Source organism: Pholis gunnellus, assembly GCF_910591455.1.
Source record: "Pholis gunnellus genome assembly, chromosome: 14".
In the NCBI taxonomy this organism is placed as follows: domain Eukaryota; kingdom Metazoa; phylum Chordata; class Actinopteri; order Perciformes; family Pholidae; genus Pholis; species Pholis gunnellus.
Window position 1 is genome coordinate 21,886,280 of NC_136541.1, and position 72,089 is coordinate 21,958,368.

The 72,089-nt window shown below is 43.0% G+C and overlaps 1 protein-coding gene across 1 annotated transcript; it reads right to left on the reverse strand.

Moving 5' to 3' along the window:
* Positions 1-765: 765 nt before the first annotated feature.
* Positions 766-56,679, reverse strand: tox (thymocyte selection-associated high mobility group box). The gene is made up of 10 exons (XM_079173866.1): positions 56,510-56,679; positions 39,371-39,436; positions 34,121-34,231; positions 24,707-24,991; positions 13,013-13,258; positions 10,260-10,496; positions 9,770-9,850; positions 8,490-9,020; positions 2,938-3,098; positions 766-2,299 (listed from the first exon to the last, which is right to left on the reverse strand). Exons 1-10 carry the CDS (start codon positions 56,612-56,614, stop codon positions 2,260-2,262), a joined length of 1,863 nt encoding a protein of 620 aa, XP_079029992.1. The 5' UTR covers positions 56,615-56,679; the 3' UTR covers positions 766-2,259.
* Between the last annotated feature and the right edge of the window lie 15,410 nt (positions 56,680-72,089).

The following is a 72,089-nucleotide window of genomic DNA, read 5'->3' on the forward strand; positions in this document are numbered from 1 at the left end:
ATATGTTTATCAGTTTCGGGTCCCCTTCACTCACCCCACAATTCCTGTTTGTCTAAAAAATGAAGTTCCAACATATTCTTGCCGTTAGCAACTTGTCGCTCGTAGTGTGAACGAAGAGTCCACTGAGTGCTAGCGGTTCTGAGGCTGAACTTCAGCAAAGTGCTAAACGCTAACGGTTGCTAACATGCTTTGCAGGTACGAACAATGTTCATCATCTTGCTTTAATGTGTTAGCATGCTAACATGTGCTATTTGATCATAAACCAAAGTATTGGACAAGGTGAAGTTTTGACCTGATGATGTCGCTGAATGAAAAGTCAGATGATCACCACAGTTATGCAACTCATCCTGTTCATTAATATTCTCCACCAAATTGCAATGAATGATCACCAAAGTCAGTCGGATTGTTCCTCTGGAGAATATAAATAATGGTACAGTGTAATAATGTAATCAGTCTAGACCGACCTACTGACATCTCCATCTCTAGCACAGCTACACGGCTCACATGGTTTTAACAAAAGTGTTATCTTTGTTAAAACTATTTAGACAACATCCGATCTGAGACAACAGGAGGTTAAGAACACATATTTTCTGAAACTTCAAAGACATTTGTTTTGCAATTACAGCTGAGCTGCTTTGCATAAATGCAAAGGCCAGGACACAAAGTGCACTGTGTCGCAGGTTTACATTATTATGTGGCGTTAATTAGAGCTGCTGTCACAAACCACTCGCAAACAAACAAAGAAGGAAAGGAGGCAGGTTTTGGAGTAATGACTGCACATCAATGCAGCGCTGACTTTATTCTCAAACACATTATTAGAATCTAAAAATAAGAAAATCTTCATGGTTGTTGTTGCCCAGAGTCCTTTCATCTGCCAAAAAAAACACATTAATACAAAGAGATACAGAGCAGAGAGAAAAGTGTCCCTCATCATCGTCATCATCATCATCATTAACACTAAAACAAAACTTTATTTGATTAAAAAAACAACATTAAAACACAGCCAACCCAGCAACAGTTATAGTTTCTTAAATAGCCTCTGTGCACAGAGAAATAGAGATGACAAAAGAGACCATGCAACCCAATCAACCACTCCGCCTTCTCATTAACACTTCAAACACACACACACACACACACACACACACACACACACACACACACACACACACACACACACACACACACACACACAGTTTGGATCTGAATCAATATCATCAACGGACATATGCCAGGAGGAGGAGTCATCATCGTACAAAGGACTATTTTTGTTTCTTTCTTTTCTTCCCCCAACAAAGAATTGTTTGACATTTCATTATTTCAAGGACTAAAATACAATGAATTTCTACCCTGCAGATCTGAGCCTCGCTGCGAGAGAACAATGAGACTTCTTTAATCGTACACAATTATTCACAGCCGGCGCCGGGTTAAAGCGGCTTCACTTCCACCTCTTTCCACCTCTTTCTCTTAGCTGAGTAAAGCGGTGCGAGTTCAGTGTCATCACTCGTTACGTCGCTCTGTGTTGGGACTTCACAGTCCATACGGCATCATATCACAGCCTCATATTCATATAATTAACAGTTTGTGTTGTATTTGGTTATTGACCCACAGTTTGAGTGCTGTGTTCTCTTGACTTTGGTCACAGAAGGAGTCAGCAACTATTAGGTCAAAAAAAGAATTGGCTTTAAACCGACAGCTCAAACCTTTATGTTACAGCAATTTACACTTGGCTCTTCAGAGCTTTTTGGAACCGACGGTAAACACCGTCTTTACAAAATGAGGAACTAGATATGGGGTTGGGTTTTGAGGGCAGACAGAAAATGAGACAGATTATCCCTTTGTGAGGGTGGTTGGAGTATATACACCTATCATCGTGGTTCACAGCACACCACCTCTCCTCGCTGGTATACACAATTTCAATTCAAAGCATAACATGTCTTATGTTGTAAACGGTCAGTAGAAAAAAACACAGCCAATAACAGATGTCAGACCAGCCGTGAGACTTTCTTCTTCCTGTTCTTAACACTGGCCCTGTTGTCCCTCAGAAGAGACGTGGTAGTTACACACAGAAATGTCCCATTATTCTACTGCTCGGACTTTCGTTTGAAGCGCTGAACTCAAGTTTGGTGGTTGAGTCCTCAGTGGGTTACGGCTGGAATGGACTGGACTAGGTTGGCCAGGGTTTTCGTGTGGAGGTGAGGCCGGAGGTTCCGTGGCAGTCGAAGGGCTTGGTTGAAGTTTTGGCGTCACTTTGTCCTGAGATTAGCTCAGATAGAGAGGTTTGTCCCTCTGCAGGCCGCTGCTGGAGGAGAGGAGAAAGTAAAAGTGAGGTTACAGGAACCAGTGCAATGGTATGGTTATCTTTAGCTTAAAATGAGGCCTTCGCATCTTCCACAGAGTCCGCCATGCTGCAGCGCTATGTTTCTACAGTAGCCCAGAACAGACTAACCAAACACTGGTTCTAGCGAGAGCCTTTTGTGTTTCTTATGTTAAAGGAAGGCCACGGTTTCAATCTGCAACCTCACGGCTAGATGTCACTAAATCCTTCACACTGGACCTTTTTTTTGACAGGTTAAAATGCAGAGGAGCGCATTTAGACAAGACTCTAATAATAAAAGCTTTGTCCAACATGTAATTTTGTTTCTTAGTAGTGGTAATAATTCTGAGGAAAACACTTGCTTGAAAATTTGGTATAGAAAGTTAGAATATTACAAATACCAAATACGAAAAGCTGCAGTCCATGGAGCCTTCAAAGAAAAGCAGCGTTTTGCTGATTCAGCACCTACTGATGTGTGTGGTCAGAAATGTGGTGCTGTACCTGTAACCACACCCAACAGTGATGTCACAGTGTCCTGGGGTACACCTGTATGTCACTGCAGCGAGGTGTGATGGACGTCAGCAAAAACATGATGTTACTCTTCAGAAAGCCTCATACCCTACCCGTTGCCATGGTAATCGGTACTCCAGTCTAGAGAGGGGTGGTGGTTGGGCGTGTGTCGACCCAGCTGATGGTAGTCCACTGATGACGACATCACCGCTCCACCATTAAGCATACCTCCTCCTAATTGCTGGTATTCAGACTGGAGGGAGGGGTGGTAGCCCTGGAATGAAAACAAAAAAATACATGTCAAACGGGTCAAACTGAGGCGATGGTTGAAGTGAGGCCAAAATGCTGTGTGAGTCGAAAAGTTCATGCTGGTGTTCTAAAAACATCTGGAAGTTGGTTATTGTAGTTCGGCCTGCTGACGTGGCCCAACAGGGCCAGCAGGTGGAGCTCCATCAGGTTCTGTTGTGCGTCGTCACACAGAAGAGTCCATCTTATTAAAAGCTACGAGGAACCGTCATTTTGAGTTGATTCTGTTGGTCCCTGTGGACTAAAGTGGAAGAGTTTCTGAGCAACAGAGTCCCTTTAGAAAACCTCTCATTTTACTGCAGCAGGATTTGACAGTCTGCCCCTTTTAGTCCTAGTTCTGGTTCTCCCGTACCTCCTCCCTCCGGAGCTCCAGATCTGGGTCTGTCCACGGTGGACCAGTCTCTGTTGGAGGATCTGGGTCTGTCCACGGTGGACCAGTCTCTGTTGGAGGATCTGGGTCTGTCCACGGTGGACCGGTCTCTGCTGGAGGATCTGGGTCTGTCCACGGTGGACCAGTCTCTGTTGGAGGATCTGGGTCTGTCCACGGTGGAACGGTCTCTGCTGGAGGATCTGGGTCTGTCCACGGTGGACCAGTCTCTGTTGGAGGATCTGGGTCTGTCCACGGTGGACCAGTCTCTGTTGGAGGATCTGGGTCTGTCCACGGTGGACCGGTCTCTGCTGGAGGATCTGGGTCTGTCCACGGTGGACCGGTCTCTGTTGGAGGATCTGGGTCTGTCCACGGTGGACCGGTCTCTGCTGGAGGATCTGGGTCTGTCCACGGTGGACCGGTCTCTGTTGGAGGATCTGGGTCTGTCCACGGTGGAACGGTCTCTGCTGGAGGATCTGGGTCTGTCCACGGTGGACCGGTCTCTGCTGGAGGATCTGGGTCTGTCCACGGTGGACCAGTCTCTGTTGGAGGATCTGGGTCTGTCCACGGTGGAACGGTCTCTGCTGGAGGATCTGGGTCTGTCCACGGTGGACCGGTCTCTGCTGGAGGATCTGGGTCTGTCCACGGTGGACCAGTCTCTGTTGGAGGATCTGGGTCTGTCCACGGTGGAACGGTCTCTGCTGGAGGATCTGGGTCTGTCCACGGTGGACCAGTCTCTGTTGGAGGATCTGGGTCTGGCCACGGTGGACCGGTCTCTGCTGGAGGATCTGGGTCTGTCCACGGTGGACCAGTCTCTGTTGGAGGATCTGGGTCTGTCCACGGTGGACCAGTCTCTGTTGGAGGATCTGGGTCTGTCCACGGTGGACCGGTCTCTGCTGGAGGATCTGGGTCTGTCCACGGTGGACCGGTCTCTGTTGGAGGATCTGGGTCTGTCCACGGTGGACCAGTCTCTGCTGGAGGATCTGGGTCTGTCCACGGTGGACCAGTCTCTGTTGGAGGATCTGGGTCTGTCCACGGTGGACCAGTCTCTGTTGGAGGATCTGGGTCTGTCCACGGTGGACCGGTCTCTGTTGGAGGATCTGGGTCTGTCCACGGTGGACCGGTCTCTGTTGGAGGATCTGGGTCTGTCCACGGTGGACCAGTCTCTGTTGGAGGATCTGGGTCTGTCCACGGTGGACCGGTCTCTGCTGGAGGATCTGAGTCTGTCCACGGTGGACCAGTCTCTGTTGGAGGATCTGGGTCTGTCCACGGTGGACCAGTCTCTGCTGGAGGATCTGGGTCTGTCCACGGTGGACCAGTCTCTGCTGGAGGATCTGGGTCTGTCCACGGTGGACCGGTCTCTGCTGGAGGATCTGGGTCTGTCCACGGTGGACCAGTCTCTGTTGGAGGATCTGGGTCTGTCCACGGTGGACCGGTCTCTGTTGGAGGATCTGGGTCTGTCCACGGTGGACCGGTCTCTGTTGGAGTCTGAGCTGAAGGAGTTTCTAATGAACCTGCATGATTTCATCTGATTTCACCAGAATCCGACCCGGTGGCACCGATGAGAATAACTTTGTAGACATAGACAACATTCACTGATGTGATGCATACTAACTATTGATTTCAGCCCCTGGAGCCGATAAAACTATTTGAGTTGAGTAAATGTCTGATGGTCAGTGTGGATCTGATGACAGAACACCTGCACACCACTAACGTCTCACATGTGATGGAGATTCTCCGTTAGCGCCTGAGGTTGCGTCAAAAATTGCTCCTTCTCCAAGTCATGACTCACTCACATATTATATTTTACAAGGACATCTTTATCACTAATATCTATCACCAATAATCCGCTTAGAAATGAGTGAGAAGATAGACGCTCCTAATAACTCCAGGAGTTTTGAACTTTTCCTCACTATAAAAGTAATCCAGGGATAGCTGCGTGTGCATCCATCAGTTCACTGCCAATAGGAAGAGTTATAAGCTAATACTTTTAATTCATGTAAACACAGTGTTAAGACTTTGAAAACCCGTTTTAGTTCATAACCCTCATTTCAATGGAATTATGTTGACTATATTTACAACATGTATACGCTCTTAATTTTTGTCAAAAAGTGGTTAAAAAGTGAAATCCTTTCCATTCATCCCAGTGCTCTGGAGCAGGTTTGACTGTGAGATGCAGTAATAGTAGGTGTGCTGATGTCCTCCTGAACCTCAGAGAATCCATTGACAGCTCAATGCTTTCTGATTAAAGGAGATATTCTGAATGTAACTCAAGTAAAAAGGGGACAGACGTCAGTCATGGGTTCATCAGCAGTAAGTGAAGTGAGACGAGTGAAGAGGAGATGAAAAGGTAAGAGGAGAGGAGGAAGCAGAGGAAGAGGAGGAAAAGGTCTCTAACCATAAGATACTTGAGGGAGGAGAGAGAGATGGAAAGGGAGAAAAACGAGGGAGTGCAGTGACAGAGTGTGTGCGTGCGTGTGAGCGAGAGAGAGAGAGAGAGACAGAGAGAGAGAGAGAGAGAGCGCGAGAGAGAGAGGCTGAAAGGGAAGTTAATCTGAGTGTTGTGAGTGAAAGAGGAGAAAGAGGAGGACAGCAGGTGGTTGGGTTCTCCCCCCTCTCCCCCTCTACCTCACCTATTCATCCATTGTCGAGCAAATTCTTCTCCTTCACTCCTTCACAAAGACCCCATCTGCCTCTTTTGTCTCTCTCTCTCCCCTCTCTCTCACCCTTCCCCCATCATTTCTCACTCTTCCCTCATGGAGAAAAAAAAGTTTGGGGCTCTGTCACTGTGTCCTCTCCTTTTTTTCTCTTCACTTTTTTCACTATTGTCGGCTCTCTCTTTTTATTGCCAAAAATATGCAAAAAAGCGGAGGAGAGAGAGAGAGAGAGAGAGAGAGAGAGAGAGAGAGAGAGAGGAGGATTATGGGAAATTGGGATTTAAAAGTGCACTTTAAAACCAGGGATAAAATGAGACTGAGCTGCAGTCTATCGGCCCATTTTTATCTATCTAGAGGAGACACATCAGATCACAGCCTCTTCCTCCTGTTGTGATAGAGTGAATATCAACAGGCCAACTGACTCCTTACATGAGAGACAGGTAGACAGCGACAGATACACGTAGAGAAATAGATAGGTAGTAGAAACAGGTCCCACCAAAAATTCACCCAAAAACGGATTTCTATGATTAAATCTGAAATGTCTCCTTGTAACGTCCAAACTATTCCTACTGGTCTGATGTTATCACACAGAGAGAAACAGAGGTCAACTAATCCAACAGCATAGTTGGAGCCGACTGGATGATAATCAGGATTAATGGAGTTATGTTCAAGTCTGTTCGGTGCTGTAGTCCTCAAGGAAATGCTGATGCACCCTCTCCCTCTCTAGCACCCATCCCATCTCCACTGTGAGTGTGTGTGTGTGTGTGTGTGTCTCCTCTGCTGATATATTCATCTATCTTCATTCACCTCTCTGCAGCTTTTAAATCAGCCAGATGCTGTTACCTCGAGGAAATAGGACAGCTGACTGGTGTAAGAACAGGTTTGATGGTCCATAGAGGAAACAATAGATGTGTCCCGATTACAAACTAAAGTCACATTTAAAATGAGGTATACTCAAAAGAACAGATGGCTGATGGCTGATTTCTGAGTGAGCTGTTGATGGACATCATGCAATGCAGAGAGGAAAAGGTAATTAATGATATAAACATCACTAGAAATTTTGTTGTCTCTTTCACTGACAAACTGCAGCACAGCGAGTCATTTCATCTTCGTAAAAAAACAGTAAAGTATGTGTATTCCTCATTAAGCTGCAGAAACAGTACACTGTTACCATCAGTACATACTGCATACAATAAGTATATAGAATGGATTGGTATAGAGCAGATGACACAAATATATATATATATTAGTGCTGGGCAACGATTACAATTTTAATCGCGATTAATCGCAGGATTTTCTGCAATTACTAATCGCGATTAGTTTGTTATAGAAAAACAAGTTACCCTCAGAGTCCAGAGCCACGATCAGAACATTAGAACAGGAACCGTCGGAGCAACAGCAAGTTCACATTTATAAATGTGTTTTCTGAACAGGTACCAGCAGAAACCTATGTTCAGTCTATGTTCAGTGTCCCTGTTAGAGTGAAGTACATCGCTGGGATTCACTGTGCAGGGCACGCATTAGTCTGACCCAGTGAGCAACGGACTTTCAAAATAATAATAATACAAAAAAACGTAATGCGCGATAAAATAATTGTCAGTGTTAATTAATTAATTAATATATATATATTTTAACAGCTTGCTCCTTGCGTTTTAATTAAAAATGTCAGAAGAAAAACTGGAAATGGTGGAAAATCCAAAACAGAATAATTTGATGTTCTGTCACTTCAACAACCACTGTGGGAGATACGACTGGTGACAAGATTTATCAAACAAATCCCAGGAAACACTAAAACACAAAACGGGTTGTGTGTGTATCAAAGCCTGATGTATCTTCTTCCTCTGTGTCATTGAGCTCCATTGTTGTCCATTAAAAACTCATCATCTGTCATGTTCCTTCATTACCATGAACACACACACTGTTTATTGCTTATTTTGACCAAATCTCTCACACACACACGCACGCACGCACGCACGCACGCACGCACGCACGCACGCACGCACGCACGCACGCACGCACGCACGCACGCACGCACGCACGCACACACACACACACACACAGTCATGCTGCCACAGATACTCACCAGAGCACCAAATGTGTATTAATCCGCAGCAGAAAATAGTCCCCAATAAATGCACTGTTTCCTTCTGTTTGCGTAACCTTTTCTGAATAACAGTGCCCAGTTGTTAAAGTAAACATGCGAAGTCTGACAGTATTTAGAGACGGACTAACACACATTATTGGTTTTGGTCTTTTCATGGTATTTATCATGTCCAACCTACTGACTACTACCCATCAACAAACAATAAAGATGTACGTTCAGTGTGAGACTGACCTGTGTGATGCCAGGCGAGTGCGTCATTCCCAGTGCGTGTCCACTGAGCTGCTGGTGCTGGTGGTGCTGGTGGTGGTGCTGGTGGTGGTGTGGACTGTGCAGCCCCCCCAGGTGTGCCTGGCTGTGGAGGGGAGGGCTGACCTGGAGAGGAGGGGGGGACGCCGCCGCCATGCCGCCGAGGGACAGAACTCCCTGGTGGGGGACGCTGGGCCGCGGGACGGTCCCTCTTGAGGACAGAGCCTGGAGCTGGGGGTGGAGCTGAGTGTGGGGAGGGGGCAGGTGTGGGCTGAGGCCAGGGCTCGAGGCGTGGGAAGGGTGCGATGGGTGAGGGTACGGCATGTACATGCTCGGGTGCTGATGGGGATGGGAAGGGTGAGGGTGGGGGTGAGGGTGGCCCAGTGAGCTGGAGGAATGGTGCTGGCCCGGGTGACCAGGGTAGACCGAGGGTTTGGGTGTAAACATTGAGGTAGAGGAAGAGGGAGGTGTGGAGGAAGAGTGGGGCGGCTTCATTTCAGATGGATCATTGTAACTCTGGAGAACAAGAAAAAGGAACACACAAAATCAGTGAGCAGGGTTCACATTGACCCATTTAGTGCCTTAAAGGGATACTTTGTGTTTTTAAGTGAGGTTCCTCTCCATAGTCAGTGTTTTATTACAGTAGTTGAGGTTTGTGGAAACAGACAGGAGCAGAGTATTGTTCTGCCGTGAACGTATTTTAGACACCAAAAAACATCAGTTATAGTTCACTTTATATCTAGAATATCTTCACCTCTTTACGTTGCTGTCACACAGCCTTTCTGATGGAGAACTGAAGCTGTTATCTGCTGCTGCCTCCATCAGTCAGTTAGTTTGTGTTATTGTGTGACTTTTGTGTTTTAAATGGTTAGTTTAGATTCACCAAAGTCACACATTAACACAAACAACCAGCAACTCCTGTGTTCTGCGAGATAAAACTACTGTTTTTGTCAAAGGAGTCTGGTGGCTTTGATGAGATATATCACAACTTCAGACCCCCATCAGAAAAGGCTGTGTGACAATAAGGTAAAGAGGTGAAAATATTCTCAATGCAGAGAAAACTGATAATGATGTTTTCAGGTGTAAAATACGTCCACAGCAGTACAATACTTTGCTCCTGTCTGTTTCTACTAACTCCATCTACTGTAGTAAAACACTGACTATGGAGAAGAACCTCATACAAACACCTAAAAAAAGCTAAACTCTCCCTTTAAGGCATGAGTTAAATGCCAAGAACTCTGATTATCTCAGTGTGTGTGGAGTACCTGTGAGACCAGACTGGCTCTGTAGGCAGCCAGTTGCTTCAGATACTCCTTCTTGGCCGTCTCTGTCCTCTTCTTGTACGCCTGAAACACAAACATTTGAATTCTCAACCAGCTACTGGACTTTACATCTCTATCTCAGTTATACAGCATTTTACTTTTTTTTTTACTGCATGAAATGATTTAATGCATTAAATCATCTCAGGTGTAGCCATCATGAGGCTCACAGTATCTCCCTCAGCTTACACAGTTATCTAACAACATATAACCACAATGAGGACTTCCCAAGGCACCTACAACTATTCTCTGAATCTGAACTTTTAAAAATTCAGTTCACACGCCACTATTGGCTTTTTTGCGAGATGCAGTGATTGGTAGTCTCAGTTGTCTTGCTAGAGCTCAGGTTTCCCTGCAGAACAGTAGCTACTACTATAAGAGTGATGGGCAAGCAGAGAGGCACACGGACACGCTAACTTAAAGATGGAGGACCTACCTGTTTCTGTTCCTCTCCCAGCCCGTCCCACATGGAGGCCACGATCTTTGACACCTCCCCGAAGGTGGCGTTGGGGTTCTGGGCCTTGATGTTGGCTTGGGTGTCCCTGAAGAACAAGGCGTACGCGGACACTGGCTTCACTGGCTCATTGGGGTCCTTTCGCTTCTTCTTCTTTGGTGTTTTGGGTTTCTTGGAGATGTCCACTGTTGCTGGCCTCTTCTCTCCTCCACTGACAAGCTGAGAGGAGAAAAAGGCCGTTGAGTAGGACACAGACAGGTACGGTCAGGATGAAGACATGGATGGACAGAGGGCGTTAGTTCTGGAGCACAAATGTATAATCAAACTAAGACGGTGGTATGTGAAGTAAATGACATCTATAAAACATCATATTTCTTCTAAGAGTCATCATTAACCATGTTAACAATGACGGACAGCGAGCTGTACCCAGCATGCCGTTCTGTGGTGTCACAAAAAATATTGTAGCAAGCAAAGGAGAGCATATTGTAGCGAGCGTGGGCGAGCTCGCTGTACCCAGCATGCCGTTCGCTGGTGTAACAGTAAATAGGGGTCCCCTCTCAATACACTACTCAGTGTGTACTCGGGCACTACTCATAAATATGTCCCAGAGATCTCAAGAGCTCACACTTCTTTGGGACCTCAGTGATACACAAACCAAGTGTGAAGTCGATCGGATGAAAGGTTGTGAAGAAAATCAAAGGACAAACAAACATAGACAGAGACTCTCACATGACATGTGAACTCAACCGTTCTTGTTTGATGTCGAGCTCTGACTCAACCACAGAGCTCAGAGATGGGAAACTCCTCAGCAGTCAGCAGAACCATCAAGACCAAACACAAACAGCGTCTACATCTGTCGGTCCCCACCCTGACATTCTTTCAGCCAAAGGACTGCTATATTAATAATATTAAAGGCAAAGTCAATGCAGTCAACATATATGTAGTTTATTCGTGACACGCACCAAAAGAGAGGGTGAAGGGAAAGTCATTTCATGATCATTTCATAGGATGTTTTCTCTGAGGAAACGTGTGATCAGGCGCTAATTACAGATAAAATAGAGGTCAATGTTCAACCGGTGCACTTACTGAATCACAAATATTAAAGATAATCTTTAAGTGCACAGCAGTTCAGCTGACCAAGCAGTAATGCATATGTCGCCACACAAGCATACGGTTCAGTAAATATGAAGAATAACGTTTTCTTCGTCCCTGTTTTCCCTGAAATTAGTACAAATTGACACCATTCTTAACAGGAAACTGTGTTCTCAGGAAATAAGAGACCTGGAAAATAAAAGAGTTGATTCAGCCTCCTTTGATTCACTACAACTAGATGTCCATGTCCTGGATGACTGCGACATGCACATTCTCCTTTCTATGTACTAGTGATGGGGACTATTCTTACCAGTGCACTGTTTCACTGAGCCCAGCTACAGCAGCTTGGTTTCCACCCACTCGTGCTTCAGAGCTATGCATTACGCGGTGAACTACAGCTCAGCTCGGACATCCGAGTATAAAAGACATTGTGTATTTGTTGACCTTTAACAACATGATATCAAGAAGAACCGGAGTTCACTGATGAAGAAACTCAACAAAGTGAAGATGACTGACACGTGAATGGGAACACTGTTTTCATTGTTACACCTCATTGCATTGTTTATTCTGATGTCCGTGACAACAGCATCTATCAAACAAAGGTGTTACACTCAGTTGAGGAGCAACACAGAAGTTGACTTGAAACAGGTTTCTTATTTGAAATGGTGAGCTAAAGCTTAAAGCTTCTGAAAAATGTGTTTCAAATCTTGACTTTTTTCTCCACAGCATTCAACATTCACTTAGATAACAGTGGAAACGTTAGCTTATCCTCTTCATCAGGACTGTGTGGGTGTGGTGTGATCAGACTGGACTGAGAGTAGCCCGGCTGGTAGCCTGGGGCCAGATTTTGATTGATAAAATAATGGTCAATTCTGGTGAAAATATGGGACGTAAGCTTTTCCCCCACTTCAGAGCAACGAGAAGACAAATACAGAAACGTCTCATGTGAGATAACGTTGGCTCATGTGTGTTCATGTCGGATCCCATCACTTATAGAGATAAGCTGAATAAATAGGCCTTTAAATGAGCAATGTTTGAAAGGTGCCATACACAAATATAGAATTTTGTAATGATTACTAAAATCTAGAGGCTAGTATATCAACATGAGCAATACTACATGTCGTGTAAGTTCACAGCAGCAGCCATAGTTTAGATGTGTGGGAGTATTTTGTAAAGGTATAAGCAGAAATGTCTATTTTGTGTTCCTGCTGAAGCAAACACTACCTGGATAGCTGCTTGTGATGGTGCCCATATACAAGTCATCCCTCTATACGTCACCAGTGAGAATGATACAGTGGGTAGATATCATTCAGCAGTACAGTAATGCTTTCATTTCCCCAGAATATGAACAGTCACTTTGGTTTCAGTGTGAGAGACCGAACGGTGAGGGAGCTGATTTCCATCTAGTTGATATGCAGGGAGAACGGCTCTATTATGACACATAACATTATCACAAGAACTATCCACTGTCTACACACACACACACACACACACACACACACACACACAAACAGCAGGACCAAATGCTTGCTGCAGCCCAGCCAGATATGACTCAGTGACTCATAGAAACAGGAGAGTGTCTGTCTGTGAGTGGTTGTATGTGTGTATGTGTGTGTGTGTGTGTGTTCTTTTTTTTTTTTTACCCTGAGTCCGTCATCATTGTCGTCCTCGTGTGCTGAACTGGAGGGAGATGGTGTGGCGGATTTACTTCCAGGGGGTGAGGGAGAGTTGTGGGTAACAGAGTTCCCACTCAGCCCCAGCTGGGATTGGTTGATGGTGGACAACTGGCTTTGCTGGCTCATGCCCGATTGGCTCCTGGGTCCGAGAGCAGCCTCGATTGGCTGCTGGCTGCTGGTGAACCGAGAATCAGAGTTCACCATCTGCTGCATCTGTGCAAAAACGATAATGAGAGTTAGTGAATGAAAGAAAATAGGAGGTGTCATTTGGAGTTTGATGAGCATGTCTTTATCTACTACAGTCGGCTTTCCTTTGTTCCACTTGGCCTTTCATCTGCCCTTTGGTGCCATTATTTCTTCTAGATTATGATAAAAAGTGCACAGAAATGTTATTCAATACAGGATGACATGCAAAGTTACAGAAGAAACATCAACTGCAGCAATATGGGTTAAAAAATCTAAATAAACTGACATTTCAAATCAAAGGTGAACAGTTTTTCCTCCTGGGTCCTTCTTGGTCCACTTTAAAGAGACAACATGCACCTTTTTGTCTTGTGACAGGAAATGTGTAGCTAGTTTCACCCCGTCTCTCAGGTTCTGAGTTGAACACATGACCTTCATCTTGTGTCTCTTTGAAGCAGCATCTGAGCCGAGTGTTCACTAACCGACACCCGTGAAACCACTAGAGCAGCGCCAATACTCTCTCCTGAGTCTGACAGCCTTGTCTCACCCTGTTTTCTTTTAACTTTGCTGTTCTTCCCTGTTTTCTACGATTGTTATTGCCGTGACTTCTGCTTGTTTGGTAGAGGTCCTCACTGGATACCTGAGATCACATTCGAAGCTCCTGTGCGTACCATATCTACCTCAATGTTTCTACATGTTGCTCCGGATGAGCACTGTTTTAAGGATGGTGACTTGAACAGAATACAAGTATTGTTCAGTGTTTCACTTATAGCATTACTAACAAAGTGTACCCATACAGACCATCCAAAAGTCACATAAACCCCCTTTTTGATTAGGTCATGCTTTCCTGTTTCAATTTGAATTCTTTATGCAGTCAAACACATGAATAAAACAAATCTTATGTGATTCAGGCAATAATGTAAATTAGGCAGAGTCTTTGAACCAATTGCATATTAATATATCTCACAATAAAAGTATCGCAATACATTGAATCATAACCCCTGTATCATGATACGCATCATGTAGCCAGATACACAGCGTCACTCGTAGTAACAAACCCATCCAGTCTACAGTTCCCCTCAGTAATCGTAACCCCGCGACCCGGCCCAGGAATAGTGGAAGTCAATGGATGGATCCTCGTTTTCACAGCAGCAGCAGTTAAAGAGACACATATATGTTTCTCAGGAGTTAGTAGGAGAGTGAAAACATGACTGCTGACTGTCTGCTGCTCCGTGTCTAAACATCACTACCAGAACAACTTCACAAATGGAACTAGCTGGTGAACAGAGTGGTGTAATTAGCGGCTAAAGGCCAGATATTTCTCTTGGGAGTTGGTGGAGAGCAACACAGCCTTTAGTACCTATCAGACTAATTATAAAATATAGAATTTTCTGCCGGGTCTCTCAATCAAAACATTAACAAAGACGGAGTTTAGTGACGTCATGAACTAGCATGGGTTCATGGGAGTTGTTGTCGTCAACAATTCTGCCATCATTGCAGTCAAGGGCTGGGTGCCGGTCCTCAATAAGGTATCGATCCCAATAACCCAGTACCAAGTAGTATTGAGACTTCACCAGTCAAATGTGGAAACAGGACGTCTCGGTGGGCTGTGAGTCGAGCTGCCGCTAACGTTGGCTCAGCTTGATTGATGACTACAATCATCCGGGTAAACATATAGTTGAAAACCACCAAGATTTAAAAAGTGTACCTTAGAAAAGTGGATAAAGTCAATTCATGACGGCTTCTGGCAGACAACCACAAAGATGACCAAATGAAACAGACCGTTGCCGTGATTAAAATGAGAGATTTAAAGGGTTTAAAATTGTTGCAACCCAACCCCGGAGAGGAAGAAGATAGCGTTGGATGGATGGATGAGAATTGTTGGAAACATTTGGGATAATGTAAGTACACAACTCAACAGTTAATAAAAGATAGGTCGAGTCATTTTTAGACATTTTAATGCAGAAAAGCTATTATACCTTTAAATGTCTGTTTACGAGATGATAACACCTCCGATGCTGCTTTAAGTGTCATTGACACGGCTCCCACTCTGCCCCACATTCACGTCGGTGTCTTAGATTCCATATTGGAGTGAACAGAAGGTGTGCTGAAACAGTATCTGAGCTACATAACATGTTTATGTAACAGACCCAGCTGGGCTCTGGAACAGTCTGCCTTTGCTTCACAGGTTTTCCACGGTGTGCAGCAGCCCGGGATTCACTAATAATGAAATCTGATAGTAACTGTGGCAACAGGCGATACAGGTCAGGGAGAAGACGGGATCAGAAGTCATTTAACATAAATTCCCGCTCGCGTGTAAATACATCAGTAGAGACACTAAACTCCATTTTCTGCACTCTGCAGAAATTGCTCCATCCTTTTGTCTGGAGGAGACATTTTGACCAAATACGAGCACAGCTTTATCTCCTCCTGCATCCACGGCCTCAATAATTCTTCAGAGAGCTGATGTACTGCTGGATATAAAGTGACCAGACGGTGTGACGGTCACACCTGTGTCATGATGTTCCATTGTGCATCGCCGTCTCTCAAAACAACCGTCTCCAGAGAGAATAAAGCTCATATGCCAACATGCCTAAAATCAATCTGTATACGATCAAACAAAAGTGAAGGGCGTTTTATGCAGAATGTTCCTTAATGTTAACATTTTAATGTCACACCAACATGCATGTTAATATAAACCATGAAGCAACAAAGCAGCCGTTTCTGTTGAAAGACTTCTGCTCTGGATGATTTAGAGTTTAGAGTCTTTCTGTTGATACACAAGCTTCAAGCGTTCAGCATTGAGTGCATTGCTCCATTATTGTTTTAATACAATGGAGTATATTAGTGAGCTACTTCTCAATGTAATGTTAGGAGAGATTTTGTGGGATTTTTCTGATGTTTGTTTTGTACTCATCCCAAATGGATTACACTAGTATTTTATGAAGTGATCTTTTTATGACGGAGTCTTGATAGTCGATACTGTTTCTTCTCTTGAAGACATACATGTGAAGCTCCAACCAGTTGTGAACTACATATTCTAAAGCTTTTCTTCATTATGTCGATGTGCATTTTAAACTATTTTCAAAGCATTCTTTCTTTATCAAATGATGTTTATGTTTTCATGCTGATATTTTAGGCCTTTGGTGCCATGATGTGATGTTTATGATTCTTGATGTATTGATTGGTTATTGTACATTTATTCCCCAGATTGTACTACTGTATATATAAATACTGCAATACTTTAATCAGAGGGCCATTGGCCCCATCACTGCTGAGTTTCTTCATTTGGCTACAGATAGAGACTTTAAATGAAAATCTTCATGACTGACACTTTGATGTAGTTTTGGACAAATAGGAGGATGATATTTCATGGTGTATTTTGGTGTGTGATCCTTCTTTCTGTGTAAATCACTTCAGTCTGAACCGGTGTCTCGTGATGAGTCAGTCATCAGTGATATTCTGTCTATTTCTCAGGAAAACAAAAGCTATACAAAAAGTGATTGCCGACACCTTCAGCATGGGAACTTTGACACCTACCGTTGCAAATATGAAGACGGGACTCTGTTGATGATGAGTATTTAGAGTTTCCTCTCAGTAAGCATCGAGTAATAGCGGATGTGGTCTGGTGTGCTGCGGCTGTGCCCCTCTCGGGACCGCGTTACCTGTACCCGGTTACCGGCAGCAGCCTTCTGTGGTATTTAGATGGAACACCGAGTGACATTTCTCGAACACGGGAAGAGGTTTCGGATTGACGCAGCAATGCTGAAAAATAATAGCTGCGGTTCGGCATTGGTTGGGTTAGGACTTCGATAAATGTCATATTAGTCACTCGAAATATCCTACTGTGATAATTCTCCAGAGAGCTTTAACTCTTAGTTCAGCTGAGCTATTGGCGATGCATTGTTAAATAAGAAGAATACGCAACAATCAAAACCTTTACCGTGTTTTACAACAAAACTACCGATTACATTATGTTATATTATTATTATTATTATTATAATAGTATGTATTATATGATAAAACTGCAAGGCTCAGGATAATAAAAAGTGTTTACTTGGCAAAATTAAAATGCACTTAAGGAAAATGTGGAGTAAGACATTTAAAGAACAGAGGTGACAAGGTCACTCAACAACACATTGTGCTAATGCAACATTATCGCTATTCAAAAACACTTCATACCAATGGAAAAATAATAATAATCAGCTTTTCCTTTGGGGGGGGACATTTCTGTCAATGGCCGAAGAGAACAACAGAGGGGAAACCCCGATGAAGGCGAGTGATGACTGACTCATGTCCCGAGGAGGGAAAAAGCTTTGACTCTCACACTCTTCACATAGGTGTGGTTGATGACTGAATTTCAATATGAAAGCTACAGCGGTAAAATTCTGAATCCGTTCTTGATTTTAGTCAGGAAAAATCCACACTTGTTTCTGTATTTCATGAATGAGTTTGCCCAGTTGTCATTGAACAGTAGATGTTACATTGTCCGTTCTTGTTTTTATGTCTTTCCATAAGAATTACACTGATCATGACTATGGTGCCAGTGTGGTTACTTGTGGTTACTCTCCCTCAGACTCACCCTTTCACAGTTCATCAAAGTTAAATGTAGCATTTTGGTCTTCTGAAAATGTCTTAATCGGCTGTGCTAAAAGACTAACGAGACTGAAACACTCTTTTCACTAGCCAGAATTAGCATCACAATTAATAGCCCAGTTAACTTGAATTACAGGGTACCACGCTAGTGTTAGCTGGAACTTAGCGAGTGCTATGCTTACGGTAGCCTTGCTCCTCCACAGCTGCATCCTCTTGTCTACATATGGTCACTTCTGGCACCAAAGAAACAAGATGGCGACGACCAAAATGCCAAACTTCAGGGTTGAAAATGGTAGTCAACGAACCAATATGTGACGTCACGGTGGCTACGTCTACTTATTTTACCAAGTCTATGGCTACAACTTAGTTATTTTCCTTGTCGATTAATCTGCTGATTATTTTCTTGATTAATCATTTTGTCTGTAAAACTTCAGATAAAAAATGTACATCATAGAATCCAATTGACATGTCAGATTTTGCACGGGCAACAGTCCAAACATCAAAATAATCAATTTACTGTAATGTAGGACCAAGAAGAGCAACAAATATCCGGCATTTTTGCTAAAAAAATATTTTAACAATTAATTGAAATAAAAATAGTTGACTAATTTTCAACTAATCAATTAATAGCTGCAGCTCTCTATTGTTTGTGTGGTTGACTAATCACACTGTGTCCAAAGCTGTAATGTAAGGGAGGATTCCCATGAATAAACTGTACATTTTCATAGGGTGGTGCTCTTTTCTTTGTTCATCCATGTCACTGCTCATGCAAGCTTGTCAGTTGTTCTTTTTGTTTCAGACAAACAGCTGTGGGTAAATGAATCCATCAGGGCTGTAGATGAGAAAAGTCCTGTGAAATGACTGGAGGTTGGATTCTTTTTGGGTTACATCCTTATCATGACAGACAAAAGACCTACTATAGTTAAACATTAAACATTAAACATCATGGATTATTACTTTGAACCAGGTAAGAACACCATCTGAAAATCACAAAAAGAAGCTCTGGAAGCTAATCATTTTAGACATTAACCTTCATTCAGATGGCAGACAGGAAATAAAAAAGAGCAGTCTCGATATTAACTGCAACTGAGCGGTCTTGCCTCTTCCTGGAATAATACACACACACACACACACACACACACATATATTCACTTGAATCTTTCTAGCCCCCCCCCCCCGATTAGACCGAGCCAGGCATGGTTGCTAGGCAACCATCATTCATGGGCTGGCAGTAAATGAATGTTAGTATGAGAATATAAAGGCGAGGTAGGGAGAAGCAGAGAGAGAGAAAAGGTGGGACTGAGACAGACAGAGATGGAAAATAAGATCTTCCCTTCAGGCCATTCAAATCATTATCTCCACTGTTACACGCTTAACAGACAGGTCAGCCACATTCAAAGACAAGAAAGAGGATTTAATTAAAAGTTATTCAAAACTGTGTTATTTTATCGTGCTTCTAATTCAGCCAGGGTTGAGAGCTTCATCACGAGGCTTCAGACACTTCATATTACAGGAGGTAGATTCAATATGGAGCTGGAGACAACAGACAGAACGATTCAAAGATCAAGAGTGGGAGGTGAGAGGTTTCATTCTTAATAACATGGAGGACATCTTTATTTCAGATACTGACACACATGCTGTCACATGTATGTCACCCCACTGAACACTCTGTTTCTCTGACAGTTGCAGTAACTACAGGTCTGTGAAGGTGAGGCTTTCATTTCTGTAGTGTATGACACACTGAAAGTCACAGCTCAAAGCAGGATTTTCACTTTACTGTGAAATGAAGACTTAAATTATGAGGAAAATGTCACATCGACCAGCTGCGACGATTCAAATAACACTGCTCCAGGCAATAGCCCCCTTCACACAGTTAAAACTGAGAGGAATATGAAAGAATAGAGTTAAAATATATCAGCTGGCTGTCAGTTTAAATCTTAGGACTCGCTGAGATCCACAATTCTCTTCCAGTAAGTAAAGTCATAGTATCTCTGAACAAGACCCAAAGTGATAGTCCACCCTGAAATAAGCAGTGTGTAGTCGCTGTTAGGGAGCAGCAGCTGGTCGGCTCTAATTCATCTCCGTTTTATTTGTGTGTTTTACAGAAATCAAAGTATGGAAACCTGCATAGAACACAGAGCATAAGTATACATGTAAGTTTGCATCTTTGGCAGTTTGATACCATCATCCTTGAGCTGATCTTTGACCTCTGATGGTGGAGCTGTTATACTGGGCAACATCCACTTAAAGGAAGCGTTGGTAATCTTGAGAAACTAGCTAGAGTATGCAAGATTTTAAAAATAAAGATAAAACTTAGTTCATTGCTGCCAACTATTTTCAAATGAATGTAGCTAGCAGCTAGCTCTCCAAATCACTACATTTAGCAAGAACTGACAGCCCGTCCCTTCAGACCTCCCTCCTAAGACATTCCCCTAAAATAACCACAATGAACCTAAACAAACATGGCTATCGTTAGGACTCACAGCTGTTAAGAGAAAAAGCTTGTGGATGACTCCGGTGACGAGCAACGAGTGCACGGGCACAATACACGGAGACAGGTAGGTAGACAGGTAGACAGACAGGTAGACAGACAGGTAGACAGACAGGTAGAAGACAGACAGGTAGACAGACACACAGGTAGACAGACACACAGGTAGAGAGACAGGTAGGTAGACAGGTAGACAGACAGACAGGTAGACAGACAGGTAGACAGACAGGTAGACAGACAGACAGGTAGACAGACAGGTAGACAGACAGGTAGAGAGACAGACAGGTAGACAGACAGACAGGTAGACAGACAGGTAGACAGACAGACAGGTAGAGAGACAGACAGGTAGACAGACAGGTAGACAGACAGACAGGTAGACAGACAGGTAGACAGACAGACAGGTAGAGAGACAGACAGGTAGACAGACAGGTAGACAGACACACAGGTAGACAGACACACAGGTAGAGAGACAGGTAGGTAGACAGGTAGACAGACAGACAGGTAGACAGACAGGTAGACAGACAGGTAGACAGACAGACAGGTAGACAGACAGGTAGACAGACAGGTAGAGAGACAGACAGGTAGACAGACAGACAGGTAGACAGACAGGTAGACAGACAGACAGGTAGAGAGACAGACAGGTAGACAGACAGGTAGACAGACAGACAGGTAGAGAGACAGGTAGGTAGACAGGTAGACAGACAGACAGGTAGAAAGACAGGTAGACAGACAGGTAGACAGACAGGTAGAGAGACAGGTAGACAGACAGACAGGTAGAAAGACAGGTAGACAGACAGGTAGACAGACAGGTAGACAGACAGGTAGACAGACAGACAGGTAAAAAGACAGGTAGACAGACAGGTAGACAGACAGGTAGAGAGACAGGTAGACAGACAGACAGGTAGAGAGACAGGTAGACAGACAGACAGGTAGACAGACAGGTAGACAGACAGACAGGTAGACAGACAGGTAGACAGACAGACAGGTAGAGAGACAGGTAGGTAGACAGGTAGACAGACAGACAGGTAGAAAGACAGGTAGACAGACAGGTAGACAGACAGGTAGACAGACAGGTAGACAGACAGACAGGTAGAAAGACAGGTAGACAGACAGGTAGACAGACAGGTAGAGAGACAGGTAGACAGACAGACAGGTAGAGAGACAGGTAGACAGACAGACAGGTAGACAGACAGGTAGACAGACAGACAGGTAGACAGACAGGTAGACAGACAGGTAGACAGACAGACAGGTAGAGAGACAGGTAGGTAGACAGGTAGACAGACAGACAGGTAGACAGACAGGTAGACAGACAGACAGGTAGAAAGACAGGTAGACAGACAGGTAGACAGACAGGTAGAGAGACAGGTAGACAGACAGACAGGTAGACAGACAGACAGGTAGACAGACAGGTAGACAGACAGGTAGACAGACAGGTAGACAGACAGGTAGAGAGACAGACAGGTAGACAGACAGGTAGGTAGATAGACAGGTAGACAGACAGGTAGAGAGACAGGTAGAGAGACAGGTAGGTAGACAGGTAGACAGACAGGTAGAGAGACAGACAGGTAGACAGACAGGTAGGTAGACAGACAGGTAGACAGACAGGTAGGTAGACAGACAGGTAGAGAGACAGACAGGTAGACAGACAGGTAGGTAGACAGGTAGAGAGACAGGTAGAGAGACAGACAGGTAGAGAGACAGACAGGTAGACAGACAGGTAGAAAGACAGACAGGTAGAGAGACAGACAGGTAGACAGACAGGTAGGTAGACAGGTAGAGAGACAGGTAGAGAGACAGACAGGTAGAGAGACAGGTAGGTAGACAGACAGGTAGACAGACAGACAGGTAGACAGGTAGAGAGACAGACAGGTAGAGAGACAGGTAGAGAGACAGACAGGTAGACAGACAGGTAGGTAGACAGACAGGTAGACAGACAGGTAGGTAGACAGACAGGTAGACAGACAGACAGGTAGACAGACAGACAGGTAGACAGGTAGACAGACAGGTAGGTAGACAGACAGGTAGACAGACAGACAGGTAGACAGACAGGTAGACAGACAGGTAGAGAGACAGGTAGAGAGACAGGTAGAGAGACAGGTAGACAGACAGGTAGAGAGACAGGTAGAGAGACAGACAGACAGGTAGACAGACAGGTAGACAGACAGGTAGAGAGACAGGTAGAGAGACAGGTAGACAGACAGGTAGAGAGACAGGTAGAGAGACAGGTAGAGAGACAGGTAGACAGACAGGTAGAGAGACAGGTAGAGAGACAGGTAGACAGACAGGTAGCTCGTCCAATTGGACAAACTTATTACGGTCATGCGACAGCCACAGATACTGATACTGAGATATTGAGATATTGATTTATTGATTTATTGATTTATTGATTGCTGTCGGGACTTAAAGAGAATTTGAACAAAAATATCAAAAATGCTTTTGAAGATTACCAACCCTGCTTTTTAAGTGTAAGAAAGGGTGTTAATAGAAAAAGCAGACGCTTAGTCAAGTTTCCAAGGAGAAATACATAAACATGACAGCCATAAAGGACCAATGGTAAATCCATGAAGGAGTACTGCATCTGAAATGACAGCAGCTCTCCTGCTCTCCTGTGCCCTTGATTCATTTCTCTCCTGCGTTCATTTCCTTTCTTGAATTTGAGAGAAGCAATCTCTGTCCTCTAACTGCACTGAAACTCTATTCCTTGTCTGTTTTATGGGCAATAGTATCTTGTTGCTATTTAAATGTATTTTACTCTTCATTGTATTTGTAAATGTTTTTCAAAATGTATTTCTTTGCATTAAGTGCTGTAAATCTTGTAAATTGCCTCTGAATTTGAAAGGTGGTTTGCACATTAACTTGCTTTTCCCACTGAATCACTTTTACTGCTCCTGCTCAGCAAAACATGAACACATATTTATTTTAGAGAACATCACCACGAGGCAGCTCCTGTAAAGATTAAGAACATTTGGTGACTGGAAAGAGTTTTGAATGAATGGAAAGTAGATTTCATTAGATGAAATTAAGTTTTAAATAAATGAACATGTAAAACGTATATCTATTTCAAATGTGTGCACAGATGCACAGACTGGAGTCTGAAAACAAACTGTCTGTCTTTCATTGTTATCATCTTTTTAAAGCCAACCTTCAGTGAGCAGAGTGATGCCCTGTGCAGAGTAAGTGTGATGTGGAAACTTCAAACCTCCAGTGGGAGATATATGAAATATACTCGATGTATTGAGGCATGTTCTACCTGGGATGTATAAATGACTATATTGCGAAAACGTGGGTACAAATTGTACTGTTATGTTTTGAGACTCGCTTCAGCGTTTTGCTTCTCTCGCTCCGGCCCTCATGTTGTTTTGCGGTACATGTGTATACGAGGCATTACGGTAAGAGTACTGACTTCAAGATAAAAGCAACCTTCCTGTGACCCTGAAAAGCAACTCTACACTCATTGAATAAGTCAATCAGTCAATTATATTAACAAATACATTTACAAAAATATACGCATTAATATATATAAATGAATGAATAAATAAAGGCAATAAACATATTAGATAATACATAAAATAAAAATTGTGTGAATAATTAGTCAAGAAGTCAAGTCACAATCTGATATCATATCACAGTCCATCACCTCAGAGGGACACAGAGAGACTTCCTGATCAAGTGTTACATAAAACAGATATATTTATAATGGAGACATTATTTATAAGCCATATTGCCTCGCCCTACTCCAGTGCACACGCTGCACACCAACAGCCTTTATTCACGGGAACATGACTGATAAACAACGCTTTATGTCTCTATTGTAAAAATGTAAGAACAGAAGGAGGATCTGGTCTGCGCTGCCTTTGTCTATGTTGAAACCAGAATAAAGTTTGCCGTCTTGGTTGAAAAACTTGTTCTCAACAACGTGGTTAGTTGATGCCTCTATTCACGGTGCTAAAGCTCAGAAAAAGCAGCCTTGTTCTGAAACATAAAAAAACCAGTATGTTGTATTTTCATTACGTAATATCCGCAATTTGTGTGAAACTGCGAATTGATCGCATGTAAAGGCCGGAGGAATGGACTTTCAGAAAGGTAGGAGTCAGCAGTCAAACTTTAAAATGAACAATACTTGCATCTTGAAATGTTCTGGGTTGTTTTTTTGTGGCGCTTAACTCTCTTTACGCCTAAAACCAAGGTGTAATCAGAAAGTACTATCTGTGTGGGTGAGCAGGGCCTTTGAGCTTCAGTTGCCCTCACTTATGTAGTGGGTTAGCAGACAGAAGGTCATGTTTCCTAATGTCACATATATAAATCCACCTTCAGAATGTGACTGCATGCTGTTCCCTCATTCATTGCTAAAGCTAAATAATCATTAATACGTGCGATCATGTATGAGCACTCACCACGGACAGCGTGCTGGTCATTGGGCCGCCATCCGGACTGAAGGTGCGGCCATCTTGGTTCAACATAGCAGCCCCGTCTTGGCTGCCGGGCATACCGGGCAGATCCATGCCCTGCAGCTGGTAGGGGTGGTGTGGAGCGGAGCTGGAGGGGTTGTCCAGAGGGTGGTACGGTCCAGAGCGAGAATCGTGGGGGAGGTGGGGGGGCAGCATGTGGTCTGGCAGGGTGGGGGGAGTGATGGGAGGGATGTTGAAGTCCTCATCGCCCAAAGCGCCCACTGAGTAGGACTGAAGAGAGACAGAGAGAGACAATGCAATTAAAGGCACCTGGAAAGGTAAACTTTTTAAATGTCGTCTTCACTGATTGGACAAAGTCAGGTTTAGGAGAAACGTGGTAGAGGTGGGAGGACAGGCGATTAAATCAATAAGCATTACATACGGGACTAAAAGAGACCAAAGTGTGGTGAAACATCACTGTCAGAGATAATAGATGGAAGAGATGCCCCCCCCCACAATACTGAATCTAGTCTCCGTGTTGTGTCATGATGTCATTCTTCCTCAGCCCAGAGCTCCTGTCAACAACTAATTATCACTAATGATATTCCCAAAATCATTCAGCAGCAGAACAACACAGTGGTTTATGTGTACAAGCCTCCTTTTTGCCTGAGAGAATACACACAGTGTGTAAAAAATATATCAGCGCTAATCTGACGCGCAAAAAGAAAAGCAGCAGCAGCGCCTTATATGATAATAAATTATTCTGAGAGCGAAGACAAATGAAGAGGGAAATGGAGTGAGAGAATCACGCAGGAGAAGAAGAAGAGTGAGAGGTTGAGAGAGAGAGAGAGAGAGAAGCCCTCTCATACTAATCTGACAGAGGAGATCTTTTATGGAGACTGACAGCCTTTTCTGCTTGGCTAGCCACACCAGTCTCTCCCTCTCCTTCTCTTTGGCTCTTCATCTCTCGCCATCCCTTCTCCTCCAGCCCTCTTTTGCCCTCTCGCTCTTCTCCGCTCATCCTCAATTTCTCTTTCATCTCTCTCTCTCTCTCTTCTACTCTATCTCAAACCCAATATGCAGCGTTGAGTTATGAGTTGCGTGACTAGTGAGCTGAGTGATGAGTTAGGAGCAGAGCATGTGATGTGTGCGCTCACTATGTTAGTTTGGCCCTTTAACATAAAGTGTAGGAAACAGAAAATATGGGAAATGATCACACCTTGCACTCCATCCACTAAAAAATGCCTCCCATTATCCCCCTTTGCATTGTTGATTCCCAAGGATCCATTTCTAATCTAAATGTTTCCCTCCTTCAGTGCTTTTAAAAGCCACAACAGGAAGGAGACCGAGAGTGTCAGTACACTTGGAACGGTGGAATGCATCCGATGTGTCAGCAGTCCACATAACACATCTCACTTTAGTGCTGATCCTTCAACCAGCAGCCACATTTGCGTTCACATGCTCTTAATTTGAAGGAACAGTCCGTGGTTACACTTGTCTTTTCAATGTGACTTTTGTGATCGGATGTATTTGGTAATCAAAGGAGCTGCGGATGAGCACTGGATGAACCATCGACTGTATATAAGAAGCGGAGATAGTCGTAGCAGTTTTAGAGCTTTTAGATTTTTGCAACCAGTGACTGCAGAGGAGTGTCATAGAGTATACAGCTCTTTCAGCGGTAGCGAGCTGTCAATCACCGTGTAGCCCCGCCCTAAAGCATCCCCTGCTTTATGGTCTGTTTGACTCTAAATGGACCATCATTTACTAAATGAACATCATGCTGTATTGAAGAAGACTTGAAACTAGAGATTGAGACCATAAACTCATGTTTACAATGTTTACTGAGGTAATAAATCAAGAGAGAAGTAGAGTCATTTTCTCATAGACTTCTATACAACCAGAGGAGTCGCCCCCTGGTGGACACTAGAGAGAATGCAGCTTTAACACATTTAACACTTTTCAGAACCGGTGGTTGCCGCATGGGATGAACACATTTCATTTCCTGTTACTTCTTCACAATAAAAGTCCCCCTTTATTTTAGCTGCTTATTCTTCCTCCCTACAGTTTTAGTAGACTTGTTTTTATTAACAGCTGCTAATTCGGTTATAAACACATTTCCTGTAAATTCTTCACAATAGAAGTGTAGACTGGTCCTATAGGTAACTTTACTGTCAGCTCACACATTGTTATTTGACAGATGACAGTGTAGAAATGGGAAAGAGAGAGAGCGCAGTATGACATGCAACAAAGGTCCCAAAGCTGGAATAGAAGCAGCGATGTTGCATTTGTACTGCATGTACTGTAACCCCTCTGCTACCAAGGCTCCCACACCGCAGTCTGACATGAAGTCATGTTTGAGGTGTCACCAACATGTTTTATGATACTGCTGCCGCGCATTTTGAAGACTGCAAATGCAATTATTTCGGGCAACGCTGTGTGTGGAGCTGCAGACATATACAGTAGATGTACAGATAGATAGAACTTTATTCATCCCAAAGAGAAATTGCACTTTTGAGATTTCTTTCGGTGTGGGACGTTGGAGAGTGGCTTGAAGCAGGTACAGCATGTGATTGTCTGTCAATGTAGTTAAATCTCTGCCTGCATTCTGATATGCATCAGTTCATCTATACACTGTAGTATATTTTGAGCTGCTGTAAATACTAACTGGAGCAGAACATTAATCTGCGACTGAAAGTAGTCCCAAACTAAATCAGCAATTGTTGCTTAAAAAGAAGCAAAACAAAAACACAATGTTCAGCTGTTTCAGGAATTAACTGAGACTTTTTTTTTAATCCAAAATAAAAAAAAGCCATTTTTAACCAATGGGATTGTGGCTGAGTTTGTTAAAAAATAAGAAAAATAAAGAATAACACCAGCCTGATCTTTTAAGTCGACATATCCTACAACGAATCACGATTAAAATGAACTTAATAATATATTAAAGGGACAGTTCAGCCATTAAGTTAATTAAAGAAATGACTGGTGCAGTAGAGGCTCAGATATCACAGATAGTCCCTGATATGGATCTAAAAACATTGAATACGATACTTCCCATAATGCAACACAAAAGCATCTTTTGTATTCTCCGTGACTACTAAATTGACTGACATGTGGATTGGGTGGCGTAATTAAAGGGATGTACAACAGACATCAGGACATGTAACTTTAGTCTGCATTTCCCCTGTTGTCCTCTTCATTACATTACATTACAGTCATTTAGCCAAAGCGACTTACAATTCAGATTCTATCACATTTCTACACCGTCGGCACGCACCGCTACGGGAGCAGTTTTGGGGTTAAGTGTCTCGCTCAAGGACACATCGACATGCGACTAGCGCCCAAGTAATCTTCCAAGTAGTTCTCCTGCAACTAGAACCAGGCTTTGTATAGTGCTACACAGCCTCCCTCCACATACTGTATACAAACTGGAGGTCATTTCAACCACCACCACCACCACCACCATCATCATCACCATCATCATCATCATCATCAGGGCGACAAGAACACAGACTGTTAGGTCCTGAGGATGCTCTCGATTCAGTAGATCATCAGTAAAGTTCTAATGTTCTAAACATGTCTGAATCGTATAAGCTACTGCAGTGATTCTTAAATGGGGGTATGCGTACCCCTGGGGGTACGTGAAGGCACTCCAGGGGGTACGTGAGATTTTTTTTAAATGGATTTAAAATTAGCATCCATTCAAAAATCCTTGAAAAATAGTTATTTTATAAATATTCAATAACATATAAGTGTAAGTTCATAAACTGAATTTTATATTAAGTAGGCTATTCAATTTAATTATCCTAAACCAGGGGTCGGTAACCCGGGGCTCTTCGGCCCTTCTGTTGCGGCTCCCTGAGTCCTCTATCCACACGGCGTTTAAGCAGTGTTTTCGAGATGATCTCCGTCCAGAATATCACGTGACTATTCACGTACACTGGGCATGCAGTGGGTGCCGGTCCTACTGGTTTCAAACCTACTGGTTTCCTTCCGTGTGTTGTGTTCGCGTAACAGCAGCAGCTGTTTTCTGACTGTTGTCAGATTCGTCACACATTCACAAACATATTGCTGGAGATCTAAAAGCCACATCTCATATATATTGCGGGGATTACGATTGTATAAGTGAGCACTACATCACAGCCACGTATGAAGAAATACATTGAAGAAAATACATTTATGGAAAGATCGCATCAACCTGGATTCGAACCCTGTCGAGCAAAATGGTAATATATTCAAAAACAGCCGCGTTACGCGATCTGCCACTTGCATCTTAAGTCTCTATCTAGCGGCTTTCCCTCCACCTGGCTGATCATGATCTGCAGACCCCCCCCCCCCTCTTCAGTGTTGACAGTTTAATAAATCAGACACTGATGATCTTTTTTTCAACCAAAAATGCTTTGCGCTGGTTAAGGGGTACTTGGCTGAAAACATATTTCACAGGGGGTACATCACTGGAAAAAGGTTGAGAACCACTGAGCTACTGAATACTTCCTTGTGAAATGTAAACACTACTAAAATCTTTACGTTGAAATGTAAGTACTGCTGAAGTACTGTAATAGTTTACTATAAAAACCATCAATCTGAATTGATGTAGTCTGTATTCCTATCTGCTCAACTCCAAGTACAACTCACCTCCAGTCCAAAAACATCTGGCTGCTCCAATGAGCTTTTTCCAATTCAGATCCTAAAATTCAAGATGTGCAATCTGGGATTTTCCGTCAAGATAAGCAATCGATCAGTCGCTTATAGACCGTTTTCTACAGAATTGCGTTGCTGGGCAACCGTTTCCATGTTTACTTCCTGTTGGTGATGTCATTCACATACACTGCAACAGGAAATGAACTGGAACACGTTGGGAAGGTTTATATTTACAACTGTGAAGTGCTCTATAAGACTCAAATCTTTAGGGCCATTGTTTGCTCCCATACAATGACACCTATGTTTATGTGCTATCCAAAGACCAGCTGATCACTAAAGGCACATGTATGTAGTGCAGACCACAATATTACTGTGTCACAAATCACTGAAGGTCAGGGGTAAATGGAGCCGTATATTTATTTGCATTCTTGTTAAGTCGTATTCTACGATCACAAATGTAGTTTGAACTTTCTCCTGCTTCATGTGTTTCTGTCATGTGTATCCAACATCATGCTGACTACACCGTGTTTATCTGGTCCTCACACAACAACAAGTCCAACAGTGTGTTTCTCAGACACAGTGTCCTGTTGGAGCTCAGCGCTCTGCATAAATTACACTCTGTCTGTTGTCTGCCTCCCTCTCCCCCCTCGTCTACTCCCTCTATCATTTCTTCAAGTTCTGAATAAATTATCTCCCCCCCCCCCTCTCTCTCTCTCTCTCCCTCTCCCCCTCTCCCTCTCTCTCCCTCTCTCTCCCTCTCTCTCTCTCTCTCCCCCCCTCCCTCTCCCTCTCTCTCCCTCTCTCTCTCTCCCCCCCTCTCCCTCTCTCTCTCTCTCTCTCCTCTTCCATTCATGTCAGTACAATAGCGTGTTCCCTGAGCTCTGGGAGCTTCTACAGAGACTAATGTAGTCAGGATTAAAGTCCTTTCACACATGTTGTGTTCACATTACACACTTCTCACAACTCCATGTTCATGACTGTTTCATACAATATGAAAAAACACATAATGTCTGTTGGACATGAGTAACGTGTGACCATCAACATTAGTTTCTATAGAATGGTGATTTAATGTCTCTAGGAGGGGCATTAATAGTCGTTAAATTAGATTGGATTACAATTGTCTAAAATGTAAATGTATTTTAACTTCTGCATTTTCAGGGACTATTTATGTACAAAATGTGCATATCAATCTCTAAATATTAACTTATCAGGATAGCTGGTATATTTAAACGCTCTGCACAAATTCATATATTGTTTTAAGTCTTTAAAAAGAGAGATTTGAGAAATCTGGGCCAATTTGCTGCAAACTGCTGTATGCTCTTCTATTTGTGTGTTATATTGTGTGTAGCTGTGGATCTGATGATTTGAATATCATCTTGAAGAGTAACGTCTGTTTTACGTAAACAGCTGCAATGATTACCTAAGTCTTCCCTATCTTCACCAATATGCTCCCTCTTCTGGGAAACAGAAGATTCATTCTGTGGTGATTTTGGCGGTCCCTGTGGACAAACGTGGTAGTGTTTCCAAACACCAGAGTCCCTTTAGAAATCTCTCATTTCACTGCAGCAGGTGAATGACAGGCCGAAGGCTGCAGAGAAGCCAGATGTGAGTCCGTCCTCGGTGGACATGTGGCTGCTGGGATCCCTGCTGGTGTCTGAGCTGAAGGAGGTTCTGATGAACCCGTTTGGTCTGATGTTTGCACGGAATTGGACCCGATGACAAGTATTTAGAATAACTATATAGAAATAGCCAATATTCTCGCTGATTGTCTCAGAATTACATTGAGACGGCATCACAACCAGTTAATAAGTTCCTCATAGTAAACTTTGAATACATTCTAAATGCTGATTGCCCAACAGACAGACAGACACACTCACACAGAAGGTACAGTGTGAGTTTGATGAATGATGTTTTCATTATTTGTTCGCTCAATAACGTGAAAAGAATGTGTAAGATACATGTGTGAGTGTATGTCCGGGGCCATGTTTAAGGAACATTAACACCATTTTACTGTAATAGGCATCACAATGCACATATATGAGAGCTGAGGATGTAATGATTGAGCAGCACAGCACATATTTCATGTGGATCATAACTGATTTGTGCAGCTCATACCAGGTCAAATGTGCACTACACAAATCACAGTTAGGCTCTGTAAAAACTTCATGGCACAACCACACAATCAGACGAGTAAAATGGATCTTTTGCAAAAGCCACAACCCTTTTTGAGTCGTTCATGTAGTGGTCATGGAACTGGCTTGTAAAGCCAAAGTTATACTTTCGCGGGGGTGATGTCAATTTTGTCGTCAAAGGGTGTTAACGTAGGTTCTGTGCGGATGAACACGTACCGAAAATGTGCGGACTACAGATACTCCACTAGAGGAACTGTTCAGTCATTATCAAACTAGTTCTATAAACGTCAGCTTGTCCCACCGACAGGAGAGCAAAGTAACACCACATAAACACATACAGGGATTTAAACCGCATGCCAATAGTACATTTAGGGCATGTACAACTCCACTTTTGCTAATTAAACATAATCTGGATGCAAAGTAAGGCAAAAGAGACTTATTTCGTCTCCTTATTAATAACAGGTGTGTTGAGGGCGTTTAGAAGCCTGCAGCGGCTTTAAATATTGGTTAAGAAAGGCTAAACGCAAGCAAATATGGATTGAAGCAGAATATTGCGTGAGATAAAAACACGTTGTGGATTTTGAAAATGATAAAATCAATCTTTTTTCATTAAATTCTGACTTTTGAACTTCACAACTATTATGGATTATTGCACATCAGAATCAATCCTACGTTGCCACAACAGGGGTTAGTGTAGCTTGATCTTTATCTACAACTGTGCAGAAATTCTGTGTTTTCACTGAGGTCAACCGTAGGCTCTCCCGCTTGCTGCACACACGTGTTTAACGGAGTGGTCGAGCAGCAATCTAACAGCACCATAAGTTACATTTATAAAAACCTTTTTTTCCCCTTTTGTTAGGTTGATGATGTCATAAAATATGACGACAGACATACAAAACCCTCAATAGAATTTAGGATGTAAACAATGACATGTCTAAACTGCTGCTACAGACATGTTCCTTACCTGTGCAGCAGGTGGTGCAGGTCAGACTAGAACTGGGCCCTGTTCCTCGTACGTGGTTGAACTAAGTCGATCAAATGTCCTATTATCCAGCTTAAATTAACGCGATGATTGACATCAGGCTATCTCGGTTCCTCAAAGGCTGATCCGCTCAAACAGTCTCGTTAATTCGAGCCAGATGTCAGACAACAGGATCGTTGCGCGTGTCCGTCCTACTTCAAAAGGGGGAAGCGTCGATCACCGAAACCATGATTTTCTAACAGTACGATGGCAAATAAACTCAAAGAAAGAGCCTCTTTTTTCTCCGCTGACGAGCAGGTGATGATCATGAACACATACGAAGAATTCAAGACCATAATCATGACGAAATCTAACGCTGCGAGGGCTAGACGAGAAGCATGGCAACATATCGCAGACGGCGTTAAATGCACAAGTATTGGGAAAAAGTAGGCCTATAGGTTAATTTTAAGTGCCTCATCACCCCAACCAATCAGATGATATTTCTTTAAGTAGGCTTAATGGAACGCATCATCCAATGAGATCTTATAGCGAAAATAATGATATAAACTCTTTCAGAATAAGTAGATAAAAACAAGCCCAAAGATAATCTAACTGATACGAATTAATAGATACTTATGAGGATATATGTAGGTGTATGCACTTATGTATCATGTACTATATATATTTGTGTGTATATACATGTATGTGTAGATTACCATATAGAATAGGAGTTTGAATATGTGAGTGTGAATCTGTGTATGGGCGGATCAGTGTGTATGTATTATTCATAATAAGCAGTAAAAATAAATTGTGTGTAATTCTCTCTATTCTTATCATGAGTCCACCTTAATCATGTTCTACAACAATGATATCTATGGTGTACTAATAATACTGTCATATCATTATGAGTGCTTTCAACCATCATGTAGTTGCAACCAGCCATCAAGAGGACACGGGAGCAAGTAAACACTAAGCACACACACATTATTCAGAATGGTGATCAATACAACATGTGCCATGGTAATGTAATGAACACATCCATAAGTTTCTTAATCGCCAAATAAACGTTATGAACAGCACGGCATGCAGCGGCTTTCCCGATGTTCTCCGCGTCACCGACACTGTACAAACATGAAGCACTCGCTACACAGCGCGAGGCTGTGATACAGTCTGAGACAGTAGATGGCGTGTGGTGTTCAATGTACGGCTCGGGAAGGTCTTTAAATAAATGATTCCTTGTCGGCAGAATCGATAGCGCTCGTACAGGAAGTCATCATGATGTGATAACGGATCTTGGCGATCTCGAAGAACTCTCTCCCTATAAAACGCTAATCTGACTAATATCGCTTCCTCATCGATGGATCTCTGAGGAAGGGAGCTGACACTTTTTTCCGGGGGAGTGGCAGCTTATCTAGCGGATCTAGCTCAAGCCTGCTCTGGAGCAGGTTCAGGCTTATGGATGTGTTGCTATGGTGATTTTTCCAAACTTGCTTCGAGGAACCTTAAAAGCCTCACTTATGTAATCTCATCCTGAAAATTATCCGGCTAACTCAGTTAGCCACGTACGAGGAATAGGGCCCTGAAGTCTTTTTTTAAAATACATAAACAACACTGTTGGTGTATTTGCCCATTTAAACTCAGTGTTTATGTGTGAGTTTCAGTGTTATAAAAGTGTGTGTGTGCATTTACCCAGGGCAGACGATGTGAGTCGGCCATGTGTGTGTCCCTCCTCCAGTGCTGGGAGGGCTGGTTGGGCGGCGTCACCTTGCTGAGAGGGTGAGGGGGCTGTGGCACACGGAACTGTGGGAAGAACAACAAAGACAAACAACGGTTCAAATGGATGCAGGGGCCAGGGAAGGGTCAAAGGTCAAATGAAAAGGTCACTGAGCGGAGCACGGACAGAGCGAGAGAGATTCTACACAAGCCCTCACTCACACACACTCACACACACTCTCACACACACACACACACACACACACACACACACACACACAAACACGGGTCAAAATGATATTTTATCTTTATTGTTGGGCGATATTGCTTTTACTTAAACACCAACTAACTGAATGGAGTTGACTGAAAGAAAGAGAGAGTCGGAGAGCTATTTAAAGAAGGAACGAGATAAGAGGGAGAGGCTGTAAATAAATTGCTTGTTCATTCCCTCCACAGCTAATCCCTGATAAGAGAAGGTTACATGGAGTACTGTACAGCTGCAATGAAGGAAGAAAGACAAACAGAAACACCGTGAGCACATAACAACACTGGCACAACAGGCTAGTTAGTTCATATTTTACTTTAGTGTCGTTCAATCTTTTCTTTTTGAACGTATTAATATCCATACAGCCTCCCACTACAACCACAACCAGTGAGCAGCTCTGTTCAGCTGAGCAGGCTCCATATTGATTCAAGGAAATGCTCAATATTTGGGAAATACGCTTATTCGCTTTTGTGCCGGGAATCAGATGAATAGATCAATACTACTCTCATATCTGCCCATTACATATCAACCTGGAGCCAGTTGCTGGTTAGGGTTGTAACAGGGTTGTGTTTCAGGCATCCAGCGGAGGCTCCAGGAAGTCACTGCAGCAGGCCAACAAACGGTCCAGCTCATCACTCCCTATAAAATCCAAGATGCTTGTTTTGCATTGTTCTTTGTACGGATTAAACAAATATATTTAGTTTGTATATTAGTGACTAAATAAGACAATTGGCCTCATGCAGCAACGTCCTCTTAAATTTCTCTGAATTTTCTGTTAAGAGAAGTCAACTCCAGGTGCACCAAACGTTCTGAACCATCCAAATGGGCTCCTAAACACTACATAAGGGCAGGTGTTGAGCCGTGTGCAAATACTGATACTGAGGGATGGCAGCCAAAACAAAAAAGAGCTTCAGCGGTAAACATGTGAGTGTCAGTACTGGTGTACAAATCAAAAAGCATCTAAGAGCGGTTTGTAAGCTAAACGCACCCAATACCACCAGGCTTTTTATAGTCTCCGTAGTATCTCTTTAATAATCCAATCATTAGAATTACTGCAATACGCAATACAATAATATACATTTGATCATATGATATTCATGTCCCTCAAATGTTAAACTTGTTTACTTGCATTGGACAAACAATTTGTGGACTTTGAAAAACAAGATGTTTTTTTCTTATTATGTAAAAGTGCCCTGATAAAATGCTTCTTACCCAAGAGAAGACATCAGAATAAGAAGACACGAGTGAATCCCAGACATGAGTGGGTACTAACGGGATCCTGCATGAGGCCCAGGGTTTCATTGAGCCGCTCTCTTTGTGCTTCAGGGTGAGATCAGTAACATCACACACTGCTGCTCCATTAACAATTCAAAAGAAATGACAAGAGTGGAGGGTCACACTGGACTCAAATTGGTCACATTCATCACAACAACCTCTGACTTTATGGAAGCAACGGTACTTCTATAACACAGCCATAAATTCGTATTCCTCACACCGCTCCCGGTCTTCTTATGGCACAGCAATATGAATAAAACATCAAAACATGGATGCCTATACCGCACACTATTCTCCACACTGTACTCCATGAATAATGCATCTCTGATGGTCTTTCTTATTAATATGGGCTTTGCTGGGCGGTGAGGTAATTCTGCACTAACAAACACATCTCTAGAGGTTTCCACAGTGAAAGCAGTTACACCCACAGCCGTATAAAACACTCTGTTTGCTGCATAGCGCTGTTCCGGGACCGTTGCTTAGGAATCTAAAAACAGCTGATCTTTAATACCTTGGTCATCGCGCTGAGGTGACGTAACGCGACAGCTGTACATACACCATAAACCTTGATCGCTCACTCAATGCAATGGACGCAATGTTCTCTGGTGGAAATTTCCACCCGTGTATCCATTCTCTACACATCTTATGCTGTTTCATCTCGAGGGGCTGGAACCTAATCAGCACTAATTTGGGACATTCAGAACAGTTTCTAGAATTAAACAAAATATATATATTTTATTGTACATTTTTCATTCAGTAAAAATTCAAGCTAAGGCTGTGAAAAAAATATTTCATTATAAATAAATGTATGAATCCTACAATTTAACTATTTAATTTCGACATATATACTAATGATGTGTCTCAGCAAAAGTTCTCTGTTCTTATCAGCTTCTGTGGAAATTAAGGCATGAGGAGGATGAAGTCTGTTCAGAAGCCCAGCTCAGTGTCACACGACGGGTCTATTCTATTGGTGGCCCATGATAGGCTACAGAGGGGAAGTTAGTTCATAAACTATCTATCTACCTGAAGGGCTCTGCTGTGTGTGTGTTGGAGAGAGAGAGTGAGACAGTGAGACACTGGTAGAGAGGGAGTGTTGCTGGTTACTGTTATTGTCACTTGTTATGGTTTTATTTAGTTTGTGAACTTTGTGATTTGCCCGGGTCAGATATGTCACAAAAATAACAATGAAAGGCAGGAATGAGTCCCAAAACCTAGAGATGAGTCAGCATTTGTTGCACTTCCTGTTCCCTCGTCTTGAAGTCAGTGAAGATTATCTTGCTGAACAAACCGTATACGTACCATAAAGGTGTGTTTGCCACAGACTTTATTTTCCCTCAGCTCTTTGTCGAGGGAACCAGTTCGATGCTAACTTCCTGTTAGCTCCACAAATACGTCATCGCTGCGGCACTCTATTGCCCCCGGTCATGTCTCTGTGCATCCATACCTACCTTTTATCCTGTTTCTGCACTTTGTGATGTGAAAAATACATATTTTGTATTTCAAAATTGAAACAGTACAAATTGCATTTCTTAACATGGATTAGCATTTGTTTCAAATGTTTAATGTTTAAAAGGGGTTTTTAATTGGCTGCTGAACAATGTCTGGCCAACATTTCCAACTCAATCTGTAACTGAATAGCCCAGTTTTATGAGTTTGGGCCCTAAACAGTGGACCAGAAGAGAGTTTCTTTCTTTGAACTTTGCTGTCGTTTACATTTAAGAGACAGAATACAAGCTGTAGTGTGTCTCGCTGATTCCATGTTTGAGCTGATCAGAGATCAGATAATCATGTCAGTGTAACTTAAGCTATGTGAACATGAAGACAGACCGTAGATCAGAGGGTGAGTGGACTATTCCACAGACCGCGTACCGACATAGTTACACTATGAGAGGACTTGGAGGAGGGACGGATGCATTTACACGTTTTCAACATCTGGCTGGAATGTGTCTCGGATTTCAATCCGTCTTGAGAGCTTCTTGGATGCATTTTACTGAGCTTTGTTCACAGACTTATGAGCATCATTTCTGACTGACATATTGGCCAGTGTGCCGGACAGGATTAGGGTTCAGAACATAATACAAACAATAAATAATAATACCACATAGTTATGAATAATAAAGTTGTTTATCAAATCCAGATCTTCTTTTTGTCAAACCTTTATCAAAAAGAAACTAAAACTAAAAGTGTAAGTGAAAAGATTCAGTCAAGACAATTATTGTATAATTCTGCACTTGATTATTGGTTTTAAGGCAAGTAATGGTACATTTCATGTAAACATATTAACAGTTTTATAAACAAACTTATTCTAATTCAAACATCTCAAATTGCTCTTCCTAAGGAACGTCTGCGGCGCTCCAGCACACTGTTCAATAACCCCACAGTGCTTCAGTCCGTGTGCTGCTTTGTGAGCCTCGGGTCCAGAGCAGTAAGTGATATTGATTTGTGGAACAGGAAGGGAGGAAAAGTTGGTTTGACGCAACTGGAAATAAGTGCAGACTGAAATAGCTAAAGGTGAGCTCAAAGACACAGCGGGTCATGAAGACAGCATCAATAGACATCGTCTGTAAAATAATAGCATTATGCACTACGCTGTAACTTCATCTCAACATGGCCATAATGGCAGCGTGGTTTCTCTCCTGTCTACTAATATTCTGCCGGCGGGTTTCAAAGACATGTTCTCTTTTTTTTTTTTTATTGCCAAAATGACATCATTCATCATAGACAGAAACCGTATAATCGTTTATTAAAATTTCCAATGGTCCTTGAACAAATCATGTGAGACGAATGCTTCCATCAGGAAGAATAACCCAAAACTCTGTGAACTGCTGAACACAGAGCAGGGAGGAGAAGACAAGGGAGGCTGAACAAATGTAAATAGTTCCATATGTAGAGCACGTGGAGCCTCCATTTTGTTTCCGATATTTGTAACACCAAAAAATCTTGTTTATACAAGATCCATTTTTTTCCTAATTCATAAAAATCAGCAAAGAAATTCAACTTGCGTTTCTTCTTTTTTTATGATTCATGGTATTATACCTGTGTTGCACAAAATAAATGGAGTTCTCTCTACTTCTAGCCATCATTGGTCCGTTCTGATAGAGGTAAATTACTTTTATACTGCAGTGAAAAACGAGGCCACAGAGTCCAATGTGACAGCAAGAGAAACGCGGTTCAGAGGGACTCTTCATCAGAACTTTAGAAAGAAGTTTATTGAGATCACATTGTATCACTGTTTGTATTTCAGCGTCCTGGAATAATTAAAAGCTCAATCCTAACAGGTATTGGAAAACCCCTAACCCCCAATGGACTCACCCTGCAGGGACTAAACAGCAACACATCATTCAGAAATATCTTCCTTTAACCATATCAGCAAAGGGACAATATTAAAGTCATTTCCTTATAAAACCATGCAAGTGTGAAAAATGGATTTGACATGCGTGCTTAAAGGTGATGACAGGTTGACTTGATAATGAAATGAATATTCACTTAATTGCACACCTGACATACATTTGTTTTAGATTGCAAATGATTGTTACACTTTTATAACAAGATACACTTTCCCAAGCAATTAGTTCCCTTTAGAAAATCCCTCAGTGCAATTACAAACTTGGAGAAAAGACCGGCTTCTTAGGACACTCACTGTGTGTCTCACACACACACACACACACACACACACACACACAAACCTGATTGGTTGAGGCATAGTCAAGGCCTTGCTCTGGCATACCCAGGAACATGTTGTCCCCGTCCAGCTGGAGAGAACAAAAAAACACAAGAGCAACAATGTCAATAAACTAGAATGAAACACAGCGAGCAGAGAAGCAGCCAGCAAGGTGAGAATAAGTGGAGATGAAGGTAACAGAGTACGGCGTGCCATCTCCTTCAGACGGTGAAAACCCTGCTTGTGGCGGCTGGTAAAGCTCTCGTCCCTGTTTTCCAGTAAAGATCAGTCTTGTGCACGGATATATTGATGATATCCATAATCTATAGAAGCTCAGATGTCAGTACAAACATGTGCTTATAGCCACGCATTGGTGTGTTTTTTTCCCTTTCACACTTTTGAGTAGGACATGTTTTGATAGGGGACCATTAATAAATGAGACCCCCCCAAAAAACAAAAAAAACAGGATAATGACATCACTGACATCAGAGAGAGAAGCTCGCAGCCTCACCTCGTCCACATGGGATGACAGGTAACCAAATAACTCTCGACTCTTCACAGTGGCCGATCAATACACTATCTAAAGTACAAATACAGTAAACTACCAATTTATATGTCTACAAAATGTAATGCATGCTGAAAATGTAAGCAGGTTTTGAGTGTGCAGTGGGAAAGTGCCCTATCAAGAGTACTAAAATGAGATCTATCATTTAGCTGTCTCATATACTATCAGCATAAACTGTATATTTGACACAGCATACAATGAATCCTATTAGCATGCTGTATGGGCTGCTATTTCCTCATTTCCCATCTCTTATCTGCCCTACTCTTCCTCCCGTGGGCTCCCTCTCCTCCTTCACCCACTAGCTTGTATTTGTCCTACACTACAGACAGCAGTGCATGTCAGAGGAACCCACTAGACAGCTACTGATATCACCACCCCATATTCACGTCAGGTGACTAAAAGCAGTCAGTGTTGTGTCCTTCTGATATGATAAAGCTTACTTTTTGTCCACTGTTACATTACTGTGTACTGCAGTGCTCGGCAGTAAGGGTTGCTTGTTTCTTGGCCTTTGGTTGCCATCATCATCATCATCAATAAAGTTTTTATTCTTTTACGATAGATTTTCATTATTAAGCTGATGTGTAACTGCATAGTATCTTAATTTCACAAAATATGAGGTGCCTGTGGACAGAGATTAGGTTGTTTGGCAACTTGTGAAATAGTTGAAATTGGCTGTGGCCCTGGTTGTGCCTATTTTCCAGCTAGTCTCAGGGATGTTAGGTGTTGCTTTGTAGAAATGGGGCCGTTAGCAGGACGTCACCACACGACTTCACCGTTACTAAGCTAAAGGCGGACTAGTGTTCTAGTGAGGACGTTTTGTAGTTTCATTTAGCCACTTGTTAGCTTTTTAAGACACTTGAAAGTTACAAAATTCACCCAAAGGATTTTCACCGACGTATTTTATATCATAATATAAAACGTTAAAATCTCTTCAGCTGGTTTTAACCACAGAACTCATTTCAGACATCCAACTAAAAACACAGTCAAAACACCCATTGACTCCAAGACAAGAGAACAGGAAGTGCAAAAACTCCAGCAAAACAACAACCATATTCAAATGATTCATGGGTACATACTCATTGTCTTGGTTGACAGAAGAACGTTTGAACAGGTGGGTGGAAGCAAAGTGCACACACACACACACACACACACACACACACACACACACACACACACACACACACACACACACACACACACACACACACACACACACACACACACACACACACACACACACAAATACAAACACAGGTGGACAGGTGGACAGACAGGTGTAACTGCCCGATCCGTTCGCCAGCTGTTGGGTACTATGCAAATGAGGTATAGGTTTACAGAGTCAACAGAAAGCTAACACAGTGTTGTGACGGACATAACACACACACACACACACACACACACACACACACACACACACACACACACACACACACACACACACACACACACACACACACACAGTGTGGCTTATGGAATTACCAGTTATTAATGCTTTACATACACATATCAAATAATCAGAACAGTAACAGGAATGGTGGAGCAGAGGATAAGAGTTGCTCCTCTCTGGCTGATGGCTGATCTTCAGTCTTCCTCTTATGGGAGCCATCAAAGCTTTTCTGACCAATCAGAGGAGAGGAAGGGAAGAGCATTCATGTTGACCTGACCTCACAGTCAAAGTGGCTTCTTCCATTTACCTTTTGACAAGACCTGATATCTCACATGGAACACACACACACACACACACTGGCACAGACAAACAGACGCACACAATAAGTAATGTAACGATGTCACAAAACCTTTCAGAAAGAATAAGACACCATAATCTAATCTAATAATAATACAATAACTATCACATATAAAAGGCAGTGTGTACCATGTGTTCTCAACTGAAGAGGATCTTTTAACATCTCTCTCGTGGCTTCTCATTATAAATGTATTGAACTAGCTCTGCCACCTAATATTTCAGTGCATCAAAGCCCGTCTTTGATACTATTTATGGTCTCCATTTTACATTCTGTGATCACTGCTCCTGCTGCTCCACGTTACATTTTTCATTCAACAGCTGAACTCCTCAGCGAGCTGAGCGACATCGTGTGCAGCATGAAATCACATCGTGGTTGCTCATGGCCAGATGGAAAACTGCCAGTTACTGCCTGACTTCTTTATTAAAACAATGTGAGTTGGCGCCTCTGGAATTCTGGAACCTGTAATATGAAACCGCACTTGCCGTTACCACGGTAACCACCGGTGTCATCGTATCAACCGGGACTGAAATCTTCAGCAATAACACTATAACCGCTGGCAACAATTTTGAGAAATTAGTGATTCAATAAGTAATAAGTAGTAGTTAGTTCTTAAAGGTTAGTGTCGATCCCTGCTAGAAGACAGCAGTGTCACATGTCTATAAGGTCCCCTGCTTGAACTAGTTCCACCCTAATACCCGATGCACCTCATCGCAACCAATCGTCAGGTTAAGCGGTGCCTTCACACCCGTCACACTACTTGCCACTGTTTGGAGATCAGCTGATTCGGACATCATACCTGCCCCCTCATGTGCTGCATGCTGCTATGTAACAGCACCACCACACCAGCACAGCCTGATGGAGCACAGCCAGTGTCACCACCTGCCCAGACCCTTATCTAGACCACCATGACCTGCTTCAGTCTACGCTCAAACGTCAGCCTGCTGTTGATGCCCCAAGACTGTCGATGATAGATCAAGTCCAGCTCTGAGGTTTGATTCTCAGCATCAGCAACAAGCAACGGTCACACACAAGCTTCTTTTTGAGAACCACTTAGACCAGGCATGTCCAAAGTCCGGCCCGCGGGCCAATCACGGCCCGAGGTCAGATTTTATACGGCCTGCGCCTTCTGTCTTAAAATGCATTATTTATGGCCCGCCAGCACAGTCAAAACGGAATGAATAAATCATACAAATTCAACATGCAATTCCTCTTTTCACCTCATGGTGGCAGCACCACTCTGTAACTGTCTGGCTTTTTTTAATTGTCTCTGACCCTTCAACTGTCATGGCTACGGCAAGTAAAATAAGGAAAGTCGAGACCGAGGGCCGCCGCTTTCATATTTTTTCACCGAAAACCGAAACAACTGTGTCTGCCTAATTTGTCATGAGACTGTTGCCTTGTTTAAGTGATGTAATGTAAAGAGACACTACGAGAAAAAACATGCTAATACTTCAACAAGCTATCAGAGAGCGACCGTGCTAGAAAAGCGAAGCAACTCCAAGATAACTTGGCCACATAGCAGCGGTCTTTTTCGCGGGCCCACGAGTCAAATGCATACCTGCAAACGTGTTGCTTTTCAGCGAAATTAGCCTTTTTGAATGAAAATATATCATCCACGTGATCCGTAGATGTTTTCTCTTTAGGGGGGGGGGTCATCTGGCCAGCCAGCGTTTCTCAGATTGGATTGAGACGAGGAAAAAAGGTGATGACGTGATCTTCGCAATAAAACATCTTTGATGTGTTGAGTCTTGGCCAATCAGCGTTAAGATGTCTACACCGTCTTTCCCTCCGTTACAGTTCAGACTTGCTCGGTTAAGGATAACGTCCACTGCATGCGGAACTTTGTTTGTTAACATTCGTCATTATCGCGATTTTGGAGGAAAAAAAACGTAACGCGATGAAACATGCCCGGTTCAGTTCCCGCGGTCACTCGTTAACGTTAAACCGGAACACCGGCGGATCTGCTGGCAGGTTGTTTTTTTTAACTCAAAGTAGAATGAGGATGATTTCGTGGTGACAATAACTTTTAAGACCACGATGATGAGGCCCAGATACTGATGAGATGATGAGGTCAAAGAGCTTCAGGGAGAGGACGCTGTTTGTGTAGCGCAGCTTGATGCAGGGCTGAGATGTGAAGGAGCTGGGCCTGGATAAAGGTGGAGCTGGGCTTGGATAAAGGTGGAGGTCTACTCTAAACAGACGTGAGTACAGCTTCCTGCTGTCGCAGTGTTTTAGAAATATTGACAAGGCAGGGTATGCTAAATGCTGCCTCTGCTCCAAGGAGATGAACTACAGTAACAAGGGCTCACGTGCCCTCTCATCACACTCCCAGACACTGTTCACTGTGATGACCACAGCCAGGGTACTTCCGGTCCCAACAGGGCCCTGAAGTAATGATAGAGAGGGTTAAGGTGCCTGTATCTTCATTTCAGCGGGTTGCTAATGCAGAGGTGTGTATAGATCACAGCTATTACTTTACTCTTCATTCTAATTTAAATAATTGAACTGGATTGAATGCATATTATTTGCAAATAGAAGATAGGCCACAATTCTAACAGCTTTACAGTAACAGTGGAAGTTAATACAGTAACGGGGTTCAATGAAAACTAATCACTTTATTTGTACAGGCGATGGTTCTCGCTACTCTTGCTATCTTTGTTTTTAAATGACAAACTTTTGAAAATGAGACCTCGTTCTCAATGGATTTTGTCTACATAAAAGGTTAATAATAATAATAGATTGAAAAAAACTATCCAGCTGTTCAACCAGAGCTGAAATACTGATTAATAACTGAATAATAAATTAGTTTTTTGCTTAAAGTAAATGTCTTATCACTTAATTTTCTTCTCAGAGTACACCAGAATGCTACATTTTAAAGATCATATTTAAAATAAAATTATCCCTGCTGTGTCATTGAAAACATAATTATTAAATAATAGTGTATGTATAGGCAACTTGTATTGTTTAAAATAATGTCAGCAGGGACTGGTGGCCCTTGGGCATCTTCACATTATCAAATCTGGCCCTCTTTGAAAAAAGTTTGGACACCCCTGACTTAGACATTGATACATATGGCCAAATACGCAGGTCTCCTGAAAAACTACATTGTCAACAACGTTTCGAGGGGAAGAATATCTTTATTGACGTATCACAAATATGTTTCTAATCAAAGTCAGTATAAGTCGGTGTATGGAGGAGCAAACAGGACTTTCATAGTTTCAACCAGTAATGCACCGATACGTACTCAAATAGCTGGATCGGGTATTGCTGACAACGAGGCCGATCTATAAAATGTAGTTCTATATTTATATACTTCATACATTATATACTGGAATTCAAATTCCTGATGAATGAATTTGTTGTTGCATTAACACGGTTTGAAGTCACTTCCACACAGTGAGGCATGCAGCTTATTATTATCATTATTATCATAACTCACATCCTTGAGCTGTGGGAGAGTATAGGAGAGTTTTTCACTATTTTCAAACATTTCAAAACAACTAATCGACGAATCAAGAAAATAATTGGCAGATTAATCAATGCTCAAAATAATCGTCCGATGCAGCCCTGGTCCACAGATGGTGCTGAGGCATCGTGTCCACGTAAGTTTTTCCACTTTAAAAATAAATCAGGGTTCAGTAGGTCACAGCTGTGGCAGCACCTCAGTCTGAGGTCAACCCTATGTTGGGCTCTTCCTTGAAAAGGTCTTGTTTTTAAATAAAACGTTCTCAGACATTTATCTAGGTTTTTAAGATGCAACTATGAGAGCTGCAATGAGTCCATTTAATCACCGGGTTGATGAATGAATCCACTAAAAAAAACATTTTTCAAGCTGAAGGTGTCAGCTTCTGTGATGAGAAGTTGTGCTGCTTTTCTTTGTCATGCACGACAGTATAGTGGATATTTTTTTCAACATTTCATTGACTAAATGATAAATTAATTATTTGAAGGAAAAAGGAAGCAGATTTATCAAATGATCATTAGTTCCAGAAAACATAGAATCCAGAGTATTGCTGCTTCTAGGTAGCTAGGTTTGTAGTCAAACTAAATTACCTCTCTCTCTCTCTCTCTCCCTTCATGCCTGTCTCTCACTCTCTCATCTCTGCTGCTTGTGTGTGTGTGTGTGTGTGTGTGTGTGTGTGTGTGTGTGTGTGTGTGTGTGTGTGTGTGTGTGTGTGTGTGTGTGTGTGTGTGTGTGTGTGTGTGTGCGTGTTTGTGTGGGTAAAGCAATGGTTTGAATAACAAGCAGCCAGCTAAGTGGGTCAGGGTCGGAGGAAGGGGGGAGGAAGGGGGGAGAGAGACTATTAGGATGACAGACAAGGACAAAGGAAAAGGGAGAAATACAGTGTATGCGGGGAAAACAGGGAGCAGCATGAGGAGGAGAAAGAAGGAGAGGTTTGAAGAAATGAAATGTAATGGATTTCCTGAAGAACTAAAATTCAGCTAATAAGCTGTTTAAGCTAATTGGAGGTATTCATTCAGGTTTTTTAAAGTAATAATACGCACAGTAAAGTAAATCAGTATTCAATCAGGAAATGTGTTTCACAACTCGAGGCTATTTTTTCATGCACTGGTCAAAAACATGTCTTCTTGTGTAAAGAAAACATCCCAAATACACATTCAGGTGTTTATTTGACTACTTTGTTTATTTGCGTCTGTAGATTTATCCTAAATTCACCAAAGGATACCATCAGATGATGCTTTATTTGCATATTCAAACATAACATTTCCAAAAACTTAATGATGGTCTTTCTGTAACTTTTACAGAGGGGTTTGTTCATATATCATTCATAGCCTCATGTACACGACATGTGAATTCATAAAATCATGGCGACAATTATTATTTTTCTTGCTGTTGAAAATATTATCCGATTTTCTCATTGATACAAAAATTCCCTCTATAAAAACCGTTGCCTCTAATATGTCAACAAAATCAAAGAAGAATTTTCTGTATGTATGTATTTGATTAGAGAATGACTAATTTGCATAATTGAACATTGATTGAAACTTGTAATATAAAAAGAATTGTCTTAATGTAATAATCAGCTGGGGAAGTTTCATGGTGATATCTATTAGGTACATTTTTTACCCTATTGACCCGGGCTGAGAACTTATTTGACCTCACTGTTGAAGAAAATAGATTTTAAAGCATTATGCCATAAAGAACTTCAACTTTAGACAGAATAAAGCGTTCTTTACAGACGTTTGTCAGACAGTTAAAAATCAGGTTGCAATGCTATCTTTGTGTAAATGTGTCAAAAAGAGCCTTTTAATCACTCATGGGTTTGGGTGGCGTGTGAAACTATCTGCACTGAATGGATTTCAGTTGACTCTAAACTCCATCAGGGGACATAAATCAAGTCTACAGTGAGAGATGGATGGAGACCGAGAGAGGGAGACTAATGGGTGACTGTGTGTGTGTGTGTGTGTGAGAGAGAAGGGTGATTCACACAGCTGTGGTACTTCAGCTCAGCAATTGTTTATCTGTCTTATCTCTGTCACCATGACAGCAGTATAAACCAAGTTTTATTGGCTAAACTGTATTGGCCCTGACTAAAAGTCTAGATGGTAGAGTATCGTGTGTGTGTGTGTGTGTATCTCTTACAGTGTAAGAATTCTTGCAGTAAAAATGGACAGGGTTTTAATTTAACCCATGTGCATCCCTTTAAGAAAGATGTTGCTCTGATGTCGTTACCTTTAAATGTTTGTTTACATAATGCCACTGTTGCTTTTAGCGGAAAAAAACTTACAAAAATAATAAAAATATGTTTTTTTGTATACTAAATGCTATGGGTATTTTTTAACTAATTATTCTCATAGTCTAATCTCAATGATTAGAGATAACAGGGATTTTGCCGTGTCAGATTTAAAACTCCAACTTGTTAACTTAGAGGATACAAATGTCCCCTTCCTAAAACTGTTATAGTAATACTACAAAATAATATTATTTAAATCAGTCCTGACCATAATTACCAAATATTCTCAGAATTTTAACCATTTAAATGCCATAGATATATTTTCTATATACTAAATACTAGGATGACATGTTTCCAGTCTTGTAAATGATTATCAAAAACATGTTGATGCATTGCATCAAACACAGAATACAGCAGCCATGCTTCTAGTGGAAACCAGCATGTATTTACTCCATAGGGCAAACATGAGGAAATGACTCAATCTGCTGGAAAATAGGAAAAAGTATTGAACACCTTATCTATTAGAATGTTTGATTTTATAATATAATGGCCATGGGATCATTGTGGTTATAATGGGTTTCAATGGGGTTTATTATGGACATAATATAGGAACTGAGGTTCAACTTCCAAAAAAACTGAAAACACCTCACAACCATGGCAAAATGTATTCCATATGCATGATCACAATCAATATGATAATAACAATTTTAAAAATTAAAAAGCAAAAAAATGGCCCTACTAATGGATAATGGTTAAATACTTATTAAATTATAAAACTGAATGGATCTCCTTGTACAAAACTGTCTTTGGAATATTTTTTTTCCAAATCAAAAATTTTTATATTTTTCTGGAAGATAAATCTGGCTGTCAGAAAGGGGGGGAGGCATGATAACTGGTAATTATGGGCTAATTGAGCACATTTTCAGACGTTTTCATAGTGTGGGGGGGGGGGGCCAAAGCTATTCGACCATCTGTAAGGACTGGACTACCCTGCTGTTAAGCAAGATGTCTTTATATTTGTAACCTCATGTCAAACCATTTTGTCTTTATTTCTGTCACACTAGCCTGATGACTGACTATTGGCAGCAGCCCTGATACAACTGCTTACGCTGCTCAACAAACTGCTGATTTCTTGATGTTCTTTTTACTCTTGAGTAAAGTTTTTGTGACTGAAAGTTCCCACGGAGCAAAAACAGATAGGATTTAGGCTAATGCTCAAATATCATAAAAGCGCACCTCCTGGTGAACAGGTGGGATTCATCGAGTTAAGAAGAGCAATTTAAGCGAGAGCACCAAATTGTTCTTTCATGAGACCAATAGTCTTTGGAAGCAGGATGGTTAAAACCCAAATCTGACAACTCCTACTGTATGCACTGAACACATACATCACAGATTAGCAGAAAGCTTTGATTGGCATCACATCAAGTTTACAAAACTACAAGGACTCAGGGTCAAAACAGACACCAGTTTACGCATTTCAAATGTGACTTATTTATTTTACTCTATCCACAGTAATTAGCACTACACCACCACAGATATGTGATCGTGAACAAAAGATGAAGAAAAATCCTCAGGAACCGATCCAATCTCTTCCAACACAACTTAATTTATCCAAGTTATTGTCACTTATACAGCGCACACAAACAGACAGAGAACAATGCAGCAATGATTGCAGTATGTGATTTGATTGCAATATGTTTATTTTGGAGACTAAATCCTGATAATTAGTCTCTTCTGGCAGTGCTCTATCACCGCCCATCTGTTCCATTTGGCATCAATCCACCAACCAGGAGTCCCTCATCGCTCCGTCCCCATGATCCGACCAACTGAGATGCTTTCAGACACACCAAAAACACAAGCAACAGTGCTGAAAGTCACCCAAGCATCAGCGGGCTCGAGGGGATAGGAGAGCGGGCGAGGGGGGGTCTGGCGAGGCGTTCAATAGCGGGAGTGACGGCCAACAGGGACAGACGGACAGACAGATTGACTGGTTGTGTTCTGATAGATAATTAGATGAGATGCCGACACTGTGGCTAGTTAGAAAGCTGTATGAGGGGACAATGGGAGTATGTGATACAGAAAAAACACCATGGCCATAAGGTACGATACAATACTATACGATAAGGTACGGTACGATACGTTATGATAAGGTACGATACGGTACAGTACGATGCGGTGTGGTACAGTATGGCGCGGTGCGATACGATGCAGTGCAATACGATGCTGTGTGATGCGGTACGATGCGGTGCAATGCGATGCGGTACGGTGCAGTATGCTGCGGTGCGCTGCGGTGCGGTGCGCTGTGGTGCGGTACGCTGCGGTGCGGTACGATGCGGTACGATGCAGTGCGGTACGATGCAGTGCGGTACGACACGGTACGACGCGGTGCAATACGGTACGATACGATGCAATGCGCTTATGGTACGATGCAGTGTGGTACGGTACCATGCAGTACGGTACGATGCAGTGCGGTGCGGTTCGGTGCGGTACGGTACGCTACGATGCTGTGCGGTACGGTACGATGCCATGCGGTACGGTTTGATACAATGCCGTGCGGTACGATGCCGTATGGTACAGTACGATGCCGTGCCGTGCGATAAAATAGGATCCGATTAGGGTTGTAATGGGGTGGAACATTTTCGGTATAAACAAAAAGGAAAGTTAAGCTCAAGAATTTGGGAATTTTCACAATTTCACCTTTTAGTGAACATATTTGAAGGAAAATACACATAAACAAGCAATACTAGGTCTAATGGCATGTTTTGTTTGAAAGTATTTGACTTGTAGCCATGCTGTGCATTCAGCAGCACAATCTTCCATCATGTGCAGATAATCTGCCAGCACCCCATTAAATAGGAATTTAGTTAAATTAAAACCCTCCGCACAGTGCATTCTCCCATCACGTGTGCAGCCAACACCGTCCGAGCCAAAGCCCTGCATGCTTTCATGTACATATTAGAGTGGATATATTTGACATTTTTTATGATATTTCAGTCAACCAGCAGTTAGTAGCCTAAAGCTTAAAGTGCACGGTTCATTACTTATCCCCTTCTGCTGGTGGGATGTAGCTTGACTGAGTTTTACAATAAAGAATGCATTGAAACGGTTTTAATTAAAACGTTTCTTTTATAAATTAGCTGTTCACTATAAACCATAAGTTTGCACACAGCCCACATTGTCAGCTCAAATTTTCACATGAGTTAACTTGCTAGCTAAATCACCACGTGGCACATTTCACATTGTATGTACGGTATTTGACAGATTGATTTGTTTATTGGCAAATGAATGCATGGTAAAAGGTTCATTTCTATCTGCATATGGTAAACACAGCCTGAGCAAATAACCCCTATATTTCCATTTTATCCGTATTATTTCCAGTTCCGCCTTGAATATTCCTGTAATTTTGTAACCGCCCTGCCGAAACATCACAAGCAGTGTTCAAGCCGATTGTGTCGCTGCAGATGCATGAAAGACAATTTGAAAATGATTGACAAATCCATCCTAATTAATCTTTGTAATCCTGACTGACAAAAATTGTTCTTTAAAAACGGCTGTTGTAGAGTGGATAATCCTGTTTATGCCACGGCTACATGCCAGTGATCATAATGTACAGGAAGTGGAGTCAGCCAACCGGCAGTGGGGAGCAGATTTATTATTATATGAGTGTACCCCTAGGTGAAACTAAGCCCCAAGTGTGATGACAATAAATTGTCACCCGGGGTGACTTAGGATCAGAGCCTACAGGTGGACGCTGGGATGGAGGAGGTTTATGAAATGCTATATGGGTGAATGGGCAGAGGCTTCAATAGAACTTCTTTTTGTAAAGGATGTTTTTGCTATTTGCTGCATGTGCAGTAAGTGAACAACATCAGGACTCTCAATAATTCAGCCATAATTTTACTTTTTACACCTGTGATTTTTCCTACTTTGTCAGAATGTCTTCTGTAACACAGGCGTATGACAATCTTCTCCTGGTAAAGTAGACCAAACCTACTGTCCCACCACCACGTGATATATTTTTTCTCTCACATTTTGGTAAATAACTACGGAGTTAAGGTACCCCAACTTTCAATCCCTCTCTTTTAACATGTTGCTAGGCAGTCCCTGCTGCCTGCCACCCCACAACCACCTTTCCACCAAGTGGTCCAGGAGTCCGTATCACATTAGAACAGCCTTTTTTGCGTTTCCATAAGCAAAAGTTGTGGATTTTTTAGGTACTACCTCGATCTATGTTCCAAACGGGCTGAGCACACACTAGAAGGTGAAATTAAAACAAAGCAGACCACTGATTGGTCAGAGAGAATTGCCACGAGTTCGACGCGGGACATCCTGTACAAACACGCTATTTCTAAATGCTCTGTTTGGTTGCAGATGAAAGGATTCAGCGGAGTGTCCCGTTGGTGATGATGTCACGGCCTTTTTTGTGACCGAATAGTATACATACTGTATTAAAGTTCTTGCTCACTCTGACCACTATTTGATAACCTTGTAGCGTGTTTCTATCCCTGCTGTGCTTCTCCATCGGTCTATATTCTCCTGTTCTTTACTGAGGCCTTCTTTGTTCCTCCCTGTTCTCTCTTCCTCTCTATTTGCTTTAGAAATACCTCACCCAGCTTTCACAATCATCATGTTTACATTAGTCTCTCTCTCTCTCTCTCTCTCTCTCTCTCTCTCTCTCTCTCTCTCTCTCTCTCTCTCTCTCTCTCTCTCTCTCTCTCTCTCTCTCTCTCTCTCTCTCTCATCACAGCGGCGACACTGAGTCGGACGTTTTCGTTTATGATTTAAAGATGACATACTGCGTGATTCACTAGACCAAAAGAAAAATATGTATACAAATGGATATATACCAAATATGTTTTGGATAACTAACTGCTTCAATTGAACAACTTCATTATGCTTTGAGTTTTCCAGACAGACCTTCCTCTGATGTCTCATTCAAAAGCTATCTTATTCTAAACCACGGACACATCACATCGACTGCAGGCGTCTGATTGGTCGAGCATGTTTTATAAAATAGAATGACATTTATATACGACTGATTCGTAGGAATGCTTATTGATTAATCTGTCAATTCTTTCTATCAATTCATTGATTATTCCCTTGGTCAATAAAGCTTCAGAAACTGTGATGTCTTCTTTTGTCCAATCGTCTTTACTTAATGGCAATTATTAGACCATCAAGTTATCTCTGCTTATAATGGTTGTTATGATGCGTTTGATCATCTTTCTCTTAAACCTCAATAGAACCCATTTTACCAGACAGTCACCTCGAGAATGATGGTAGAAACCATTTAAAAGAGGCAAAGAACAGCTTCACTTCTGTGTCCATCCTGTCCATCTACAGAAGAAAGATGAAGAGAGGATCTCCCTTTTCTTCAAATGCAGTGAAACACCAGAGACCTTAAGCGCAATGTATTATGGCAATGCAACATTGAGTGTGTGTGAAAGGAACGCTGCCTACTCAATTCACACTTATATCAAGTCCAGCAACTTCCCAAGACCAAGCTGTTTCACGTCTGCTGAGTGGAGTGACTGGGGGTTAGCTTAGCATCGACTAGCATTGTCCTGGAGACAAGAGCGAAGTGTCTACTCTGTGATTTCAGACTGTGGTCAGGGAGCCAAAGCAAGGAAAAAGCTGCACGTTTCTTAAGACTGGACCAATTCAGATGGTGAAACGTAACAGACGTCAAACACGTGTGGCGTGTTTACGGTCTAAGCTAGGCTAATTCATCCGTTTGTCTAAATTATGGATCACTACAAGCATGCTATGTGTTTAAAACTGACAGTAGTACATTTGGATGCATCACACATCGTAGCCCTCTGAATCACACTGTGAGGCCGAGACATTCATACCTCCACTTCTCAGAGGCAATTGTGAAGACATTTTGTTGTATTTAATTAAAATGGAAAAAGTAGACCACCCCTACTATGACGTCTTTACATTAACACATCTGCAGGACCCGCCTCTACTTTCTCACACACACACACACAGTCTCTCTCCGTTCTTTTTCACTACAATCTCTCTCTGTTCTGTTCCTCTTCTTGGGTTTTTCTCTCATTTTGTTTCTTCTTTGCTTCCTTCTTTCCTCTTCGACTTCCTGTCTCTCTCCCTCTTTCCTCTACTGTGCCGTTCTCTCTCTCTTTTTCTTTTTATATACTCTCTCTCTTTCTCTCTCTCTCTGTTCCACACACACACACACACACACACACAGTAATATGATCTCTTCTATCAGGCCGACACAGCCGTGAATCAAAAGAGAGAAATATAGTACAAACCTTAGTGGCCCCACCCCCACTACTCTCTCTCTCTCTCTCCCTCTCTCATCTACAACATCCCTACCCCCAACAACCCTCTTCTCTCTTCAGTCCCTACCCCCAACCACACCACACAGCTCTCTCTCCACATCCCTCGTTCTGAAAGAAATATACTCACTGACGGAAAAAAACAATGCGATGCTGCATTATTCTGTGAGCACAACACTTCTACAAATGATGTTAGAGTCGGAGATTAAAAACAGCAGATTGGCATACAGCACAGCGAGTGTAGTCATTAAATACATATAAATATATATATCACTATAATCTCATAAAGACATAGACGGGATATTTTGTTCCTGCCCAACCTGCAGGTCAGAGGTCACAGTTGGTCACAGAATCAGATGTGGTGCTACAATTCCAAAATACATAATGCATGTATAAAGTAGGTACCATATAATAACAGTCATACTGTACTAGTTAGTTTTTTTTAATATACAGGATACAATAAAAACATTTGTTCTCCGTTGGACATCAACGGCAATTACACATCACCACTAGAAAGCAAAATGTTTCTCCAAAGATGGTGTTTTTCTGGAGATGTCTCTCCGCACTCAGTTTGTATTTATCACAGCTGTTGGTACTGTCTCTGTTTTCTTAGTGAGTTGCATTGTGGAACTTTTCTATATTCAGCATTTCTGCAGTGACCACTCAAGGAGGTATATGGAGTTAGTTGCACGTATAGCAAAGCAATAGTGGACTTCACCAGCAGCCCCTGAAACACACCAACTACCAAAAACCTCAAATTAGTACTCAAGGCGAGAAACCCCGGGAAAAAACGTTTGCTTTCACACTAAATACACGTTCAGGAGTTCATTTTATTATTTTGTCTATTTGCATCTGTAGATTTTCAATAAAAGTTACTATTATGTAATAGCTCATTTACATATTCAAATACAACATTTTCAAAAAACTTGTCATAGAAAAAAGAATTGTCCTAATGTAAGTTGTCAACTGGTGAAGTTTCATGTTGATATCTATTAGTTAATTTTTTGACCCTATTCACCTGTAGTGTTCTAAATGTCTGTAATTGAACTAAACATCTCTTTAAAGGACGTTTTCTCTCAGAAGTCTCCACTTCAGTAGCTCTAAACTTATACTTCACATATCATTCATACAACATTTTATTACTACAAACATGGAGAAAATTTAGTTTTTTATGGCTGTTGACAATATTTTCTGATTTATGGAGTGATACAAAGAGATATCTAAAACCTCTGACTCTGATACGTCAACAAAATAAACAAAGAATTCTGAACCTAGCTTCATCCAATCTTCAGAGTACTGTTCTGGAAATGTATGCACATATTTAATAAGATAATGCCTCATTGCATTTTAACATGAACATAAAACTTGTAATACAAAAATGTGTACATTTGTACAGTATTGAGCTTCACATGGAACCAAAGTCGGAGCGGTGGCACTAAGGCGGGCGCTCGCTAGCACAGAGTTTGAACCCAGCGTTTCTGCTCACAATGATTGTCGCCACAAGCCGACACCACGTTGTGTTGAGCAGAGGAAACGCAGCCTCTCAGTGATGCTGCAGAGAGCAGTTCATACTAGTCTGCGGGCAGGGCGGGATCAGACAACCGGCCTGTGAATAATCCCATCAATCATTAAACTGTACAGCAGCATACTCTGACATCACTCAGTCCACTGTGCTCCATCACAGAGGCAGATCACAAGTTAACAGCACTAGCCGGGTTTGGCTCAGTTTGGGTCCCACTGTGCTAACACGATGATATGAGTTGTACACAGCAAGCACAGCGCTTTTACTTGGACATCACATGACGCTGTTTGGGTTTACATCCCTGCTGCGTGTGACACGCCTATTCAGATGTTTGCTAACTGAAATGTATTTGAGAATTGTTGTACACTAGTTAACTGAAGTATAAAAGAAAGTGAACAAAACATATTTTAACATTGTTATGTACATGTAACAGACATTTTATTTTATTTATCCTAATGCTGGGAAAATAAAAAAACTAAATAAATGTATTCCAAAAGTTGTCGTGCTAAGATTTAAGAGTGGTTACTAATCTGTCGTTTGCTCTAATAGCTGCGCTCATCAGCTGCAACTAGTTAAATAATCAAGCAATTAATCAGTGAGCACAGTCCTAAAGTACCCAGACACCGAGAGACGCATCCCTCTGACCACACATGATGGATGATGGATAGACAGACAGTCCTATATTGATAAAATATCATTTCATCCAGCGTAAGAGTGGTCTCTCAAGGTGGCACACACTGGATCTCTGTAAGCTCCTCGATTCTGTCTGTGTCCGACCCTGACCTTTGACCTTGCTCTGGAGGGAGAAAGACAACAGAGCTTCCCCGGACATGATGAAGCTCAGTGTCATTAAACTGAAAGGATTGAACTCCAGTTTCAACTATTTGAAAAAAGAAAAAAACAGCTAACAGTGCTCGTTCCCCTCCCTAATCACTTTCCATGTAATTTCATTCTCACCACAAATCTTCCGTTTGTACTTGTGATTCAGTGCATATCTAAACTTAATTACATTTCAATTACAGGTGGCGATGTTTTAATTACAGGTGTCATTACATCACTGGCAACAAACAGGGAGTGAAATGACTGCCCGTGAGTGGATGTGCTCGAAGGAAATGGGTAACACTGGGATGTAGTTCCCTTCGATGGTTGTTTAAGTATAATTGGAGCCTAATAAAGCAATTAATGACCACTTAATTGGCATAGCAAGAAGGATGAATACACAGAGAGGTGAGACAGCGGAGGTAATCAAAGTAGGACACGACAAAGATGTCTTTTATCTCTCACACAATGGGAAACACAAGGGGTCTATTGAGGGTCCTTCTTTCCTTGCTTACCTTGTTGGTTCCGAAGGCCGGGTCCGGGTAGGAGAGTTGCCCCAACCTGGTGTGGTCTGACGCCGCCGAAGGCTGAGGAGGAGGTGGGTAAACGGTTACATCCATGGCTCAAGATACATCCACTTCTCCGTCCGTTCTTGCGCTCGACGTTCTTTCTTCTCGGATCTCTGTGAATGTCTGAAAACCTTTTTTTACAAAGTTGGATGGTTATAGGCGAGTGCGCGAGCGACCCAACAGAGAAACAACCTCGGTCCGATCAAACGAGCTTCTTTTGGAAAAGAAATGCAGGTTTCAGGCAGTTATGTCGATGAAATAACCCTAAACCAAGCTTCTGGAGTCAGTGAAGTTTAGACGGATGCTCTCCTTCCCGCACCGGGTTTCACGCTCCAGTAACCGCTGCTGTTTGTACTAAACTTCCCGGTAAACCCACTTCTTCAATACTTGGCGTTAAAAAACAAACGGCAATGGTTCACTTTTTAAAAAGCGTAGTTTTCCCTCCGTTTGAACGTGGCTATGTATCCGGTGCTTGGTTCGAACAGGGGGACGTGGTTGGACCCTGTCTGTCCCTGGTTGGGACTCTGTGTTTTAATGTTCCTCCGCCGCTGCTGCTGCTGTTGCCGCGCGTGTGCTCGGTGCCGAGGTGCCTCGCGGACCAGTCATACAAAGAGCTCCAGCATCAAGCTAGCAATAGTAAGCAGTAACAAACCCGGATGTGCATTCTCTCACAAAATAAAAGCACTGATGTGGACAACAAAAAAACAAAACAAGAGATTGAAAAGGACTTAGCGTACTTCTTAGTTAACTAATTTATTCAAACCATCCACGACTCATTACACTAACTACAATCCAAATCTCAGCGGTGTGTTGTTTAACAAATACTGTTGCAGAACCCTAAGTGATTTTATTTTGAGAGTAATCGACATATCCGTTTGCGGCCACCTTGACAAACAGGATCCAAAAGGAGCTAAACTGCAGATTGTGCTCCATCTAGAGGGGAAGAGTGTGACCAGAGGTCCAGCCAGGTGTCTCTTATGATTAAATAAAAGTACTGAATGGGTGTTTTAAATTATAGGGATGCGTGACTCTTTAAACATAGAGTAATTTACAGAAGCAAAAAATGTAAACATTGTAGAAAAAAATGTATGCTAATTATTCACGTGTCTGTTGGCCATGGTGCTAATACTGCACAGGACCTAAAACCCAGGTCCACTGTGTGTCGATCAGTCATTAGTAATTTGGTTATTAGTATGAGCAAATCAAATGTAGTTTCAAGGCTGTTGTTTTAGTTGGCATGGTGCTCGCATTCTGCATGAACTAAAATAAAGTTGTGTTCAACAAAATGGCCGCTAAAAGTGCAATAAAGTTCAGCGTACCTAAAGTGCATGTAGAGACTGCTTAGCTCACATTATTTGATAGGAATGTTTGGAAGTAACAGGGTACACACTTTACACCACTGGTTGTGGGGGAACTAACAGAATTTCCCATCAGGGCCCCCTAACAGGCTAATCCAGCTGGGACACATACTATCTTGTTTCTTGCACGTCTAGTTTCTGCTCATGGTTCGGATTTTAATTCCACCAGCAGTCTTGTTCCCCACCCCTCCCCTAGTTGTTGTTGAGCCACGTATTCCAGCCTGTCAACAGCTCCTTGTGCAGTCAAATATAATTTGACTTTGCTCAGTCTCTCTCTCTCTCTCTCTCTCTCTCTCTCTCTCTCTCTGTCTCTTTCCGTTTCCGGTGAGTGTGAGTGTGGAGGTGAGACTGCGGAGGAGCGAGTGGCGCTAGTTTTGAATGGTTGCTGATCTTCAGGTCTTTAACGGTGTGTTTTCTTCCTCTGTTGAGGCGGATGATCAGGTGAGTCTCTTTTAACGGTTTTACTGCTCTGTGTGGTGAGTGATCGGGGCTTTGTCGAGGTGTTTTCGGGAGGAATGGCGTCCTCCGAGACGCCACCTCCGTCTCTCCGGAGGGAGTGAGGATCGTCCCGCCGGATAACAGCGTGACGGTGGAGGAGGTGCTGCTGGCTGTCGGTGAGCAGGTGGGACACGATAAACTTCGCCTCCAGAATGAACAAAGCGGTGGTGGTGTTCCTAAAAGAAGAGCCTCTAGTCTACTAGCTGATTGAGAGCGGAGTGTTCATCAGGGACGCATTTGTGCAAGTTTCCCCGCTGTCAGCTCCCTCCACGCGGATCACCGTGTCCGATGTCCCGCCGTTTATCCAGAACGAGCTGCTGGAGAAAGAGCTCCGGAGGTTCGGGAAGTTTGCCAGCGGGTTAAAAACAATGAATCTGGGATGTAAAGACCCTAAACTGCGACACGTTCAGTCTCTGAGGCGGCAGCTGTTCATGTTTCTGGACTCACCAACTCAAACTCTGGAGGTGTCCTTCAGAGTGAGGCACGGAGACAGCTGCTACATGGTGTATGCCAGCTCCGGTGTTTCGAGTGTGGAGGTGTGGGACACAAGCGGTTTACCTGTCCGCATAGGAAGCAGGCCGGCTCTGCTGACGCAGACACCGGAGCGGGAGCTACGCCCGCGGATGAAGAACCTGTGTCTGAACCGAAGGATGACTGACCGGCGGAGGAACCGGTGGTCGAACCGACGATGGACGGACCGGTGGTCGAACCGACGGCTGGCGGACCTGGGGCCGGGCCCGCAGCTGCGGTGGCGGATTGCGGTATTGCAGGCGCGGCGGCTGGTGTTAAAGACAAGGAGAAAGAGCAGAGCCAAGCGGAGGAGCAACAGGCTGATGTTGCAGAGAGCAGCAGCTCTCAGACGGAACAACCCCAGCCAGCAGACACCGTGGAGGAAGCAGCCTCCACCAGCGCTGAGCCCAGTGTGTCTACCAGTCAGCTGTTAGGTGGAGAGGACATGGAGCAGGAATATGAGTCAGACATGGAGTCGGTTAGTGGAACACCCAGCAAACACACAGATCTGTACTCGCAGGAAGAAATAAACTCTTTCCTAGATAAAACATTTAATAAGAAATCTTTGAAAGTAAGCGATTACTTCAGTGACATTCTGAAATTCATAGAATCAGGCAAAGCATATATGAAGCAGGCCAACCCGGACGACGGGAGGAAGGTTTTCCGCCTTAGAAAACATATCACTCTTCTTAGGAAAACACAGAAAGGTAAAACTGTTCAAAAGACTTCAAAGTAATGATCATGTACCTCACAGGTTTTGTCTCTCTGTACTGTTCTCTGTTTCTCTTCTCTGAGCCCGCAATGCAGAGTCTCAACATCGGATCCTTAAACATCAACGGTGGGAGAGATCCACAGAAACGGGCTTTAATAACTGAAGTCTCCTCTCAAAAGAAGGTCCACGTGTTGTTTCTGCAGGAGACACACACGGTGCCATCAGACCAGGTGGACTGGGGCCTATGGTGGGATGGGTCGAGTGCCCTCAGCCACGGTACTAACACTAGCGCAGGGGTCGCAGTGTTGTTCAAAAAATCTGCTAAAGCGACCATCTTGTCCTCTACTGAGGTGGTGAAGGGCCGGCTGCTGATTGTGAAGGCAGAGATTGAGAGCTCAATATTCTGCTTTGTAAATATTTATGCTCCAAACCAGGGAAGGGAGAGAGTGACTTTTTTTAACATACTGGACAATGAATTAAAGAAACATCAAGAGCATTTAGTCATTGGTGGTGATTTTAACTGCACGGTGGACTGTACGGTAGACAGGACTGGTGAAGAACCACACCCACAATCATCTCACAGCCTTAGCAGTGTTATCACACATCTGGACCTGCTAGACGCATGGAGAACCAAACATCCACATTCCAGACAGTACACTTGGGTGAGGGTCAACAACAACAGGGTGAGTGCAGCCAGACTAGCCCGGATATACATCTAACAGGGTCTCAGCTCCAGATTGCTCCACAGCACCATCAGTCCAGTTGGCTTCAGTGACCACCATATCATCACCGTACAGTTGATCATTTCACTGGGTGAAAGGGTCAAGTCCTACTGGTTCTTTAACAACAAACTCCTGCAGGACACTACTTTCTGCAAGAGTTTTGAGCTTTTTTGGCTAATTTGGAAAAACAGAAAAACTGACTTTAGTTCTCTGAAGCTGTGGTGGGAAGTAGGAAAAACACAAGTTCGTGTTTTTTGCCAGCAGTACACCTCCTATTCCACAGTTAAGATAAAGGCAGCAGTCCAGGAGCTGGAGGCTAACATCAGGGGTATTGAGGAGGGGCTACACCGAGACCAAGATCCTGTGACGGGTCAACTGCTTCAGAAGAAGAGGCTGGAGTTAAGCTCCTTCCTGCAGGAGAGGGTGAAGGGAGCTCTGGTCAGGTCTCGTTTCCAGCTGAAGGACATGGACGCCCCGAGCTCTTTCTTCTTCAACCTGGAGAGATCGGTGGCACAGAGGAAGCAGATGACCTGCCTTAGACTTCCAGGAGGCAGAGTGACCACCAGCCCGGGCGAGATGAGGAACCACGCCCTGGAGTTTTACGCTGACCTTTTTGGGGCGGAGCAGTGCAGCATGGAGTGTCGGCAGGAGCTTTTGGAGGGGCTTCCGCAGCTCAGCCCAGAGGAGAAAGCTGCTCTGGATTGTGGGCTGACTCTGGAGGACTTGACGGTTGCTGTTAAGCAGATGGCATCGGGTCGGGCGCCAGGGATTGATGGTCTCTCCGCAGAGTTCTACAAACGCTTCTGGAATATACTTGGACATGACTTATTTAGTGTTTTTTTGGAGTGTTTTGTAACAGGATCTCTTCCGGTCTCCTGTCAGCGAGCGGTACTTTCCCTGCTGCCAAAGAAAGGAGTCCTGGCACTCCTCAGGAACTGGAGGCCGGTGGCCCTCCTCTGTACGGACTATAAGGTGTTGTCCAGAGCCTTATCAAACAGACTCAAAGACAACCTGGACTTAGTGGTACATTCAGACCAAACATACTGTATACCTGGCAGGAAAATTATGGACAATATTTTCCTCATGAGAGACATTTTGGACTTGTGCAGGAACGATAATGTAAACTTTGGTGTTGTGTCTTTGGACCAAGAGAAAGCTTTTGACAGGGTGGATCACTCATATCTGTTTTCTGCACTTAGGGCTTTTGGTTTTGGTGATGGTTTTGTGGCTTGGGTTGGGTTACTGTACAATGGGGCTCAATGTATGGTGAAGACGGGGGCAGGGCTGAGTCGGCCAATCCCTGTACAGCGAGGGATAAGACAAGGTTGTCCTATTTCAGGTCAACTATATAGCTTAGCCATTGAGCCCTTGCCCTTGCTGTGCAGATTGAGAGGTCGACTCGGCGGTCTCTCACTGCCGGGGTCCTCCAGTCTTGGTCGTCCTCCCATTGTATCTGCGTATGCAGATGATGTGTGTGTCTTTGTTACCAGTCAGAAGGACGTTAAATGTTTGCAGGATACTTTATTGGTTTATGAAAAGGCATCATCTGCATGGGTGAACTGGGCCAAGAGCGAAGCTTTGTTGGTGGGACAGTGGAGGGACCGGGCAGTACCCAGTCTGCCGGGTGGGCTTGAGTGGGGCAAAGAGGGACTGAGAGTCCTGGGAGTCTTTTTGGGCACCGAGGGCTTTCAAGCAAAAAACTGGGAGGGAGTGAAGGAGAAAATGTGTGCTCGCTTTTCTAAATGGAAATGGCTACTACCCCAGTTGTCATATAGGGGAAGAGTTCTGGTTGCCAATAACTTAGTTGCCTCGACTCTGTGGCACAGACTCATCGCTCTGACGCCACCGAGAGGCTTGATTGAGGACATCCACAGATCCATCGTCAACTTTTTCTGGTCAGGCAAGCACTGGGTCCGGGCAGCAGCTCTGTACCTGCCTGTCGAGGAAGGGGGGCAAGGACTGATTGACATCCAGTCCAAAATTGCTTCTTTTCGACTCCAGGCAGCTCAAAGACTGCTCTATGACTGTGGCCCAAGCTGGCTCGACACAGCACGTTTGCTGCTGAGGAGAGCTGGGCGGTTGGGCTACGACAAGCAGCTGTTCCTCCTACAACCAGAGACTTTGGACTTTACGGGACTTACGTCGTTCTACAGCTCGGTACTTCAGGCGTGGCAGATTTTCAAAACCACACGGGCCACAAATGAGGTTCCTGGAATGTGGTTGTTTGAGGAACCCTTGTTCCTTAACAACTTCATAAAGACTCAAACTCTGCAATCTGCCAGCCTGCGAGCGGGTCTCAGAGAGGCTGGCTGCACCAAACTGGGCCATCTGATGAGGATGACAGTGACATCAATAGACGTCCTGAGAGGCAACAGCAGCATCACCTCAGTCCGGCTTATCAAAAGAGTGGTGGAGGAAGTCTGTGCCACCCTGTCCGCACCCCAGAGAGAGTTTGCTGCGAACCGAACTCTGTGTGACCAGTGGTATGAAGGCTTTGAGTACGGCTTCCCCTCCCTGTCCATCACCCCCTCTGTGGGGGAGTGGCAGGAGGAGGGAAGTCAGCTGCTCACCTTTACAACCCCGCACCTGGAAAAGTTCCAGGACGTGGGCAAAAAAGCCATCTACCACACCTGTGTAAAGGTGGTTAACTTGCACTCTCTGGCAGGGATGAAGGAGTCGAGGTGGACTGAGTACTTTGGTCCGGATTTTTCCCCGAAAGGCAGCTGGAGGTCTCTGTACAAGCTGCCCATTGAAAAGCGGACAGCAGACCTTCAGTGGAGGGCTGTACACGGGGCAATAGCCACAAACAGGTACAGAGCGCACCTTGAGCCTGAGCTGGGGGAGGGGTGTTTATTCTGCTCCCAGAGTGAAACTCTTATACATCTGTTCGTTCAGTGTCCTCGGCTATCAGCACTGTTCAAACTTTTAAAAAGGTGGTTCCAGGGTCTTGGGGATGTTTTTACGTTTGTTTTGTTTGTCTTTGGGCCTAAATACTCTGTTAAGAGAAAAACTGTTCACACGTTGGTGAACTTTTTGTCCGGTACTGCAAAGATGGCCATATGGTTAACACGCAGAAACCGAGCTCAGAGTGCCGGCAGTGTGGCACTGGTACCGGTTCTGAAGGGACTGGTAAAGGCCAGACTAAGGGTGGAATACACTTATTACAAAATGATGGATGATGTGTCGGCCTTCAGCCGCTTTTGGGCTGTGGGGGGGGGGGGGTTTTATGCTCCGTGGGGGAGGAAGGAGAGCTGATCGTTCATGTATGAGACGTTGGCATGTTTCTGTGGTTGGATGAGATGTTTTGTTTAGTTATTCAATCTGTGAATTAATGACGAAACAGTGATCTGCTCTGGATCAATAAAAGGATTTTAAAAATCAAAAATCTCTCTCTCTCTCTCTCTCTCTCTCTCTCTCTCTCTCTCTCTCTCTCTCTCTCTCTGCTGTCCGAGCTGAGCTTGGCCCGGGGTCGCGGCACTGGTGCCCTCCTCCACAGACCTCCGTCTTGAGACACCAAGCACTGAAGTGGCTGCTGAAGACCCATCTGTCCATCAAGCTGAAGTTCCACGCTGCTGTGTTTCTTGTGTCACTGGTGGTGGTGGTGGAGTATGGCCACCACTCTTTTCATGCCTCCACCATAAGGGGGCCATTTTGATGCCACATTGGGTTCCAGCAGCTGCTCTTCCATCAACAAGATCTGACACTCTTGTTTATGGAACAATATATATATATATTAGATACATATTTTGTACATACATGTTTTTTAAATTGACTCGGTTATGTTGTTCTCTTAACTTTTATTTTCTTTTAACTTGTCTTGTTTCGTGTTGTCTGTCTGCAACTATGTGTCTCTGATGCTGCTGCCGGTCTTGGCCAGGTCTCCCTTGAAAAAGAGATTTTTAATCTCAATGGGACTTTCCTGGTTAAATAAAGGTTAAATAAAAAATAAAATATTTACTGCATCTACAGACTCCTTTCGAAGCAACCCCTTTGCCTTTCACAGAGGTTGGACAGCATGTAGTATGAACTAGTGTAAACAGCTCATAGCGATCACAGGTAAACAGCTTGGGAGAGAATCATTTCTATACAAATGCTGTTTGAATCACTCGCCGATAGTAATCAAGTAGTCCGCTTACAGTGTTCATTTTGGATCTGTTGACACACGACAACATTAGGAAACATTTTAAAACTATAGGCAGGCTAACGTTAATTACATTTTTGTTTTCTACCTAACTCACATGATACTTTGCCTCGTGGTAACTTGTGTGCTTTTCCAGCTGGCCACCTGAGGCTGGTGCTGGGTGCACATTGAAATCATGACGGGATAAAGAGAGTCACTTTTTTCTCACTGAAAAAGGAATGGGCTCTGGGAAAGCACCGGATTGATAATGTAGAGTGATAATGTAGATTGATAATGTAGATTGATAATGTAGATTGATAATTTAGATTGATAATGTCCGTTAATGCCCCCAAAGTGAAACTCCGTCTCATTGTCACTCCCAGATCATCAAATATAGACGCTTGATCACTGGCTCTGCTCTTGGTTCCCCCTCTGGCGTCAGTTTTGGACGTGTAACATGCACAGTGCATGTCTTTTCAAAATAAACCTCAAGTTTTCACAGGAAGTTAGGTTTAGACAACAAAACCACTTGGTTAGGTTTGGAAAAAGAGTTGGTCGACGGTAACTTCACTGACTAACGACTCACAAGCGACAAACGAGTCATCCACTTCCACCCTGTGTGTCACTTTCTCTGAGTGTCTGGTAACGAATTGTGGGTTAACACTGGAGTTAGTTGAAAGAGCGGTGCGTCGGCATCAGACGCCGAGGGCCACTGACGATGTTTGACGAGTCGAGAGTGGGACCGGGTTAGAAACTCTGCCGATCCTCAACAGGCTCAGCAACCGCCGACACAGAGCCGGCCAAAAACCAGCTAACCATCGCCCCAAGGGAGACCTCGGCGAGGGGAGAAGGCAGACAAATTGGCCTTTAAATAGGGAAGCTGTCCATTTCATTAATCTGAGAAAATCATCCACCTACAGTGATCAGTGACCCGGACAGACGTGATCACTATTAACGTGATAACTGTACTTGCTGTGGCGCATAACCACACCCATGGTGTTAATAATGCCGGAAAGAGGACTCCACATACATTGTTTTGTGTGCCCTGCACACATATAGATCCATGTTGGCGTATGATGTTGACGAGGGGGATTTTATTTCCTACAAAATTCATATTGTGCGTAAAAACTGCTTATTTTCAGATGAAACAATGAAACAGATTGTGTGTGTTTGACAAACAGAGACTATTCAATACTCAATAAACAGAGATATGCAATGACAGAATAACACATTTCCATTACCCGGAAATAAATACATACACACAGATGCACATAAACAAAGAGATTTTGCCCCCCCCCCCCCCCACACACACACACACACACAGATGCACATGTCACTGATTCACACACACACACAGTACACTTGAACAGATGCTCACACATGCATATTAAATGTAGAAATCCACTCACACACATGAAGTACCTGCAGACACACACATAATTATACTCTATATAGTAGCAAAACACACCCACACATACACACACATTATGTATACCATCCAAACACACACACGTGCATTTTGGAAACATAACCTTGGACACACAAGTACATAAAAATGCACATACACACTGAGTTTATACGCACACAAGTAGTTGTCGTAAAATGCTCTCTTTCACTCTCTCCCTAACACAGACACACACACACACACACACACACACGCCACAAGCCAGCCCACACATACTTAGTGAACATACATACAGTGCCCATCCCCCACATACACACATACATATATGCACCCCTCCCCACTGAAAAAGACATAATTCACTTGCACATTCTCCTCCCCCACACACAGTTCCTCTCTATAAAACTCCACACACACACACAGTATACACTCGCCGAACCACATGCTCATATGCACTAAACTAATCAAACACACATATACACTTAAATACTCTACATATACAACCGCACTTTGCACACAGAAACACACACACACACACATAGATATAAAACCAGATGCAAGCACACAACTGCAACATAAACACACCATGCCAGTGCTGCACCATATGCATCTCAACATACATTAGCATACATATATATATATATACTGTATATACATGCACATAGAGACAAACACACACACACACTCTCTACCTCACCCAGTTCTCAGATTTCCATGCATGAGCTTTCCAACATATCTGATGGGTTGAAACATTAATGTACTGTAGCGTTTGAATGATGTGTGTCTCATCATGTCGGGGGATTACATTATAGATTCATAGCGCAGCAATCCACTCCGGGTAAAAAAGCGCCAGCCCTTTAGGTATTACTGCTCTCCAGTAGGAGAGAGGAGAAGGCGCAAAATGCTGGAGAGAAAAACACGAAATATTGTAAAATATCGTGATATTTCTTTTTTTTGATTTTTTAGCTTGCGTGACAAAAAGCAACACTTAATCAATGTGTGTGCACATTTGTATTCACCTTTCTCCAACATTCAACCTGAGACATGTGGTTTTATTTGACCTCTGGGATCTCCATTTCTTATAAAGTGAACAACAAGTTGAACAGCGTTTGGATGCATGGCGTTGTAATGACAGAATAGTGCTTGTATACCATATCCAGTGCAAAAAGTGACGTCATGAGTTTTTAGTTGTGATTCTTGAGGTTGGTTTATGACCGCCAGAAGGGTCATAACAGTAAGATGTAGTGTCCTAAATCCACTCCACACCACAGAGCTAGATCAGGAGTTCTCAACCTTTACTCAACTTAACTGTTCAGTGGCTCACCTTTCCAAATTAATGAAAAAAAGGATCAAATGCAGTGGGTAGTAAATATGTGTTATGCCACCGTCAGCTAAGGTCAGTTGTTTTTTTCTTTAAGCTGCCCGATACAACCACAATCTGATCTACAATGAGCAGTTCCACTGGAGCGGTTGGAGTTAAGGGCCTTGCTCAAGGGCACCTCAGTGGTGGTAATGAGGGAGGGGGCTCTCCCCACCCAGATTCATCCTGCCCGTCACAAGCTCACCTCTCTCACCTTTGGGTCACCACTGCCTTAATACTTGAATATCTTCGATTAAAGAGCAACAGTCATTCCCATAAAAGCTATACAAATCTATAAATGTACACTTACTTTCTCTTGACATGTTAGACGTTATCAGCACTGCTTTGGCTTACAGTCAGTAACCTAATGAGAGGAGAGCTGAACTACAGGGTGTGAATGAGCTCATGTTTCAGGTTGGTTACAGTTTTTAATGAGCGTTGAGTATACAGTACCCACATCTCAAGTAACACTGACGTATACCCACTGCTGCCCCCCCTCTGTACTCTATCTGTCATGACCGTCCTCCCCCACCACTGGATTCATATCAAATAAAAAACCTCAGAGAACTTTACATTTTGAGGCTTTTTGTCTCGACCGTCACCTTGGAGACCAAAAGATATGAGGTGCTGTCGGAGCTGCCAGGCTCAGATCAGCACACGTCAGCTGGGGCCGAGGCCCTGCAGGCTCATCTACGGCTCTGCTCTGATACAAACACCATGGAGCATGACCTTCCGCATCTTACTGATTTTAAACCTCTCATTTTAGCCTCCTGACTGCAAGAGGCAAGAAAAAAACACCTCTTTGCTTAGTCATATTGAATGTGGTGGAAAAAAACCAGCGAGATATTATTTGAGTTAGACGCAGTCTAGTCCCAAACATACAAGATGCAAATGATAAATAATGTATAGAAGAGAAAAACACCAAAACTCATATTTTCAAACTGGTGCCTTTACACCAGATGATCTTAAGGGTGTTTCCAGTTTGGCCTGGTTTCATTTTGTTATATCATTTAGTATAAATTATCTTAAAATGTAAATAATACTAGCATGTAGTATATAAACATTTAGTTGTAAACCTATATCTGTTTACAACTACATTATAGTGGGTTATAAGCTATTAACTAAGTTGATGTACTGCATATGAATGCTTAATATGTAAATATGTTCCCAAATGCAGATGCTTGAATGTTTAGATATTGTACTTGATATAATGTTCAGATTTTTAGTTAATCAAAGGGAAAACCATCCTCTCTTTAATTAAAGAGTTTGAAACCTCCGAACTTTCTCTGGTCAGAGATACACGTTTACCAAAATACATGCAACAGATTCAAGTGGTCATTCATCAATGTGCTGTAAATGTTTTGATACACCATCAACTGCCTCTTATTACCATTCTTATTGTTTTTCACAAGAACATTATATTGTTTTCTGTATTGCAGCACTTTTAATGTCTTTAATTGCCTTATTGGTATCATGTATTATGGTTTTGCTTTGCTGCAAAATCTCCTCTTCTGAAGTGAAGAACTGAACTCTTATGATGTAGATTAACACCTCTTGATATCTGTTCTCTGCACTGTTAATGTATGTTAAAGGATCATTGTTCTTTAGTGAAACTTGGGTTTCATTTCTGTACTTCTGGCCATCATCTCTATCCCTTTTATTACCACTGTGCTCATTCATTATTTCAAACTGCATGACCACTGATCTTTTCAAATTGTAAACAACCCTTCTCTCAGGTGTCTTTCCACAAGCCCTAATAACTGTAGTTATTAAACCACTGCTAGAGAAGGCTAATTTAGACTCCGCAACAATGAAAAATTATAGGCCAAAATAAACCTCCAATTTTTAAGTAAAATAATTGAAAAAGCGTTTTTTCAACAGCTGAACAACTTCTTGGCCGTAAATAACTGTTTTGAAGTCTTCCAGTCAGGCTTTCAACAGCACCACAGTACTGAAACTGCTCTTGTTAAGGTCTTCAACGACATCCACTTAAACACAGACAATGACAGAATTTCAGTCTTAATATTACTGGATCTCAGTGCTGCATTCGACACGGTCGACCATGACTTACGACTAGAAAGACTAACAATCTGGGTGGGACTCTCTGGCACAGCTCTCAAGGGTTTGAATCCTACTTGAAGGACCAAGAATACTTTGTGTCTGTAGCTAATTACACATCAGAGCTGACTAAAATGACTATGTGGTGTTCCCCAAGGTTCAATACTGGGGCCTCTTCTGTTCAACATCTACATGCTTCCACCAGCTCAGATTATGGAAAACACCAAAGTGTGTTATCATAATTATGCAGACGACACACACATCTACATAACTACATCACCAGGGGACTATAATCCCATGCAAGGGCTGGGTAAATGCATTGAACAAATCAACAACTGGATGTGCCAGAACTTTCTTCAATTAAACAAAGATAAAACAGAAGTAATTGTTTTTGGTACCAAGGACGAACAAGTGAAAGTCAGCGCTCAGCTTCAATCACTGACGTTAAAAACCACAAACCAAGCCAGAAATCTAGGTGTAGTTATGGATTCAGACCTCAACATGAACATCCATATCAAGACTATTACAAAATCAGCGTACTATCACCTGAAGAGTACTCTCTGTAAAAAGTCAATCAGAAAGCTGCAGCTGATTCAGAACGCTGCAGCTCGAGTCCTCACTAAGACCAAGAAAGTGGATCACATCACTCCAGTTCTTTGCACTGGCTTCCTGTCTAACAAAGAATTAACTTTAAGAACCTGCTGTTGGTTTATAAAGCACTGAATGGTTTAGGGTTTTAATCCGAGGCCATGGTGCTCTGCCGGAAACCGGTGGATTGCTCCCTCCAGGTGGGGACGGAGTGCCTACCTCAAGTGAAGGAGTTTAAGTATCTCGGGGTCTTGTTCACGAGTGAGGGTAAGATGGAGCGGGAGATCGACAGGCGGATCGGTGCGGCTGCAGCAGTAAAACAGGCGCTGCACCGGACCGTCTTGGTGAAGAGAGAGCTGAGCCGGAAGGCAAAGCTCTCAATTTACTGGTCGGTCTACGTTCCTACCCTCACCTATGGTCACGAACTCTGGGTCGTGACCGAAAGGACAAGGTCGCGGGTACAAGCGGCCGAAATGAGTTTCCTCCGTAGGGTGGCCGGGCTCAGCCTTAGAGATAGGGTAAGGAGCTCGGACATCAGGAGGGAACTTGGAGTCGAGCCGCTACTCCTTCGCATCGAAAGGAGTCAGCTGAGGTGGTTCGGGCATCTGATTAGGATGCCTCCTGGACGCCTCCCACTGGAGGTTTTCCGAGCACGTCCAACTGGGAGGAGACCCCGGGGAAGACCCAGAACACGCTGGAGGGATTATATCTCCCAGCTGGCCTGGGAACGCCTCGGGATCCCCCAGTATGAGCTGGAAAATGTTGCGGGCGAGAGGGAAGTCTGGGTCAGCCTGCTTGGCCTGCTGCCACCGCGACCCGACCCCGGATAAGCGGAGGAAAATGAATGGATGGATGAATGGTTTAGGGCCAAAATACATCTCTGATCTGCTGCTACCTTATGAACCATCCCGACCCCTTAGGTGGTCTGGGACCGGTCTACTTCCTGTTCCCAGAGTCAGAACTAAACATGGAGAAGCAGCGTTCAGTTGTTCTGCTCCACATCTCTGGAACAAAGTCCCAGAAAGCTGCAGGTCTGCTGAGACCCTCAGCTCCTTTAAATCAAGATTGAAGACTTTTCTGTTTGCTGCTGCCTTTAATTGAACCACATTCAAGGATATTAATCTATTTCCTGCATTTCTGCATTTTACTATTGTATTTTAGTTCTTAAACTGCACTGCAACTTTTTTATTCTATTTTTAGCTTTTTAATGTTTTAATGACTGTTTCAATCAATGTTCTTAATTGTTTTTAAATCTCCTTTTCTTTTGCCTTATGTTTTGATGCTTTTAATGGTTTTATGTGAAGCACTTTGAATTGCCTTGTTGTTGAAATGTGCTGTACAAATAAACTTGCCTTGCCTTGCCTTACATTAACGTCAGAACTAAGAAATTAAGACCCGAGTTAGTGGAAAAGAAATAAAATTGTACACAATATTATAATTTATAAAATAATAATAGACAAATGCACTCTTTTGCTCCTTCCACAAAGTAAGATGAGAGGACAAATATTACTTAGCTAAGCTTCTATGCCAGACTATTTCTTGACTAGGCACGGCAGGTGAGACTCCAGGAAATAGTCCAGCTCATTTTCAAACTCATAAAACAAAATCGCCAAATGCAGTCAGCATTCACATAGCCAGTGGTTGTCAACCCGCAGTACATGCGAGCAGATTTGCTTGCTAAATTGCCAAATTGTAATGAAACAGAATTATTCTTTAAAGGTGCAGTGTGTAGGATTTGACGCGATAGGTTACAGATTGCAACCAAGTGAAACTTCTCCCGTGTACCAAACGGGTAGAAGACCTACGGTGGCCGACACAGAGACGTGAATGTCTCTATCTAGAGTCAGTGTTTGGTCTGTCCATTCTGGACTACTGTAGCAACATGGCGGCCGGCTCTATGAAGAGGACCCGCTCCGTATGTACAGCTCATTCTAAGTTAACGAAAACACACTATTGTTATTTTCAGGTGATTATATACTAAAGAAAACCTTCTTATTGATGTTATATTCCATTTCTGCCAATAGATCCCTTAAATCAGGGGTCTCAAACTCAAGGCCCGCCACGTCATTCTATGTTAAAAAAAATAATAATTAAAAGTTAGACTGGAGAATAAAATTATCCCCATAGTCAATATTATGGTAGAAAGTCAAAGTTATGAGATAGAAAGTCGAAGTTATAAGATACTTAAACACACAGTC

Coding starts and splice junctions, on each gene's coding strand:
- tox (XM_079173866.1), bottom strand. CDS start 56,614: ATGGATGTAACCGTTTACCCACCTCCTCCTCAGCCTTCGGCGGCGTCA. Junction 9,851..10,259: donor TGGGAGAGGAACAGAAACAG/GTAGGTCCTCCA, acceptor TTTGTGTTTCAG/GCGTACAAGAAGAGGACAGA. Junction 9,021..9,769: donor GAGCCAGTCTGGTCTCACAG/GTACTCCACACA, acceptor CTTGTTCTCCAG/AGTTACAATGATCCATCTGA.